Source organism: Prionailurus viverrinus, unplaced genomic scaffold, assembly GCF_022837055.1.
Source record: "Prionailurus viverrinus isolate Anna unplaced genomic scaffold, UM_Priviv_1.0 scaffold_35, whole genome shotgun sequence".
Classification (NCBI taxonomy): Eukaryota; Metazoa; Chordata; class Mammalia; order Carnivora; family Felidae; genus Prionailurus; species Prionailurus viverrinus.
In genome coordinates this window covers 884,147-945,094 of record NW_025927605.1, presented here as the reverse complement: position 1 = coordinate 945,094, position 60,948 = coordinate 884,147, and the positions used below count along the sequence as shown (strand labels likewise).

The window sequence follows — 60,948 nt, the reverse complement described above, 5'->3', positions numbered from 1 at the left end:
GTTCATGCTCTGTCTCCCCCTGTCTCAAAAATAAATAAAAACGTTAAAAAAAATTATAAAACTTGTGCTTGAAAGTGATGTCATTTTTTTTCTTTTTTCATCAGCCAAAGCGAGTCACATGGCCAAGCTTTAGTTCATCAGAGCTGTTATGTATAGTCTAGTGTAGGGAGGTGCCCCACTGGAAGGGATAAAAGTGTGTGTGTGTATATATATATATATATATATATATATATATATACACACACACACACACACGTATATATAAATAATATAGTGCTTAGAGAATGGATTATTTGGGGTGGATGTAGGAAGCTACTTGAGTAAAAGTAGTGTTGGGGTGCCTGGCTGGCTTAGTCAGTAGAGCATGCAACTCTTGATCCAGAATCATGAGTTTGAGCCCCACATTGGGGATAGAGTTTACTTTAAAAAAAAAAAGAAAAAGTAGAAGTTGTGTTAAAAATTGACACAATGCTTTGGGCAAGAAGGTATGGTGGCTTGAACTAAAATGATAGAGGTGGTCTGATGCAAGATGTACTTCGGAGTTGGTAGAATTTGTTTCTAGAGTGGGAGTGGGGATAAGCTGAAGTAGGATAACCTCTAGGTTTTTGTCTTGAACAACTGAGTGGATTATGTGACATTTACTGAGATGGAGAAGAATACCTGGGGGTTTTTTGAAGGGTGGGACAGTGAAAGAAATGTTCTGTTTTGAATGTGTTGAGCTGGAGGTGTCCATTAGACATACAAGCAGAAATGTCCAGTATCCACTTGAATATAGAAGTCTGGAGATCAAGGGAGAGATCCGAACCAGATGTAGAAGTTCTGCAGGCATTAGCACAGAACTGATTGTAAAGCCATGGAGTTGAATGAGATCTCCTGGGAAGAAAGTGCTAATATGGAAGAGAATAGGACTAAGGGCTAAAGCCTTGGCATGCTGCAACATTATAGGTGGAACAATGGCTTCAGATTCAGCAAAGGAGATTGTGGAGCCATTGAGGGAAGGTGCAGGCTCGTAGAAATAGGAGCAAAATGAAGAAACTGGCCCAGGAAGGAGGGAATAGTCTCCTTTAATGTTCTAGAAGTTGGATCAGTTGAGTACAGCAAAGTGACCATAGGATTTGGGAACGTGGAAGTTACAGTTGACCTAGACAAGTACAGTTTTAGTGGAGAGGTGAGGGTCACACTAATTACATGAGTTGAACAAATGAGGAGACACCTCTTTTGAGAATTTTTTTTGTTGGGTGGGTAAGTGGAGAAAAGGGAGGGAAACAAAGATGTGAAGATGAAATGATGTGTACGTGAAATTTTTTTGTAAATGCTCCGTGATAGGCCTATTTTGTTATTATCGAACTCCTAGGAATTTCAAACCAGCTCAGTGTGAAGAATCACGAAAACTAGGCTACCACTAGTCCTCAACTTCCTGTCTGTTAAGGCGCAGAGTATCTCCACCCAATGAAAAGCCAAGAAATGAAGGGAAGGGACGGATGGAGAACGCCGGCCGGAATAGGAAGGGAGAAGGGAGGTTTTGCTGAGGTTAACATTGACCTCGCAGGGCCACCGTAGGGCAGACCCTCGCAGCTATTACGCTGTATTAGGGGCGGGGCCGACAGGAAATTTAAACCCGAGCCGCGGCCCAAGGCGCCTGGAGACTGGTCGTGTACTTGCGGAGAGGCAACGGCCACTCGGTCGTTTGAAAAAGCTCATGGAGCCCGCGAATACACTACGGAGACCTTGAGGAGGGAGCCAGGAAAGGGTACGGATGCCGGGAAGGGGAAGATGGGGTAAGAAGGAAGGTGGAAGGAAGGGGTTAAACGAGTATAGAGAGGATAAGAGATCGGGAAGGTGCACAGGAATTGGGGAGCTGATAGGGGCAGAAGCTGAGGAGCGTAGAGGAGCCGAGAAGAAGGGCTTACTGGCGTGGAGGAGGTAGAGGTCTAAAGGTGGCAAGTTGGGACTGAGGGGACAAGAGCCTGGAGGGAAGCACAGGGATTGAAATACAAAAGGGGTGGCCAAGAGGCCATGGGAGTGAAGGCGCAGAGTTCTAGAGGGGGTGGCGGGATTGAAGGACAAGAGACACGGAAGGTGAGATGGGATACGGATTGTGATGGAGTTCAGTCTTCCTTTCCGCCCCCCCCCCCTCCCCGAGAGCCGCGCTGGGGGGTTTGCAGGAATTGGGCGGCCGGGGGTGGGGGTTGGGGGAGAGGGTAGTAGAAGGTCGAAGGCTAATGAAGGTGGTTCTGATGCTGTTTTGTCCTTTCTCAGGTGACGGCAAATTCTCAGAGCTGCAGAGTTCTATGGCTGAGAGTAGGCTCCGGGCTCCTATCGTAGGTAGGTAACAGGTCAGAACTAGGGATGCGAGGTCGAAGATGGTACTCCTGCACCAAGTCTTTTGGAATGAAAATCATGGTGGAGAATTGTTAGCGCTATTGAGGTTTCCTAATTACTTAGTGGCTCTGAGTGTGTGTATATGGAGGGATGGCATGAATCACTTAGGAATTCGTGATAAAGGTCAAATAAGAGCTTTCAGTCTGATATTACTAACAAGATGAGCAGATGGAGAGTCAGGATAGAGTACCTTATTAAGCTCATATTCATGGTTATTTTTACCATAAACCCATCGAAATAGACAAGTATTGCAGCCATACTCACTTCCGTCACTTCCTTCCCCTCCCCTAGTCTCTTCTAGTTTTAGTTCTGGATTGTTAGAGATACAAGCTTTGGTTGCCTTTGAAACAGCAATACACTTTACTAAGTTATTTACTCTTTGTTTGCTGGAGGACTTTCTCCAAGAGTGTTTTCAAAAGGGGGCTTTATGTGATAAACTTTCTGAAGCTTGTATGCCTGAGAATATCTTGATTTCTTCTTCGTGTTACATTATTGAGTCAAAGTTTTTTTCCTTCAGTATTTTCTTCCTGCAAAAAGTAGATGTTGTTGGGGTGCCCAGGTGGCTCAGCAGGTTAAGCACCCGACTTCAGCTCATGTCATGATCTCACCGTTTGTGAGTTCCAGCCCCACATGGGGCTCTCTGCTGTCAGCGCACAGCCTCTTTCAGATCTTTTCTCCCTCCCTCCCTCTCTCTCTCTCTCTCTGTCTCTCTCTGTCTCTCTCTGCCCCACTTGCACGCATTCTCTCTCTCTCTCTCTCAAAAAAAAAAGGTGTTGTTGATAATTGGTGTAGGTCTGATTCTTGTTTCTTTGTAAGTGATCTGCTTTTTTCTTTTTCTTTTTAATGTTTATTTTTTATTTTTGAGAGAGAGAATCCCAAGCAGGCTCTGCATTGTCAGCACAGAGCCCAACGTGGGACTTGAACTCATGAACCCGAGATCATGACCTAAGCCAAAATCAAGAGTCAGATGCTTAACCAACTGAGCCACCCAGGTGCCCCCTTGGCCTACTTTTTTTCATTAGAAGATTTTAGATGATTATCTTCATATTTGTTCTTAAAATTCACTGTAATATGACTATGAAATTTGAAGGGTTTTAAAAAATTTTTCTTATAGTTTTATGGTTTCATAATTTTAAGAGGCTAGGTCTATGTCTATGTCTCTGCCTCTCACACACTCGCCCCCGCCTCCTGTTTCCTACTCTCTAGAGTGCCATTGTTTACAGCTCTTACAGCTATTTCTTCTAATATTTACCTACTTATTTCTAAATAGCATGCCCATACTGCCTTTGTTTTCTTTTTTAATATTTAAAAAAATTTTTTCTTAATCTTTATTTTTGAGAGAGAGACAGAGCGTGAGCAGGGGAGAAACAGAGAGAGAGGGAGACACGGAATCCGAGGCAGGCGCCAGGCTCCAAGCTGTCAGCACAGAGCCTGATGCGGGGCTCGAACTCACGAACTGTAAGAGCATGACCTGAGCCGAAGTCAGACGCTTAACCGACTGAGCCATCCAGGCGCCCTTTAAGATTTTATTTTTAAGTAATCTCTACACACAACATGGGGCTTGAACTCACAACCCCAAAATCAAGAGTTGAATGCTCTTCCAACCCAACCAGCCAGGTGCCCCTGCTTTTGTTGTTTTTAACTTAAATTATATCTGTTGACTTCCTAGTATGGAAAATAAAGATTTTTTTTCTGTCTCCCCACTTAGCACACACAAACACACACATTTTCCTCCTCTCCTCCTCCTAGTGCATATGTAGTCATCTTTGATTGGTCATTTATTTATTTGCAGTATCGTGATTATGTTTATTCACAGATGACCCATGTAGTAAACTAGGAAATATGCTTCATTTTCTTTTCTTTTTTTTTTTTTAATGTGTGTTTATTTTTGAGAGAGAGAGACAGAGCAGGGGAGGGACAGAGAGAGAGAGAGGACAGAGACACAGAATCCAAAGCAGGCTGGTTCCAGGCTCTGAGCAATCAGCACAGAGCCTGACGTGGGGCCTCGAACCCACGAGCCGTGAGATTATGACCTGAGCCGAAGTTGGACGCTTAACTGACTGAGCCCCAATATGCTTCATTTTCTATGTATGATCCCTAATTCATGTTCAGACTCTTACCAGAAGTATAAGCCTTCCCTTAGTATTTTCAAGCTCATCTGAGAATCCATCAGTTTCTTCTTTGTCTGGAGAACGTACCTTCTGAAACCACTTATCTTAGTACTCTAGTCTGGTCCAGCTGAGGGCTAGGCTTGTTGCACTGATTTCATCCTAGAAACTCCCTTCATCGTTCTGGGGATTTCCCTTGGTTTTTCCTGTGTAGGATCCCCTCTATCATAAATTCCTATGTTTTTCTCTCTACATTTACTTCCTCATCTTGATAGAGTACCCCTTCTAGTATAGCTTCCTGAGAAAGGGTACTAGACAAATTTTTCAAGACCTGCAGGTCTTACAATTCTTTATGCTAACTTATATTTGAATGATAGTTCAGCTGGTTAAATAGTTCTAGGCTGCAAATAATTTTTCCCCAGAATTTTGAAGACATACTCCACTTTTTTCTTTTAAGTGTACAATCTTTTTGTTTTCTTTAATTTTTTATTTTGGAGGGGGAGGGGCAGAGGAAGAGGGAGAGAGAGAATCTTTTTTTTTTTTTTTTAACGTTTTTTTATTCATTTTTGGGAGAGAGAGACAGAGTGTGAGCAGGGGATGGGCAGAGAGAAGGAGACACAGAATCGGGAGCAGCTCCAGGCTCTGAGCTGTCAGCACAGAGCCCAAGTGGGGTTTGAACTCACAAACTGTGAGATCATGACCTGAGCCGAAGTCGGACGTGGACGTTTAACTGACTGAGCCACTTAGGCGCCCTGTGGAGGGAATCTTAAGCAGGCTCCACACCCAGCTTGGAGCCCAACTCGAGGCTCAATCTCATGACCATGAGATCGTGACCTCATCCAAAATCGGAGTCAGACGCTTAACTGACTGAGCCACCCAGGTGCCCTGTTGTAATTTTTAATTCCAGTATAATTTACATGCAGTATTCTGTTGTTTCATATGTACAATATAGTGATTCAGCCACTTTCCACTTGTAGTTTGTAGTGTAGGGCGAAGTCTGATTCTGTGAATATTTCTACCTTCCTCCTGACACAACAAAGGCCTAGACTGGTCTGTCTCTGAACCATCCCTGTCCCCATCTATAGCATTATTGCCATCTAGCAGCAATATGATTATTGTGTGTCTTTTTTACTTCCAAATTAGTCATTATTATCATTATTGTTTTATACAGTGATTGTTTAGATTTATACATAATTTTGGCAAATTTTTGGCATTTCAGTCCTTCCTTGTGGGTCTAGCTTCCTTCATCCCAAAGTATACCTCTGCGAAGTCCTTCAGTAAAAAGTGGTTGGGGAATAAATGGATTTTCTTTGTTTGAAAAATGTCTTTATTTTGCCCTCATTCTTGAATAATTGCCCAGATATAAATTCTAAGTTGACATTTATTTTCTCCCAGCATTTTAAATACTTATTTTAGTGAAATAAAACATTTAATAATTTAATTATTTTATGGTCTACAGTGACCCTGAAAGCTTCTATTCAAAGCTGTTGGGGATCTAATTTTGCTCTTTATTTCTGCTGATTCTTACCCACAGTGGTTTGTTTCCTTCATGTGTTTTATAATGTTGGAGGGTGAGTTTAATGTTTGATGATGCTTTATATGAGGAAATTTTGGGAACCCTGAGCTAAGCTGTGCCTCTAGAATTGATTTGCATTTAGTTACTTGAAAGTATGCCAAAGGTGTTAAGAGCTGGGATTACTTTTTATGTTAATTTCTCTGTTTGATGGTGATGGTAGTGGATTCTTAGACCACATAAGTAATGTGAATTTGAATTCTCAGAGAAGACATTTTTCTTGCAGAGCCAGGCTAAGAAAGTATTCCTTTTTTTTTTTCAACGTTTATTTATTTTTGGGACAGAGAGAGACAGAGCATGAACGGGGGAGGGCCAGAGAGAGACGGAGACACAGAATCGGAAACAGGCTCCAGGCTCTGAGCCATCAGCCCAGAGCCTGACGCGGGGCTCGAACTCACGGACCGCGAGATCGTGACCTGGCTAAAGTCGGACGCCCAACCGACTGCGCCACCCAGGCGCCCCAAGAAAGTATTCCTTTTAAAAGGTCTCTTGGTGGATGGATTATTTTCTGATTTACCTTTTCTCCTAGATCCGTGTGGGATTTCTCAATTCTAACTCCTCACTCTAGGCAGGTGCAAGACCTTATCTCCTGATCTCCTGGGCGTGTCAGGCTCATCAGTCCCAAACTCTTTGCTTTTAAGCCCACAAACTCCCTCAGGGCAGTCAGCATTGGCTTTCCCCACTGTGGTTTTCAGTTTTCTCATTATTTGGGGTCATTTGTGGAATCTTACTTATTGATTTTGTGAACTTAGCAGTTAGGTGGGATTTGTATTTATATTTTAACTGGTATTTTTAGATATTTTGTATTAGAAAGGCTTTTTTTGTTTTGTTTTTAATGTTTATTTATTTTAACAGAGAGAAAGAGAGCATGTGGCGAGGAGGGGCAGAAAGAAAATCCCAAGCAGGCTGCACACTCACTGTCAATGCAGAGCCAAACTCGGGCCTCGATCTCAGGAACTGTGAGATCATAACCTAAGTGGAAATCAAGTCACGCTTAACCCACTGAACCCCTGTATTAGGAAGGCTTTTAGGGGCGCCTGGGTGGCGCAGTCGGTTAAGCGTCCAACTTCAGCCAGGTCACGATCTCGCGGTCCGTGAGTTCGAGCCCCGCGTCAGGCTCTGGGCTGATGGCTCAGAGCCTGGAGCCTGTTTCCGATTCTGTGTCTCCCTCTCTCTCTGCCCCTCCCCCGTTCATGCTCTGTCTCTCTCTGTCCCAAAAATAAATAAACGTTGAAAAAAAAAAATTTAAAAAAAAAAAATGGAAGGCTTTTAAATTACTGGTCTCCAGTATTACCTGAAATAAGCCAAAATGCTGTGTTTTGTGGGGTTTTGTTTTGTTTTTTCCTCTTTCTCCTTAATGTCCTGAAATTTCTTGACAGTGTGTCCTGATGGGGGACTTTTTTCATTAATGGAGCTGGTACTCGGTGGAAACTTTCATTCTGGAAACTCCTTTTCGTTCTGCAACATTTCTTTCTTTTTTTTTTTTTCATATTATACATTTCTAAAAAGTTTTTCTTTTTTTTTTTAAGTGTTTATTTATTTTTGACAGAGAGAGAGAGAGACAGAGCATGAGTGGGGGAGGGGCAGAGAGAGAGGGAGACACAGAATCTGAAGCAGGCTCCAGGCTCTGAGCTGTCATCACAGAGCCCCGATGCGGGACTCGAACTCACAGACCACGAGATCATGACCTGAGCCGAAGTTGGATGCTCAACCAACTGAGCCACCCAGGCGCCCCAGAAGTTTTTCTTGTGTTTCCTTTTTCATACTTGTCTATGTGTTTATGGAACGCAATGTATTCCTTTATCTCTCCGAGGATATATAGGGTATTGTTTTTAGGTTTCTTCTGCTTTCCTGTATTGTCTCTATTTCCTCTAAGTCTTTTTTCTGTTTGGTAGTTAGATTTCTTGTTAGAAGCTTTCTTTAAATATCTGATCTTTGATTACCCGTTCATATTTAAAAGTGAGGCAATGAAATGCCAATTGGAAGGGGGTTATCAGTTGGTAGATTTCATTGTAGGTAATCATGCTGGAACCTGGCAATTTTAGGAGGGGGTGTGTGTCTTTTTTTTTTTTTTAAGTTTATTTTTGAGAGCGTGAGAGAGTACACAAGCAGAGGAGGCGCAGAGAGAAAGAGGGGGGACACAGAATCCGAAGCAGGCTCCAGGCTCTGAGCTGTCAGCACAGAGCCCCATGTGGGGGGAGCTCAAACTCACGAACCATGAGATCATGACCTGAGCGAAGTCAGACGTGTAACTAACTGAGCCAGCCAGGTGCCCCTGTCCTCTTTTTTTTTTTTTTTTTTTTTTTTTTTAATTTTTTTTTTTCAACGTTTATTTATTTTTGGGACAGAGAGAGACAGAGCATGAATGGGGGAGGGGCAGAGAGAGAGGGAGACACAGAATCGGAAACAGGCTCCAGGCTCCAAGCCATCAGCCCAGAGCCCGACGCGGGGCTCGAACTCACGGACGGCGAGATCGTGACCTGGCTGAAGTCGGACGCTTAACCGACTGCGCCACCCAGGCGCCCCTGTCCTCTTTTTTTTTTAATGTTTACTTATTTATTTTGAGAGAGAGAGAGTGTGCCAGCATGGGGAGGGGCAGAGAGAGGATCCCAAGCAAGCTCCGCACTGTCAGCGCAGAACCCAACTTCAGGGCTCAATCTCACAAACCATGAGATCATGACCTGAGCCCAGATGCTTAACCGACTGAGCCACCCAGACACCCCTTGGGGGATATCCTGTATTTCAGGCTGCTATAACAAAACATGGTAGACTGAGTGGCTTAAACACATTTATTTCTCATATTACCAGAGGCTGGTAGTCCCAAGATCAAGATACCAGTAGATTTGTGTTCTTGGTAAGGGCTCGCTTCTAGCCTTGCACATGACTACCATCTCACTATGTGGTTCACATGAGCTCTTCTTTGTGCCCTCATGGATGGAGAGAGAGAGCACGCGCTCTGGTCTCTCTTCTTGTAAGGACACCAGTCCCCTTAGGGGAGCTACACTTCATGATCTCACCTAAACCTAACTACCTTCCGAGGGGTCACTTCCTACTACTATCACATTGCGGGTTATAAGTGTGGTTGTCCGCATTCTGGGAGTTCATTAGGGGATGAGGTCTACAGGTCTCACCGTTCATCATGTGGATATCCTCTTAATCTCATGTGTTTTCATTGGGACTTTATCCCTGCTCTCACCTGTGCTCAGTTTCCTCTAGTCCAGGGATTTTTCATTCTCAGCATTATTGACGCCTAGGATGAGATAATTCTGTTGCAGGGGGTTGTCCTGTGCCTTATACGATGTTAAGCAGCATTCCTGGCTTCTATCGGGTAGGAGCATACCCCCTAACAACCAAAAATATTTCCAGACATTGTCAAATTTCCCCTGGGGGCAAAATCTCCTTCAGTGAAGAACCACTGCTGTAGTTTTATTTATTTATTTATTTATTTATTTATTTATTTATTTATTTATTTATAAGTGGATTCCTTGTTCAACGCGAGGCTTGAACTCACGACTCTGAGATCAAGAGTCACAAGCTCTACTGACAGCCATCTAGGCACCCCACCATTGCTGTAGTCTTCTGCCAGGGTAGGGGAAGGTTCTGGGTATCTAGCTGTTCCTTTGAAAGGCTTCCAGATAACCTCTTTTTCAGCCCCCCATTTCACTCCAGCATTCTCTTCTGGTCCCTCCAGTTTCAGGGCCTTTCAGCTCCAGCTTGCTTCTCGTTGGCCTTAGATGCCACTTTCTCTGGTCTCCTGCCTGTTTTCCACTCATCCATCTGCTTTCCAGCTTCCACAGTTTACTGGCATCTCTTGTCTCTTGTCATCTTGCCAGTGTCTTTGTCCATTTTTATTCCTTTTTTTTTTTTTTTGTCATTTTTAGTAGGATTTAAGGAGAGAACAAAAGTTCTCATATTCCTCCTCCATATTTATTCAGAAGCCTAGACCGTTGCTTCTTCAAATGTTTTCTTCTCTCCATTCTTTTTTTCTTTCCCTTTGCAGCCCCTCTGTGATGTTGCTTACACTTCTATTTCTGTCCTCTCCATTTCTTTATCTCCTCTCGATACCTTCTGGAAGAGTCCCTCCACCTGAGCTAGTAGCTCACACTGTGTTACAAGATTTAACTCCCATCTATTTAGAGTTTGGTTTTTTCCCTGTTCATTCTTCACTTTAAAGAAAGTTCAGACTTAGAAATTTCAAAAACAGGGGGTTCCTGTATACTCCTAGCCCAGCTTCTTCCAAATACTTACATCTTATGTAACCATAGTACAATTTGAAAACTCAGGAAATTATATTGATAAAATATTAATCTATAAATCTTATTCAGATTCTACTAGTTGTTTCCTGGCATCTTTTTTTCTGGTTTATGATCCAATCCAGAATCACGCCCTGCTTTGAGTTGTCATATCTCCTTAGCCTCCCTTCTATTTGGGAGGAGGTCTTCTTTATTTGTTGTTCATGACTTTGGTACTTCAGAAGGACAGAATGCCCCTCAATTTGAGTTTGTTCACTATGTCCCTATGGTTGGATCTAGGTTGTGCATTTTTGACAAAGAAGTGATGTTGTGCCCTTTGTAGGATGTGGTGTCAGAAGGCACATGAGTGGCTAAGGCTCATCACTGGTCACGTTAACTTAATCATTTGATTAAAGTGGTGTCTGGAAGGTTTCTTCAATCATAAGTTACCATTTTACCTTTATAATAGTCTTGAAACTATACAAATACTGAGGTTTATTTATTTATTTATTTTTTTACTCTGATCATAAATGATCTTTACTGAAGCATGCCTATTCTTGTAGCTCAAAACAAATATTTTAAAAGAATAATATACCTAATAAAAATTGACATGAGTGTTTTATTTAAAATTATTATAGGGAAAAAAATAACAAAAAAAAAAATAATAAAATAATAATAGGGGCACCCGGGTGGCTCAGTAGGTTTAGCAGCTGACTTTGGCTCAGGTCATGATCTCGCAGTCCACGAGTTCCAGCCCCGTGTCAGGCTCAGAGCCTGGAGCCTGCTTCATATTCTGTGCTTCTGTCTCTCTCTGCCCCTCCCCTGCTCACATCTGTCTCTCCCTCTCACAAAAATAAATTTAAAAACATTAAAAATTTTTTTTCATAAATAAAATCATATTAAAAACAAATAGACATTTAGAAGATATTTGTCATTTTAGAAAACACAGGCAGTAAGAATTAAACTAACTTTCCAAACTCACTGCCAGAATTAAAATTGCATATCATAGAAATGTTTAGTAAAAAATATTGACCAACAGATTATAGCACAAAAGTTGAATAAATAAAAGCCTTTCTGATTCTTTTACCAAAAAATCATGAACTATTGAATTAACAATAGAAAGTTCACATTAACTTCAGAAAAAAAGGGCATCTACGCAAAGCAGTCAAGGTGATCTGTAAAATGCCGTGTTGTATTTACACTGTGTATGATCAACTGAATGCAATAAATTACTCTGGAGGACTTTTTTTTTTTTTTTTTTTTTTTTTGTATTTATTTTTGAGAGAGAGCGAGACACAGCGAGACAAAGTGTAAGCTGGGAAAGGGCAGAGAGAGAGAGGGAGACACAGAGTCTGAAACAGGCTCCAGGCTCCTCACTGTCAGCACAGAGTCTGACATTGGGCTTGAACCCACGAACTGTAAGATCACAACCTGAGCCCAAGCCGGATGCTTAACAGACTGAGCCACCCAGGCGCCCCTGTATTATTTTTTTTAATGTTTATTTTTGAGAGAGAGAGAGTGTGTGCTAGTTTAGGAGGGGTGCAGAGAGAGAAGGAGACAGAGGATCCGAAGTGGGCTCTGAGATGACAACAGAGAGCTTGAGGTGGGACTCCAAACTCCCGAGCCGTGAGATCATGACCTGAGCCAAAGTTGGACACTTAACCAACAAAGCCACCCAGGTGCCCCACAAGTATCAAATTAAAAAAAAAATTTTTTTTTAACATTTATTTATTTTTGAGAGATAGACAGTGAGCAAGGAAGGGGGAGAGACAGAGGGAGACACAAAATCCAAAGCAGGCTCCAGGCTCTGAGCTGTCAGCATAGAGCCTGACGCAGGGGCTCGAACCCACAGATCGCAAAATCATGACCAGAGCCGAAGTCGGACACTTAACTGACTGAGACATCCAGGCACCCCTAAAAATTGTTTAACGATAGTTTTTTATTGAGGTATGATTCATATTCTATATAATTCATCCATATTATCACAATGCCTGTTAAGTATTTAAATATCCCCTCAATACGATTATGTGACACAATTTACAATATTTGATTTACTGCATATGGACTGTCCAAAGGGGGTGGGTACTAATTATTATCACTCTTTCAGAAGTGAAGAAATAGAGATTCAAAGACACGAAGTGAGATTGTGACTTGTCTAGAGTTACACAGCTAGTAAGAAGCAGAGCAGGGACTCACAACAAGGTCTCTTCTGTGAAATGTCAAGGTGACTTTCCAGTATTTTCTGTCTCTGAACTAGGGCTTTCAGGAAGAGAGAGATTTAGGGGGCCAGAAGGTAAGTGCCTGAAGGTCAGGTGCCAGCTGAGGATGGGAGAGCAGGCTCTGGTTTTGGGGGAATAATGCTGATATGTAAGTCAACATCTCTTCCCTAAATAGTTCCCAGTCTGATGGGGAGTCCAGGGGTTCATCCTGAAGGAGTAAACAAGAATATGAAGCTGAAAAATACTAAGAGGAAAGATAATAAGTAATGTGGAACTCAGAAGAAGAAAGATACTGAGGAGGTGCAAATGAGTCTGATTGGGCAGTAGCAAGGAGCGATGCAGGAATTTATGGAGTCAAGGAGTTTTAGGAGATTTATAAAAATATCTGTTCCAGGGGCGCCTGGGTGGCGCAGTCGGTTAAGCGTCCGACTTCAGCCAGGTCACGATCTCGCGGTCCGTGAGTTCGAGCCCCGCGTCGGGCTCTGTGCTGATGGCTCAGAGCCTGGAGCCTGTTTCCGATTCTGTGTCTCCCTCTCTCTCTGCCCCTCCCCCGTTCATGCTCTGTCTCTCTCTGTCCCAAAAATAAATAAACGTTGAAAAAAAAAAATTTTTTTTTAAAAAATATCTGTTCCAAACCCCTCATTTATTTATTTTTTACTTTCTAATTTTTTTTTTTTTACATTTATTCATTTTTGAGAGACAGAGCATAAGCGGGGGAGGGGCAGAGAGAGAGGGAGACACAGAATCAGAAGTAGGCTCCAGGCTCCAAGCTGTCAGCACAGACCCCGATGCGAGGTTCGAACTCACAAACCGTGAGATCGTGACCTGAGCTGAAGTCAGAAGCTTACCCGACTGAGCCACCCAGGCGCCCCTATTTTTTACTTTCTAAACGGCCAAGTCAATGACCTAGTTTTTTCAAAGTTTATTTATATACCTTGAGAGAGAGGGAGAGAGAGAATCCCAAGCAGGCTCCGCACTATCAGCACAGAGCCCAATGGGGGGCTCAAACTCACGAACTATGAAATTTTGACCTGAGCAGAGATCAAGAGTCAGATGCTTAACTGACTGAGCCACCCAGGCGCCTCAAACCCCTCATGTAAAATCCAGCAGTTTTATTAACTATATCATAGTGTTTGCTGTTCTGGGTCCATTTTTTCAACTATGTGATAAACTCTTCGAATTTGTTAGTTCAAAACATTTTTTTATTTCAGGGAACTATGATTTTTAGTATTCTGGGATTTTTGTTTTATTTTTTGTCTTCAGGGACTCTCATCTGTATATTAGAAGTTCTTTGCTTCAGTGGTTGTCACATTCTCTTGAATCCTTTTTATCTCTTCAAGTTTTGGGGTTTTTCTTTTTAAGTTTTATTTGAGAGAGACAGAGATAGTGTGAGTGGGGGAAGGGCAGAGAGAGGGAGAGAGAGAATCTCGAGTGAGCTGTGCACCATCAGCGCAGAGCCTGATGCGGGGCTGGAACTCACGAAATTGTGAGATCGTGACCTGAGCCAAAACCAAGAGTTGGACACTTAACCAACTGAGCCACCCAGGCACCCCTATCTCTTCAAGCGTTAAGGTTTTTTTTATGAAAGTTTTCAATCCTGCAACAAAGTCTAAAGACTTTTACATTGAGCATTCATATACACACCATTTAGATTTTATCATTGACATTTTAATATATTTATTTTATCATGATGGATTTCTTTTAATGTTTATTTTTGAGAGAGAGGGGAACAGATGATCCAAAGCAGGCTCTGCACTGACAGCATCGAACCTGTTGTGGGTCTCAAGATCATGAGATCATGAGATCATGACCTGAGCTGAACCTGATACTCAACCAATTGAGCCACCCAGCCGCCCCTATCATGATGGATTTCTATCCATTATATTTTTGATACATTTCAAGTGATTTGTAGACAGTACCTTTGTCTCTAAATAATATAGCATGCATTTCATTGATCAGAATCCCATATGTATTTATAGGTTTTTCTCTTTTATATACAAAGAAATGCACAAATCTCAAGATTATATTCACTGAAGGGTTGGGTTTTTTGTTTTTTGGATTTTTTTTTTTTTTTTTAGCTTTATTGAGGTGTAACTTACCCACTATAAAATTCATTTGTTGTATGCTTTCAGTGATTTTTAGTTACTTTACAGAGTTGTACATCTAATACAATTTAATTTTAGAATACTTTCATTACCCCAAAAAGAACCTCATGCCCATTTTCAGTCACTTGTTATTCCCACCCTTGGTCTTAAGCAACCACTAATCCAATTTCTATTTCTGTATCTTTTCCTTTTCTGAACATTTCATATAAATGCAATCATATAATATGTGGTCTTTGTATCTGGCTTTTCTGACTTAGCATGTGTATGAGATTCATCCTGGTTGTAGCATTTGTCAGTGGCTCGGGTTTTTTTGTTTGTTTGTTTGTTTTTGTTTTTTTATTGGCCCAATAATATTCCATAGAATGGATACACCACATTTTGCTTATTATTTTATTTACACTTGAATTATTTCCTATTGGCTGAATGAATAATGCTACTATGAACATTCTTATACATGTTTTTATCTGGACATACAGTTTCGTTTCTCCTGGGTTTATGCCTAAGAGTGGGATTGCAGGGTCGCATGTTAACTTTATGGTTAGCATTTTGAGAAGCTGCCAAACTATTTCCTCAAGTGGCTGCACCATTTTAGGTTCCTGCCATCCACGTACCAGGGTTCTGATCCCTTCACATCTGGGCTTCATGAAGGTAGGAATGAACGCCAGTCCCAGGTTCATCTTTATGTGCCCAGGGTCTAGCGGGGGCACACCACAGAGGCTGTCGTTGAGCGTTGTTCGGCTTGCGTGACTCTCAGCCCATGCTTCTCACTTTGTTCCCTTTTGTTCTTTCCTAGGGGCTCAACTGGAAGTTTCCAGTTGTCTGGAAAAATGCCGGATGAGCTCTGCAGATGCTGGGAGGCAGCCCTTCTCTGGAAAGTCCTTTTATCTGGATCTGCCTGCTGGCAAGAGTCTCCAGTTTTTGACGGGGGCCATCCAGCAGCTGGGTGGGGTATGTAACCTGCTTGTGACTTGTGATATCATGTGCCTTTGTGGGTTATCGGGCAGGAGCTGGAGAGGGATTGTATCTGTGACTTCTAGGTATTTGATATCTTCGCTTCTGGACTCTTAGTTTTCACAGCTTCATTTTATTATTATTTTTCTTTTTTAATATCTATTTATTTATTTTGAGAGAGAGAGGTAGAGAGCGAGCAGTGGAAGGGTGGAGAGAGAGGGAGACAGAGAATCCCAAGTAGGCTCCCCACTGTCAGCATGGAGCCCAATGCAGGGCTCGAACTCACGAACTGTGAGGTCATGTCTTGAGCTGAAATCAAGAGTTGAAGGCTTAGCACCCAGGTGCCCCTTTTTTCACCGCTTTCTTGAGATGTAATCCATATACCATACAGTTCACCCATTTAAAATGTACAACTCAATGGTTTTTGGTGTATTCACAGAGATATGCAAGCTGTGTGAATACACAATTTTAGAACCTTTTCATCACCCCAAAAAAGAAAGCCAGCCCGTTGTCGGTCACTCCCCATTTCTCCTGAATACACCCAACCTGGGTAACCACTCCTCTACTTCTGTCTCTATTCTTTTTTTTTTTAATGTTTATTTTCTGTGTAGCTATGTGATCATGAGTACATTTTTGATTACCAACGTTTTGCCCATAACCTTAAAGCATTAGCACTTTGCTATTGTTATTGTCCCTCATGTTATTTGTAATGAGAATATATTTCTTTGAGTGGATTATTAATTTACCTAATGGTTACTCTGTGGACATTGAGATTATTTCTAAATTTTAACTCTTTTACATAACACTGGTGAAAAACTTCCCATAAGAAGCATTTGCCGTATTTGAGTCCTTTAAAATATTTTTAAGCCATGTGTGTGCCGCGTGGCACTTTTAGTAAGGGGTTGACATGGGGAACTCTCGAGTTTCGAAAATGGGATGATAGTGCTCGGCTCCAAAGAGGCGGGCAACTAGGGAAATGACTTGAATAAGCTTGGAATGGAGAGGCTCTTTTCTGTCAAATGAACAGAAGCTCAGGAATGTAGAAGCTTGGCAATGGGGAATGTACCAAGTGTTGATTATACACCCAAACTGGCCCCAAATTACCTTTTGAACTTTTAGTCCCTTCTATCATTTAGCCTGTGCTGTGTGAAAAAACCACCCCAGAACTGGAGCTTAAAACAAGTTGTTTCTTACTACTCTGTGGAGCAGCTGGGTGGTTTCTCTGTTGGTTTCATCAAGGCTCCCGCCTACAGCTGCATTTGGGTGGAGGGTCAGCTTGGCTGGAAGGATGGAGTTGACCTCACACATCTGGGAGTTGGTGCTGGCTGCCTCTCTATGGCTTCTCAGGTGTCGTTTGAGAGGCTTCTTACATATGTTGTATATACGCGTAACATCATATGTGTATACAGTAAGCTAGACCAGCCTGTTGACACGGCGGTCTCATGGTAGCTTTCTAAGAAGGTGAAGGGAGAAGCTACACGACCTCTTGAGACACAGGCTCTGGAACATGTTTCACTACATTGTATTGTTCCAGAGGAGTCTGATTGAAGGCGATGGAAGAGGGGGCTCTGCCTCCTGATAGGAATAGCCGTCACATTGCAGAAGAGTAGGCAGACTGGAGTGGGAGCCACATGCAGCCATCGAACCATCGGCCGCGTTTATATAGGACAGTCATTGTCCTCCTCCCCCTGCCCACCATTTGTTTTTGCCATATTACAGAACATAGGTACTCTCATTCAAGCCATAACTTTAAAGATTCTGTTTGTGATAAAACGTACACAACATAAGATGTGCCATTTTAATCCTTTGTAAATGTACAGTTTTCAGCATTAATTACATTCACGCAGCTGGGCCGCCGTGACCACTGTTTCCACAACTTTTATCACCCCAGACAGACACTCTGTAACCAGTAAGCAAGAACTTCCCACTTCCCTTTTCTGCAACCCCTGTCCAATCCACCGTCTGTCTCTGTGAATTTGCCTATTCTAGAGACCTGTCAGTGGACTCACAGATAGTCGTTCTTTTGTGTCTGCCACCTTTCACTTAGCGTAATCTTATCCAGGCTCATCCATGTTGTAGCGTGTATCTTCACTTCCTGTCATGACTGAGCAATATTTTGTTGTATGTACACATCACATTTTGTCTATCATCTGTTAGTCACTTGAGTTATTTGCATTTTTTGGCTATTATAAATAATGCTGCGGTGAGCAAGGATGTACAAGTATCTGTTCAAGTCCTTGTTTCCAGTTCTTTGGGGGGACGTTCCTAGAAGCACGATTGCTGTGGTAGACGTTGGTAGACCATGTTTAGCTTTTTGAGGGACTTAAACAGTTGTTGGTTTTTTTGTTTTGTTTTTGTTTTGTTTTAAGCTCAGTGCTAAGTTTCTCATCCAGTCCACCCTTCAGAGAGGGCCATCATTCATCCTGACTTTTAGTGGTGTGCTGGAGGTGGAGCCAGTTGTTAGCATCTCTTTCCAGTTCCACGTTCAGTAACATCATGTCAGTAGCTTGCAATCAGCCATAGTGGGAGTTCTTACCCCCCAGAAATCAGCACATGCTTCGTGGCAGGGATTTTTCCCTGGCGAGTGGGTCACTAAGCATTAGCCACCTCGCCACTGCTTATTTCCATCTTTTCTTCTCCCCACAAATATGAGTTGAGTGTCCTTGTGCTTCAGGCACTGTGTTGGGCCCTTGGGATACAAAGATGAGTCAGACCCGCTCAGTGCCAATGAGGAGCTTACAGGTAGGATGAGCAGATACCTGTGCAGCTCAGTAGCAGCCAAACTCTTGTCTTGTTTCATGTTTTTGTTCCTATTTTTGGTAGTGTGGTCAGGATCACAGGCGCGGTGTCTGGATGCCCCCGAGTATCTTCACAGGAATGCCATGGCTTAACCAGCTACTTTTAATCCTGTTGGGCCCCGCCAGTGTGCTCTTTCTCTGTGCAGACTCAATCTGGTCAAACCACAGAGCCTGTGGCCTTCTGCTGCTGGGTCAGGAGCAGCAGTTCTGGAGACAAAACCTGTATTATATATATAAACCCTATTATGTTTCAGGATGATGTCTTCTTGAGGGCTCGGTACAAAACTGCACTTGGTCTATTTAAGGACATTGATTCTGAAACTTCTGGCAGCCAAGATTTCCTTCCCCAACCTCTCAGAATCGATAATTCTACATCTGCCTTCTGGTTTTCAGCCACCTCTGTGATCTGGTTTCAGGTAATTGAGGGTTTTCTGAGCAAAGAAGTAAGTTACATCGTGTCCAGCCGCAGGGAAGTGAAGGCAGAGAGCAGTGCGACAGACCACAGAGGCTGCCCCAGTCCCAGCGAGGTCAGGGTGCAGACGCCGTCCACGGCCCATCCGAAGTGCGGCCACCCCCGGCCTCCACAGAAACCCACAGACTCGGTAAGAACCTCGTCAGGTAGGAAAGGTGTGTTTTCTGAGCAACGGAAATAGGCCTCGGTGAGCCGTTGTGGGCGGTCTCTGGCTTTAGTTCCATCTGGATTAATTTAACCTCTCATTTGAATTCAGAGACTGAAAATATTTTATCATAGCTCTAGATCTAAAAACCTTCGCAACTGGTTATCCCCACGCTGTCCCTTCTGTGATACATTTCACTTTTTAAGGGACTTCAGAGTCAGAGGGTCAAAAACAATAGGAAGGTCCTCTGTAAACCAGAGAGGGGGTGTTGAAATTGGCCCAGACCTGTCTGCTGGGGGTGTGGAGACTCGTAAAGAGAGGTCTGAGAGTACTGGTGACACTTTGGCCTTGGGTAAATTCAGAATGCGCTTCTCCACCTGGGTCCAAGCTGCAGCTACCTGTGGGTGACCCGGGACTGTGTGCGGCTTTACCTTTACCTCCAAAAGGTTCTCTAGGCTTCTGTTTCTGCTGCTCCTCAGCTGTCAATGCTCCCAGCTTTCCAAGACACATGACTCCCAAGCCCTCACCAGCACCTGTGTGAACATCTGTTTGTGCACAGGTGGGCTGCACAGCGTACCTCATTGCCCTTCTCTTCCTGTCAGGTGCCTTTGAGCAGAGGGAAGGAGCTACTGCAGAAAGCCATCAGAAACCAGGTGAGCGGAGGGGGGCGGGCTGCAGGTGGACGTCTCTGGCACAGGGGAGGATCTAACCTTTCTTGGGAGGGGCTTCTGAAGTACTGACACAGAACGCACAACCTGTGAGACGTACCGTCCTTCTTTTCTTCTTACAAATGAGGAAGTAGAGCTCAGAGAAGTTCAGTGATTTGTCCAGGGTCGCCCAGGGTGGCGGTGGTAGAGCCCAGATTTGACTCCCTAATCCTTCCAACACCAGAGCCTAGCACGAGCACCTTGGAGGGGATGCCGCGCTGCACATAAGCCGGACTTTGTGCATCTTTTAGCAGTTTGTCCCTTTTGTGGGACCCAGAGCCATGAAAGTGAAGCAGCGGGAGGAGGAGTTCAGGTGATCTCGGGAGCACAGTGGGTAAAGTGGCATCGAGAAGGGGGTGCAGGCTGTGGCGGGGGAAGGCCGTGTGCCGTCCTGGGGCAGCAGGGCAGGAACGGCCTGAGGCCAGCACAGCTTCCTGCTTGATGATGGTGACGGTCGGTCGGTCGCCAGTATTTATTGTGAGAGCTTTCCTCCAAGAGGCCCTCCTGACAGCTCTCTGGGAAGCCTGTGCTGCTTCCTGGTCACAAGTGCCTGGAGCAGCAGCCCCCGCCTCCCGCTGTGGCCAGCGCTTGTGGAGGAGAGGGTCTTTCAGGGGACTGGGGTAGACTCTCCCATAATGTCTCTTCACGGGGTGCCTCAGAGCCGCTCAGGCCTTGGGGAGTCTCTTGTTCCTGCCTGACTGCTTTGTCTTCCCAGGGGAGCAGCAGCGGAGGAGGTGGCGGGAGCAGCAACAGTCTCCTGACCAGTGCCCGCTCCTGGGGAGTGAGGATCCTGCATGTGGACGGTACCGTTTCTGCCCAGGGCTTCTGCAGAGGGGTGTTGGTGACTGACTGGGAACATCCGCTTTTAGAGGGATGTCAGCCAGTATGAGCTAGCTGAAAGCCGAATGTACCCACTCATCATGTGGCCCCCCCAGCGGTGGGGGGTGTGGAGACCAGCAGTAGTCCTAGCAGGTGTTCGGTCCTAGCACCTAGGACGGTGCTGCTTTGTGGAATGCCCTACAGCTGTCCTCAAGCTGGTGTGATGACCCTTTTCACAAACCGGAAACCCTCCTGGTAGCCACAACCACTTACCAGCTGTGACTCTGTGCTAGGAATGAGCTCAAGTCAGTCCCCACTGCAGTCATTTGTCCATTGTACAGATGAGGTAATTGAGCCTTAGATGTTAAATAAATTACCCATAGTTTCATCAGAAGTGAGGGGTGTGTGGGGCGCCTGGGTGGCTCAGTCGGTTGAGTGTCCGACTTTGGCTCAGGTCATGATCTCACAGTCTGCGAGTTCGAGCCCCGCGTCAGGCTCTGTGCCAACAGCTCGGAGCCTGGAGCCTGTTTCGGATTCTGTGTCTCCCTCTCTCTCTGCCCCTCCCCCGTTCATGCTCTGTCTCTGTCTCAAAAAAATAAATAAACGTTAAAAAAAAAAAAATAGTCATATAAAAAAGAAGTGAGGGGTGTGGCCCACATTCCAACCTAGTTTGACCTGACTAAATTTCATGTGCTTTCGGGGAGCCTCTCTGGCTCGGTGGGTAGGGCGTGCAACTCTTTGATCTTGGGGGTGTGAGTTCGAGGCCCACATTTGGTATAACCTCTAATTTCTTAAAATTATTTTTATACAAAATTTTAACTAAAAACATTTTTTTTTTAATAAAATCTTAAACTTTTTTCATGGGGCGCCTGGGTGGCTCAGTCGGTTAAGCGGCCGACTTCGGCTCAGGTCATGATTTCGCGGTCCGTGAGTTCGAGTCCCGCGTCAGGCTCTGTGCTGACAGCTCAGAGCCTGGAGCCTGTTTCAGATTCTGTGTCTCCCTCTCTCTGACCCTCCCCCGTTCATGCTCTGTCTCTCTCTGTCTCAAAAATAAACGTTAAAAAAAATTTAAAAAAAAAAAAAAAGAAACTTTTTTCGTATTTATGTAGGGTTTCCTCACTGTAACCACCTGTTTGCAGGCTGTAATAAATTTACATTAGAATAGCTATCCTAGGGGCAACTTGAGTGGCTCAGTTGGTTAAGCAACTCATCCCAGGTCATCATCTCATGGTTCCTGAGATCGAGCACCGCACGTTGGGCTCTGCGCTGACAGCACAGAGCCTGCTTGGGATCATATCACTCTCTCTCTCTCTCTTTCTCTCTCTCTCTCCCTCCCTCTCTCTCACCCTCTCTCTCTCTCTCTCTCACCCTCTCTACCCCTCTCCCTCTCCCCCACCTCCCCTGCTCATGCTTGCTGGCACACACAACATGTGCAGACTCTCTCTGTGTCAATAAATAAACTTTATTTTTTATTTTTTAAGTTTTTATTTATTTTGAGATAGCATGAGCGGGGGAGGGGCAAGGAGAGATTGGGAGAGAGAGAATCCCAAGCAGGCTCTATGTTGTCAGCACAGAGCCCTATGCGGGGCTCAAACCCATGAACCATGAGATCATGACCTGAGCTGAAAACAAGAGTCGGATGCTTAACCAACTGAGCCACCCAGGTGCCCCCAAATAAATAAACTTAACAAAAAAAAAAAGAATCGGCTGGCAGTGACTGACTCACACCCAGCTCCACCTTGAGTCTAGGGTTTTCTCTAATCCATTGTAGGGGGCTGACCCCCATCCAGCCCAAGATCTGCCAGGGCAATAGAAAACTGCTCAGGAAGGTCCTGGTCTGGGATGTGGGGGGCTCCATTGTCACTAGAAAATCAGCCATTTCTGACGTGGTCTATTTCCTGCCTTCCAGTGTGTTAGGGAAGCTCCTGCTGGGTCTGCCATATACAGCTACATCTGAGTAAGTCACATGACTGGTCTCCCCCCAATGGAAGCAGCTCTTCAGTGGTACATTAAAGCCCTTGTGAGCCATAAGGCACCTCCTGTTCAAGAGTTGTGTTCAGTACTACAAAACAGAGTGGGGCCAGCTTAGGTACTTTTCCCAGGATAGAGGACCCAGCCCTTTCTTTTATTATCAGCAGGTGCAGAGGTGACACATAGCCAGAAGGTGGCAGGCAAGGCTGGTGTGATCCAGTGTGCCAAGCCAGTGAAAAGTATAGCCCCTGGCCCCAGGAAGGGGCCACGCTGGGGAGATGAGGAGTGGCAGTCTGGCCACAGCCCTCTGTTTCTTCCACAGAAATGATGATGCACGTGCAACAGCTGTCTCTTGACGCCTTGCGTGTGAAGAAACAGGGGCCAAAGAAGAAGCCAGAGGTAAGTCATCCTGCTGAACTGAAAGGAAATAGATGGTTTGTAAACAGTGAAGTCTGTGACAACTTTGGTAAATCAGGGCCCCGTGCAGCCGTGTGTTCTTGGCCATCCTGGATCATGTACAAGAAGTGCAGCCTCTCAGCACACCCCTGATGTCCACAGCCTCCCATTGCCCTGTTCCCTCTTCCCTGTGTTACCTACAGATCTCCCGTGGTATACTGAGGCATTCATCGTGGCCTAGGCCGGGGACTGCCTGTGGGTAGTCCTGGCCTAGATAAAACATAAATGATCATGGCCTGCTGGCCAGGCTGCTGTTCCGGGGACAGCTCTTGGCCAGGGATGAGCCTGCAGATTGCATGGGTGGGGGCAGGGGATGTTGTGGTTTGAAATAGCTGTCACCTTCCAAATTCTTATTTGGCTTTTCCTTCCTTTGCTGGAGTTGGAACTGTGTGTACCACACACCAAAACCCAGGCTGATTTTTAAAGTCACGGTGTCTTCATCCAGCCTAAATCTGAGAAAGGATTAAGCCTTGCAGGGCCTGGCACCCAGGAATAGGACCAACAGTGGTAGTAGACCACAGCCATACCAGATGGAACCTCTGCCTCAGCTCCCCTCGCTCCACGCCCTCTGGTCTGGGAGTCTTCGGGGTTTTGCTGCTGCTATTAAATAGATTTTCATTGTTCACAATTCAAAAGGTTATGCAATGAGTCTCTCTCCCCTGCGACTTCTCTTCCCCAGCCACCAGGCTCCCTCCCTGAGATAAACAGTGCAAACAGTTTTTCAGGTTTCCTTCCAGGATCCGTGCGTGTACAAACAGATATGTCAAAGTTCCCCCCCCCCCCCCCCCCACTTTGTGCAAATGCCCAGTATTTTTACTTTGCTTTGTTCACTTAATAATCTGTTTTGTAGATACTTAGGGATCTTCCAGAGTGAGTTCTGGGTGCAGTCTGCTGATGTTTGAGGAAATAGGGAAGCTGCTTTGGGTCATGTTTGCCCTGGAGGTGTGGCCTAGAAGAGAATCCTAATCTCACTGGGCCCAGAGGCACAGACAGTCATGGACCCACTAGATCTCTCCTGCCCGCCCCCACCCCAATTCTACCTGATTTCTTACATTTTTCCATTTAGTTTGTAATATTAGTTTGACCTTGGCCTAAACGTTGGTCTTGACCAAGAGAGTCCTAATACACAAGACAGGGCACAGGAAGGCAAGAGGCAGTCTCTTTACACTTGTCTTGTAAGCTCATCTGGGATGCCAGCAGTGCCTAGGAAATGCAAGCTGCCATTTAGTGAGCACCTGCTCTGTATCAGTCTATTACCTACTTTCTTTGCATTTGTGCCACATCGGCCAGGTAGGGAGGTGCTTGTCACACCCCGGGTGGCACAGCTCCACTTGGTGCCCAGGCCTGGGGCTTCTGTGGCTCTTGCTCTTCACTGTCCTGCATTTCCTCCACAAACTCAGCTGCCACTGAGATGCACACACTGCACTCACCGCCTCTCATATCCCTGGGGAGGCAGAGGGAGCCGTCCTGTCAAGTTGGCTTCGCTCAGGGCCCAGCCCATAGCAGGAAGCAAAGTGGGGCAGACTCACAGCGACTCGATTCACCGGGCCCTCTTCCTCGACCCTCTAGCTCCCTCGCATCCTTAACCTATTTTCCCTTTCCATTTAGGGAACGCGTCCAGCAGAGTCAAGAACGCGGAAAGGTCAGTGTGGTAGCTTTCCTCATCTAATTGCAGTCCCTCCCTCCTAAACGCTTCCCCACGGCTCCCTCTGTGGCAGCATCTGCTCACTTTTCTGCGGCAGGAAGCAAGTCCAGGTTGTGTTGCCCTGTTGTGTTTCCAGGGCCTGAGCTTTGCAGACAGGAGGGCAAGAGAGGGGTACCCATGAGCAAGTCCAGGGCTGCCCAGCCGGGGCTTTTCCTTGGTGCCAAGACCCCACTCGGCCGCTCTGGCTCCTACATCCCCTGCCCGTTCTGGGCATTAACTGAAGTTCGGCTTCCTTTTCCTTCTGATTCAAGAGCAGTTTGGGGTGGGCAGTTTGACAGCTGCCTACCACTTTCCCAAATGCCAAACTCCCTGAAATTGACAAACAGGCAGATTGACAGCCCGGCTCCCAGCCCCTCTTGGACCGCAAGAGAGTTTCTCCCCCTGGATGTTTCTCCCAAAGATGCTCTTTAAGTGGCATTTATTCGTGCACAAGCAGGAGCTAAGAAAAGTCACTTGGCACCTCTCATGTTCAAAATTCAAGGAAATCTGTGGGGGAATTGATTTTAATCACTGTCTGAGTTAATTAGAAAGACAAGAAATCGCCCCCAAAAAGTAATTAATGGGAGCTGCTGCCATGTGAGGAGTGAGGCTGCTTTTTGCTTGGGCGCTGGTGGAGCCTGGAGTGGGTCTGCGAGCTGGGAGGCGCCAGCCTCTGGATGGGGTCTGGGGCTGTTATCTCTGACAGGGCTTTGGTCACTGTGGGAAGTAGAGGTGGTTCTTAATACCTAAGAGGTTTTAGAAACTGTGTGAATAATTAGCTAGTAGAGGATGAATCTCCTGATTGAGAAAATTTGTCTTCCCAGCACCCCTTTGCCCTGTTCATTCAGGAACGAGATTTCACCCTTGATACGTTTTTTTTACTGCCCTCTGCTGTGATCCCTAAACACTCTTTAGCTCTCTTCCTCCCTGCTTTCCCCCAGAAAACCCAGGATCCTCCGGGAGTGTTCTGCCTGGGAGTGTTCTCGGGCCCCTCAGGATTCTGAGACTCCCAAGAGGAAAGGTCAGGGAAGGACCCAGGGCTTTAAGCAGAAACCAGCTGGGGCTGGGTTCTGCCCCCCAGCCAGGTTTCTGACCTGCGGCTCACAGCCTCCAGAATCCACACACGGGAGGGTCCTGTACCCTGCTTTGGGGCTCGGGGCACCCTGCGGCCTCTCCCCAGTGGGGGAATTCTCTCTCCCAGGGTAGAGGCCGGAGGAGATGGGAATGGGTGTCCTGCCTCAGCCAAATGGAAAGGTGTGCCTCGGGGTGGCGTAGGCTCCCGCTCTGAGCAACTCTTAAACCTTGGCAGAGCCTTAGCTCTCTAGCGTTTCCTGTGTGTGTGTGGTGTGGGCCCTGCATCGGAGCCCACAGATGGCTGACGTGTGCGCTTTTTCTTTCCAGTGGCCAGACTGAAGGCACCATTCCTCAAAATTGAAGATGATAGCAGGCAAGTGGTGGTGGTTGGCGGGGGGGTGGGGGGGCCTCTCCCCTTTCCCTCCCCTCAGACCCACCAGGCCCGCACAGAGGAGAGGTGCTCAGGGGCCCCAAGCTGATGTGGGGGTCATGGAGCCCCTCAGCCCTGCACCTTCGTCTTCCCCAGAAACCGCTTTCTCCCCCTGTCATGGAGAAGTCTCCCACAGACCAGGAGGAGCCTCTGAAGGTGGCATTGCACAGGTGGCACTCCTCTTGGTCATGAGTCAGAGGTTAGTGACCCTGTGTGTGAATTACCTCTTTCTAATGCTCTGCTTTTATGAGCACATGACATCCCATCCAGGCTCATTACTGCTCCTCGTTTCCCTGTGGGCATACACTGATGCTTAATACCGAATTGTTGCTGGCCCAGGACAGTGCCAGTATGGTCCTCGTGGCCAAAGCCAGGGCTCTTGGGGTGGTGTTGGAGACTCCCTTTTCAAACCACCCTGTACTGGAAGCCTTTCTGGTTGGCTGTGCAAAACCCTTTTCTGACACCTGCTCTCTCATGAGAAGAAAGACTGGCATGAGGAGACTCTACCCTTTTCCTAGTGGGGAAATCAAGGTCAGAGAAATTAAGGGACTTGTATACGGCCATTTTGCCAACGAATCTTAGCCCAAGGCCAGAATCCAGATGTCCTGCCTGGTGTCATTTTCACTCAGCCCTAAATGTCCACCAGTATGGCCCCTTCTTACCTAGAGCAGGAGGGTCACATTGGTTATGATCTATGAGCTGTTAGTCACCTTGGTTATTACTGACTCTTCGATAAGCACTAGATCAAAAACCTGCGAATCTATAATTATCTCAGAGGTTTTTCTTAGGGAGAGGGAGACACAGAATCCAAAGCAGGCTCCAAGCTCTGAGCTGTCAGCACAAAGCCCAATTTGAGCCTCAAACCCACGAACCATAGGATCCTGACCTGAGTCGAAGTCGGACACTTACCCAACTGAGCCACCCAGGTGCCCCTAAAGATTTTTTTGTTTTTTTGATTTTTAAAGAAAAAGCTCATGTGAACCTAGCAGAGACTCCCAGGACCAGAGCTTTCTGGGTCCCTAAGCCTCAGGCAGGGCAGCTAAAAGACCCGGTGCTGGGAGCCTGGCATTCCTGCCTACCCTCCAGCTGGACCTAGATTTCCTTCTCAGTACCTGACCACAGTACAGAATTGGCTTTGGTGACCCAAAAATTAGCGGAGGGAACACAGAAAGGTAATGAGGTGCTCTCTCCTTCAGTTCCAGTGGCGGGGGGGATACTTCCCAAACTCAGCCCCTTCACTACCAGTTAAATACAAGTAGCGATGACTCATACACAGCGGCATAAGAGACGCCACCAGTGCCTCAGCGTCTCACTGCACGTGGCACAGGCGACGTCACTTACTGGAGTGGTGTCCACGTGTTTGTGTGCCCCTGGCATCACAGGAGTGGAGGTGAGGTTTCTTGTGGTTCTGTTTATGTGCTCTTCTGAAGGCTGTAGCTTCACCCACCTCAACTTTGCAACCTTCTAAGCAGAAACAAAACATTGAGGAGGAAGAAAGAGGGGTACTAGGGTGGTGAAGTACACCTCCTTCTTCTTAAGGATCCAAGAAGACCCTGTGGGCCACAGGGCTCCCACCATGCCCCGCCCGGGGAACCTATGGCCTGCACTCTCTCCTGGAGTGCCCACTGTTTCAACCAAACATGGTTTCCAAGCCTGCAAGTTCTATGAGCAGGCTTTGCTGAGTATCCACAGATCCCCAGATCTGGTTCTGAAAGTTTCTGGAACATGAGCAACTTTAGGCAAACCATCAAAACAACTCAGTATAGATCTGACTACCCAGAACCTTCACTGTGCTTCTCTTTCCCATTCAGAATACCTTCACTCGGGTGGTACAAAGGAGCAGCCCAGAGCAAAAATGTTCCTCTTCTTGGAATAGGAAAATCACTGTTCTGGTTTAAACCTTCCTCCATTTAGGTCTGTCAGGCTAGAGTCCTCAAACATGGTTTGTTTTATTTATTTTTTAAATACTTTATTTTTTAAATAATCTTCACACCCAATGTGGGGCTCAAACTCCCAACCCCAAGATCAAGAGTCGCATGCGCCACTGACTGAGCCAGCCAGGCGCCCCCTTAAAGGTGGTTCAGGGTCAGGAAGCAAAGTAGAGAGATAGATCACTAGTTGGGAGACATGCCCTGTTGCCTGGTCTTGACCACTCACCAGTCGTGAGCCCTTGGGCAAGTCACAGAACCTTTTGGGCTCCGTTTCCTCTTCTGTAAAAATGGACGGGAAAAATGTAACCACTTGTTCCCGTTAGCTCAGATGAGGCAGCAAGGTAAACCGGGCTTTGATGAGTAGACCGGGAGAGCATAAATATTCATCTAACCAGGAAGGCTGGTGAGGGTTTGGTTCTAGAACCGAAAACCCTGTGCAGGGGAGTGGCCGTTTTATCAGGATTGGAATTCTAGGGGGTTGGGACTGGCCGCTTTCCTCATCCTGTCCTTGCCCCACTGTAGTCAAAATGGAAGTTTTCTGTGTTTCAGGAAGTTTCGTCCTTTCCACCATCAGTTTAAATCCTTTCCTGAAATTTCTTTTCTGGGACCCAAAGATGCAAGCCCTTTTGAAGCCCCGATGACCCTGGGCAGCTCGCATCATACCAGGTGGGTCTTTCTGGTCTGAGTACCAAGGGCTGGTTGCAGGCAAGGTCCTTCCCCTCCAGAGCCTGCTGGTCTGATTTGGGAATGGCCATGTGTTCGCTCCTTAGGCAAAGTCTATTCTGGGAACTTAGCCCAGACCCTAGGAGTCTTCATCCGTTTTACTTGGTGCTTTCCGTCCCTACTGAAGAATTTGACTTGTGTCCAGAGGGCAGTAGACTGGTTTCTAAAAGGTCTACAGACCATCTTTATCAGAGTTCCCTGGGGTCCCATTAAAAAGGCAGGTTCTCATACTCCACACCTACAGAATCACAGTCTCTGATGATGAATCCCCCAAAACTGCATTCCTGTGAGCTCCCAGGTGATTTTTATGCACATCAGAGCTGGAGGCCTTTGGGGCTAAACATCAGGAATAACTAAGGGGCAAGGAATCTGGGGACCTACCGCATTGTGTGGCCCAGAGTGGTTCATAGGCTGTGGGTGTTCTTCCTCCGCAGATGTGTGAGAATGTGAACCTTCACTGAGCAGAGTGCAGCAGGGAGGACTACAGGGAGAGAGTGGCCCAGGGGCGGGGGCAGAAGGGCGAGCTGGAGAAAATCTGTGGGAGGAAATGTTTAATATTTTTCATTTTTAAATTATTGTATTTTAGTTCCAAATTCAGAAGTTACAGAGGGTTTAAAATGAAAAGTCTGTATTCCACACCTGCCCTCTAATCTCCAGTGTGTGGGTCTGTGTCCAGATGTAGTTTATGTATCCTTTCTCTTATATAAAGAGTAGCATAACATTGGGCTGTTTCTAGCTTTTTCCACTTGATGTATTCTTTTTTTTTTTTTTTTTTAATGTTTATTTATTTTTGAGACAGAGACAGATCGTGAGTGGGGAAAGGGCAGAGAGAGAGGGAGACACAGAATCTGAAACAGGCTCCATGCTCTGAGTTGTCAGCACAGAGCCCGACATGGAGCTCGAACTCACAAACCATGAGATGATCATGACCTGAGCCAAAGTTGGATGCTTAACCAACTGAGCCACCCAGGCGCCCCCCACTGATGTACTCTAGATTAATTTCCTGTTGGCTCCTAGAAAGCATCCTCATTTTTTAATGATTTATTTTTTTAATTTATTTTTTTTAATATATATTTTGTAACATTTATTCATTTTCAAGACACAGAGAGAGACAGAGCATAAGTGGGGGAGGGACCGAGAGAGAGGGAGACAATCTGTAGCAGACCTCAGGCCCTGAGCTGTCAGCACAGAGCCCGATGCAGGGCTCGAACTCACGCACAAGATCATGACCTAACCTGAAGTCTAATGCTTAACCGACTGAGCCACCCAGGCACCCCAATGATTTATTTATTTTTGAGAGAGTCGGGGGGGACAGAGGATCTGAAACCAACTCTGCTGCGCTGATAGCAGTGAGCCCAATGTGGGACTTGAACTTCAAGAACCGTGAGATCACGACCTGAGCTGAAGTCGGAGGCTCAACCAACTGAGCCACCCAGACGCCCCCGCACTGATGTACTCTAGATTAATTTCCTATTGGTCCCTAGAAAGCATCCTCATTCTCTTCTGTGGCTTCAGTGTCTTCCATTGTGTGGTCTTACAGTATTTTATTTAACCAATCTCTTACTGATGGATGCTTAGATTATTTGCAGGCTTTTGCTATTATAAATAATGCTATAGTGAATAGTCTTACGCAGAGTGAATTTGTAGAATAAATTCCTAAAAGCGGAGGTGCTGGGTCAAAGGGTACCTGCATTTATAATGTTGATAAATGCAGCCAAATTGCTCTTCATGGGGGTGATGCCAGTGTGTGCTCTCACGCCCTGGCCCTGAGCCCATCTCCCCTCTTGCCTTGGCTGGTACAGTGAGCTGTCCGATGTCCTGACCTCTGCCAGTCTGATAGTTTAAAAACTGTATCTTAGTGTAATTTTCATTTTCATTTTTCTCATTATGAATGAGGTTAAGTAGGTTCATATGTTTGATCGTTTGACTCTTTTCATATGAACCTTCTTTATATCTTTTGCCCATTTTTCTTTTCGGTTATTGATCACTTTTCTTATTGATTTGTAAAGAGCCCTTCATGTATTAGGGAAATGAGCCCTATTAGTTATAAATACACCTCCCTCTCCCCCAGTTTGTGATTTATCTTTTATTTACATTTTCTGCCATGCATACATTTTTTTAGATTGCATGTAGTTGAATTTATCAGCTTTTTCCCATGTTTTCTACATTTTGCATCATGCTTAGAAAGTCCTCAGAGGGCTGTTTTGGACTTGGTTGAGCTTGCTCATACAGCCAAGCAGCCATTAGAAAGATGGGCCTGAAATTCAGATGAGAAGACACGTTTGAGAAAGAGATTGGAAAGTCCTCAACGAAGGTGGCATCCATGCAAGGAACAAGCCAGCGTGAGGGAGGAAGCCACCTGAAGCAGGGGAAGGGGACATTCGGGGTAGAGGAGGTTGGGGGCAGTATGGTGCCCTCACTACCACTGAGGCCCTTTGATTCTACAGGTCAGATGAGCGTGGGTTTGAGTGTCAGGCTGGAACTGCCCTAGGAGGCCTTTTTGCTGCCCCTGGCACACGCCCTCACCTATGGTTTGAGATGCGTGGGCAGGGACCGGACAGAGTCCCCTCAGAGGTCTCGCCTTCCTCGTTGCCTGGATGGGAGGTGCAAAGTGTAGGCAGGTCTGCCTGACTGTTCTGGTCCTTCCCTCCAAGGGCCCCAACAGTGACTGCTTTCCCCCACCCCCACCCAATGCTTTCCCCCAGAGAACCCAAGGACCGAGAGCCAAGCCGGCGATTGGCCATCCGCACCCCACCCAGGAGAAGGAAGGGCTTCTGTGAGTGCTGTCAAGAGGCCTTTGAAGAGCTCCACGCGGTGAGCCTTCCCTGCCAAGCAGCTGCTCCCAGGCTGCTCTGACCGCACTTTTCCTACCCGCCTCCACCCCACTCGCATCTCACCCTGGCCTTGACTAATGCCCTGTGCCCCTCTCACCCCGGGCAGCATCTCCAGAGCGCCCAGCACCGGGGCTTTGCCCTAGAAGCCCACCCGTATGCAGAAGTCGATCGGGTCATTGCCCAGCTCGGCCACAGCTTTGCTGACACCCCCTCGCAGGCCAGCCTCCCCAGGTGAGCACCCTGAGCGGCCCTGCTGGCATGGTGGGCACTGCCGTGTCCTCACCGTCCTGCTGCTGCCCACTCCAGAGGGGAAGGAGCCAAACAGGACCAGGGATTGGTGGCGGTTGGAAGCCCTCCATTTGTGGCTTCAGCTGATGGGGACTGGGCCAGATCAGCACATGGCTCCCATCCTGATGCATAGCCATCGCCTTGGTTGTGTGGGTAGGGAGGGCAGCTCAGCAGTGGCTGCTCCTGGCATGTGCCTACTGATGTCCCTGTGTGGCCTTCTAAAAGTAGCAAGGGGGATTCCTGGGTTCCTCCCAGACAGGTAAGATGCAGTATCTTTCAGCCTCTCTGTAAGTTACCCCCAGAAAGGATTGCAGGGGGATCTCCAGCCCAGCTTTCTCTGCTGCCACCAGCTTGCTGTGGCTTCTTTCCTCTTGACCCAAGTCTTCACCTCCCCAGGCTCAGCTTGGAGAGCCAGGCTCTGTGCTGCATTCTCCAGCCGCCAAAGGGCACAGCCTCTGCTGTGGAATTATTAAATGGAACAGCCTCTAACCTGTTCCTCTGGCCAGCCCTGACCACAGGCCACAGAGCCAAAAGAGACGCAGACAGCAGTGGCCACTACTGCAGGGGTAGCCCGAGAGCAAGCCTCTCACAGAGCCCCAGAGCAGGCTGCTCTCTTCATGCCAAAACTGAGAAGGGTAGTGCCATGCATGCCCCACCCACACCCTGCCCTCAGCCCTGACCCAGAAAGATCCCAACTTGCCACCTGCTCTGGAGTTGAGCCCTGAGGCCCAATGTTTCTGTCCTGCAGGCAGCCAGGCTCCCCGTGTTCAGATCGTGACCTGCTGTGTCCTGAGACTCCGCCTCCTAGCCAGCCCTGCCATCCCAGGGCAGCATCTCCCAGGATGAAAGAGGAAGACGAGCATCAGGCCCCAGGCACTCCAGAGCAGGATGGGACGGTGGGCAGCATGAAGGCAACCGATGAACCTGTGGGGGCTGGTGAGATGCTGGGACCAGTAGCAAGCTGCCAGGAGCTGGGAGGGTCAGTTGATGTCATTGCAGACCCCCCAGAGACACCAGTGTCCAGGAGCCCTGCACACCAGAGCCTGTTGACAAGCTCTGGTTCTACAGAACTCTCTGGCTCGGATGTCGCACTTTTTGGCCACAAGCGGAAGATTCGGCTCCCCAGTGGCAATCCTGAAAAGAGGTCAGGGGTCTCCCGGCCACAGGCCTCATTCTTTGTTCCAAGAGCCACCAGCCCTTGTGGCGCCAGGACAGCCAGTGGCGGGCACCCCTTCTTCCTTCCCCCTCCTGATTGTGAGCACAGGCCTCTGGCCCCTCTCCTCCCCTGGTGCCACCCACAGACCTGCCTCCCCCTCCCCACAGATGGGCCAGCAGAGTGCTGGGCCACACAGCCCCCTTGGCCAGGGGAGGACAGCCCCCTGGGATCTGAGGATTCTGAGTGTGCCGCCCCTGGCCCTGGCTGACCAGCTCCCTAGCTGCCCTGTGGCTCCAGGCCAGCTGTCAGCCCACCTGCACTCAGCAGCTGACGTGCAGCCTTCAGGAAGACCCGCAGAGAGCCCGTCTACCTCTGTCCCCTGCTCTCAGCCAGCGGGGGAGCCAGCTGCTCCCAATGGTTCTGGGCCTCCCAGCCTCCCTGTCTCAGCCCTAGCCCAGTGCCAGCAGAGAACTGATACCATGAGTCTCCTGGGGCATGCAGTAGCTCTCTACTTGAGGGCCAGATACACAGAAGTTATACTCTGCTGAGTGCTGCACAGCCAGCAGGGGCCAGACCAAGCACAAGAAGGACAGCACCTCAGGGCCTCCCCACCAGAGCCAGAAGAGCCGCTGGCCTGGCCTTTGAAGTCCAAGAGAACAGCAGTTGTCATGGCCAAGCTCTGTAGGCTTGACAGAGCCAGTCCTCCCACTCACTGGGTCTTAGGTTAGGACCAAGAGAGTCTGGGCTGGGGGCTGCCCTCTACCCCTCCCTCCAGCCAGCTCCCTGACCAGGCAGCAATCTGATGGGCTTGCTCATCCCTGCCAGCTGCCCACACCAGGAGGCAGAGGCAAGGTTGGCATAGGGAAGGACCACAAAGGATCTAGAACGGCAGGAGCCCTGGCCTGGCTTCCTGTCCCTCTGAAGGCACTTGCCTCTTGCAGAGCCGAGTTTTGGTGTTCCCCACCCCCACCCCAGCCTCCTTTCCCAGGAGCATGTGGCTCTCCTGCTTTCTGAAATGCCTGTTTGTCCCCTCCCCCAGCCCCCTACGCTCATGCACACAGATCCTCAGGAACATACGAAGCAGAGGAGGGGCTGGGCTGCAGCACCTCCAGAGCTCCCTCGCCCCCTTGCATTTAGTGGGAGCCTGGCGCTGAAATGACCTTTCTCCTGAGCCCAGGATATGGCCAGAGCCCCCTCTGGGGACCCCTCTGCTCTTCCCTGGCTGCCCTCTGCCATTTCTGCTGTTCCAGGGTCGGGATTCACCTGCCAACTTCTGCATCACCCTCTTCTCTCCCTCCTTCCCCAAGGACCTCCCCCCATTTCTTTCAGCCAAGCCATTAATCTGGAGACGAGATGGGTTTGCTATTGATTCTTTGGCCACTTTTTTTTTTTTTTTTTTTTTTTTTTACATTTTGTGCTGTGGTTCTTCTCACCCTTCTCTGCGTCTGTGTGTTTGTTTCTTTAAATGTTGAAGCTACAAGAAGCCTGGTGCTATTCTGTGTCTCATTTTGGAGGAAGAAAGGGGGGCCTCGCTGTGGGTGAGGACCTGAGTTGTTAGTTTGGAAATAGAGCAACTGTGTGTACAACCCTCATAGAGGTCATGTTTGGCCTTTTTATGCCATTCCTGTTAAATTTCACAATTAATCTTGGTTCAGGAACTGTAAATAAATTTGTTAATAACAAATAGCAAAGGGATAGGGCTGGAATGCAGTGTGTCAGGCCTTGATGTGCCCTCCAGTGACCCAAAGCAGGACTCAAGCCCAGCAGATGTGGACAGAGTAAGTGGATGGCCAGATAGGAGCTCCCTGCAAGTGGGAGAGCGTATGTCACAGCCCCTGAGGGCCGAGGGGAGGTCAGGCGGCATCTGTCCAGTCTCTGGTCACTCATTTGGCTCTGCTGCTAAAGGGGGCCCCAGGAGACCTGAGGCTGGACAGATGGGTGCTGCCCTCAGTGGCTCCTTGGCATGGGGACTATTCAAACCCCTTCCACTCCTCCGCAGATGACCTTGACTCAGACTCCACAGGCATTGCTTCTCCTTGCTCCTGATCCCCTTTCCACATCCAACTCCTACAAAAGAAGCAGTGTCCTTCCTTCCTGTCACTGTCCCTGCTCTCCAGTCCACCCAGCCAGCCTCATCAAATTCCTTTTCTTGGGTTTGCCATCTCTTCCCTCTGCCCTAAAACTCCATCCTGGAAAACACTTGCATTGATTCAGCAGGCTCCCCCCACTGTTCTCCAGCTCCTTCCTGCGGTCTACAGCCACTGCCTCCATGTCTGCACCTTCTTGCCCTTCCAAACCCGCGGAGGCTCTGCCTGAAGCGCTCCACTGGGCTTGTCCCTTCCAAGGTCACCGCATAACCTGATAATTCTCAAAGGCAGATTCACTTTCTCCTTTTCCACCTTGAAACCTGGCTCCCCTGCTCGACCCCACTCTAGCCTGGTCCTCCCCTCCCCCAGCCTCTGCCCTCTTGTACCAGCCTCATTCAGCACAGACCTCAAATGTCTGCCCTGAGTCAGCTCCTAGAGCCCTAACCAGCCCTCTAACACCCCTGCTTCCCCAACCTGGGCCTGGGGGACCTTTGTCCTCACCTCTGCACACCTTCACAGATGTGACCTGGGTGGAGAAAGCTCCACCCAGACTCCTTTTCTGAATTCTAGTCTCCACCTGTGCAAGGTGGGAAGGCAGGGAATCTAGCCACACCCTGACTCGGTGTGTCTTTGGGAGGTCCCTTTACTAATCTGGGCCTCCGTTTCCTCATCTTTCAGTGAGGGGCTTAGATGACATGACCTTCAAAAGTCCTTTCCAATAATAAAATGCCCTGATGGCCACCGGCTCCCTTAGATCCCTCTGTCCTTGCCACCACCACAGACCTACTTACCCAAAGACTTGTTCCTCCTTCCGAGACCGGCTCCCCTTCCCCCTTTGTCCTGCGCCTCTCCTGGTCACTCTCCCTGATGCCCATCCTCTCCTTACAGCCACCCTATCTCCCTGGTCTCTGACACCTCCTGTCCCCAGACCAGCCAGGCTGGTCCCTTGTCTGGCCACCGTGGGCACTCCGGCCCTGAGGCTGCTCTCTGACACTGACCTGGAATCCCCCTCGACAACAGCAAGGATGCCCTATGATTCAAGGTCCAGATTCCATACTCTGAGAATCCTATAGTGTAAGTCACACAGGCCTGAGTTCACTTCCCAGTCCTTCCCTTAACTCTGACCTGGGGCAAGGCTTCTGAGATGCTGTTTTCTTAAGCTGAAAAACAGAGATAATGGTAGTTTCTGCCTTACTAGGAAGTCACAAGAATTAAATCTGGTTATGATGTTATAAACATTCAACAAACTAACTTTTTATCCTCCCCTCCCCTCTGCAACATGTACCTGTGAGGCCTCTCTTTTGGACCTTTCAAAAGAGCTCATTTTCACTAATCTCCCACCTCATGACCTATGGCCCTATCTCCTTGTGTACTTGTGGGTGAAGCTGCTAAGGGGTTCTGTGAGACGCCCTGTCCCCAGGCCCGCCCCCACTTTTCCAACAACTGGTTCTCCGCAACCCGAGAAATCCCATGTGAGGGGGAGAAAGGGGAGTGGGGTGTATGCCACACCCCCCAACCCCGGCATATTGGGCCCTCGGGAGCATGACTATATTTGTGCCCTACAAACCTCTCAAAGGATGGATGCCCCTGGGACCCCAGGCTCCTCCAATTCCTCCCTGAGCTTGAGATTGCAGGAAGGGTTCTCAAGGACAACTGAGAGGGAGGAAGGAGCACTAGACTTCCCTCGGGAAAGATCTCATCAGGTGAGGAGAGTGGTTCTTTCCCAGTGGGAAGGACAGGGCACTGGGCTGGGATCTGGGAGGAAGCAGAAGGACTTTCTGGTCCTGATGGTCTGGGCGTTTTCTCTGCTCCCCACCCCTCAGCATCCTGTCAAAGGCAGTCTCTCCATGTGCAGGGTAGAGGGCCCCAAGACCCCAAGCCACAAAGGAGTCCCTTGGGTCTAGGACAAGGGCCAGGAAGCTGTTTTTCTCCATGGCACCTTCAGGGCCACATGGATGGTGTGAGCCCAGATCGAGGGAGCATTTCTGTACACCAGGTGCTGCTCTGAGGATTTGACGCCAGCCACTCATTTACCCCCTGCAACACTGTCGCAAAGGGGCATTCTAACCCCCATTTCACAGATGAGGAAACCGGCTTGGGGAGGCCGGGAGACCTGCTCAAGGTCACATAGCCCTTAACCAGGACTGGGACATCAGCTGGTTGCCTGAAGCCCTAAGTCCTGCTCTTCACGTGGCCCCACCCTGCCCTCGCCTGGCGTGGCCTCTGCAGCAGGCCTCGAAGCCTGGGCATGGGGCCTGGATAGACTCCGTTGGCAGGAATTCCCACCCACCATGTCTTCCAGGATAGAGTTTTTGGGCAGAGGGAAGGAGAGGGGCCAAGGGCAGCAGACACCCCTCCCTTACCTGCAGCTGCTGGGACTACATCTTGGCCCCACATCAGCCCAGCTTGGCCCCTGTGCAGGAAAATTTGAGGGAAGAACTGGCTGGAGGGCAGGACTTCAGGGAAGGAGGCCCCAGGCCTCTCAGTGGTAAGGGCTCCTGAAGGAGGGCTGGGGGTGGGGACCAGAGCCTAACAGCTCCCTCAGCAAGAGTGAACCAGAGGGTGGCCATCGAGACAGAATAGTGACCACCAGTCTCTGATTTCCAGAGTCCCGTCCTCCTCCTGGAGCAAACAAGCAATGGGCAGAAGGGACCAAAGTAGCCCTCCATAGCTGTGTACTGGGGTAAGGATTCTCCCAGGGAGCCCCTGGTGTGAAGAGATGCTACCTCCACAGCTCTTGACCTCAGGAGAGAAGGTGGGTGAGAGAAACAGGCAGGCTCCTGTGTGGGAGAGGTGTGAAGCTTGTAGCAGAAGCAACACAGGAGTCACAGGAGCGGGAAGGCGGGACCTCGGCCTCGAGAGTGAGGTGCGCTCAAGGGAGGGTCAAGATACCAGCTGAGCCTGCTTGAAGCGGCCCACCCAGGGAGAAAAGGGGGCTGTTGGGGGTCATGGGGCCATATAATTGAGCTAACCATGGGAGCTGGCTCAGAATGCCACCAGAGAAGAGCCAGTTTGGGAGCCAGGAAGAACTCTCAACAGGAACCTCAAGGAACCAGAGCCACAGAAAATGGTAGCAATGTGCCTCGACCAGGCCCAGGCCACAGACTGAGCATGCTGTGTGGTCTTGGTCATGCTGGGGGAGGGGGTCCAGACTCCCCCAGGCCCAGTGCCCTCCACTGTGCAATGACAAACCCCACCTATTCTTCTGGGAGGCACACAAGATTGGGGCTCACTGATGTGGCCCTGGAACTGGTGGGACAAGACAAAAACTGGTGTCTGGAGGAGTCAGAGAGTGGAAGGTGGGATAAATGGCCACTCACTGCCAGCTCTTGGACTTTGGGAAGCTCACATGGGTACCTCTTTCTTGGAGTCTCGGGTTCCCCACCTGTGAAACGAAAACACTCTCTCCTTCCTGACTGAGTTCCTAAGGAATATCACATAGTAGGTCCTCATTCCTGGGAGCCCCTACACCCTGAAAGAGGTTTCCAAGATGTCTCCAGAGTGAAGGACCAATCGGCTCAGCCTTGCCGAGTATCTGGGTCTGGAGTGGCAGGTGGTTGTTGGGGGTAGTCACCCCGTTCCCAGCATTGATGTCAGCACCTCCCAGGAAATTGCCTTCTCACCTCTCCTGGGCCTAAAATAGAGCTGGGGGGGGGGGGTGCAGTCAGGAGCCAGAAACAGCTCCCCCATCCCAGGCAGAGGCCCTGGGTCCCTAGGGAAGCAGAGGACCCAGGAAGGGATTCCTTGCCTCCACTCCACTCTGCAGTTACCTGTGGCCTCCCAGAGTAGGTTTGAGGATGCTCTGGTCTTGAGCACAAGGTCATAGTGGGACCTCACCAGCAGTGCCCGAGCCCTACCACACCCCCATCCATCTCAGGTCTCAGGCTCTTGAGATCCCTAGCTGAAATCAGAGATCCCAGCCCCCCAGTATGGGTGGGGGTCCATCTTACCCAGCAGCCCAAGAGCACTAAGGGGCTCAGTGGGAGAAAAGGTTGGAAGGTCAGGTAGGTTTGCAGACAGGGTAACCTTGTCTGGCCAAAGAGTGGAAGACAGAGGGTGGGTGTTTCCAGAGGTGTCTTCTCCTCAAAGATTTGGGCTGGCAAGGGAGGGGCAGGAATGAGGTATGCTAACAGCATGTAAATGACCTGGCTATTTTATATATTTAGGGGATAGAATTGGGGTATCCTGTGTGAGGGATTCAGGAGCCCAGAGTTAGTAGACCAGCCCTTGCTGGTGGCTCTGGTGACTGCAATCCCCAAAGCCCTCCTGGAGGCAGGAGCATCTTTGGCCTGGAAAAGGAGTCAGCAGGATGGAAAGGGGTCTGGACCCAGGGTGTGGGACGACTCTGCAGTGACCTGCTCTCCTGTGGGTGGGTGAGAGATCCCTTCGGTCCCGTCGCTGGTCCTCTAAACTTCCCAGCTCTAACAGCCTTCGACCGGGGACCTCGTGTCTGGGTCCAGGGAAACCCCTTCCTGGGTACCACGCCGGAGGGGCGAACCTGAGCCAGAAAGACACGCCCCCGACCCCCGACCGTGCGGTCCCCCAGACTGGCCGCCTCGGGGTAAGAGCCCGGCGTCCCTCTGTTTCCCGCCTTCCCCCCTACAAACCCAGAGGTCCTCGGAGCGAGGGATGGCCAAGGCAGGGGCCGCGAGACCGGGACGGGCGCGCCCCGCCGTGCACCTGCCGAGGGCCCCGAGGAGCCGCGGGAGGGCCGGTCTCCGGGCGGCGCCTCTTTTGTCCTCCCGTCGCGGCGGCCCCGGCCCTGGCCGGCTGGGGTGAGGCGGGGGCGGGGGAGCCCGGGGGGCGGGGGCGGGCCCTGGGCTCACGTGCTCGCCGCTCGGCTCTTAACCCGGCCCGCCGCCCAGCCGGGATGGCCGCGGCCGGAGCGAGCTGAGCCGGGCGCCCGCCCCGCAGCCGCCGCCGCCGCCGCCGCCGCCAGCCTCGCCCCCCGCCCGGCCGGCGCCCCCGCCCGCGGCTCCCGCAGCCGCGCCTCCCGCCCGCGCCTCCTCCCGCCCTCGCCGCGCCGCTCGCAGCCGCAGCCCCCGGAGCCGGAGGATTATGAGCGAGCCATGAGGCGGCTGCGGCGCTGGGCGTTCGCGGCGCTGCTGCTGCTGCTGCCGCTGCTCCCCCCGCCCGGTGAGTGCCCCCGGCCCCGGCCCCCGCGCCCTCCCTGCCCCCGCCCCGGGTTTTGCGGCGCTTTCTGCTGCAGCCACATTTTCCTGCAGTGCTCGGGGTGACAGCCTGTCCGATCGCGGGGTGGGGGGGGGGGGGGGGCGGGAGGGGCGGGAGGGGGGGACGGAGGGCGCGTGCACCCACCTGTCCCCATCTGGCCCGCCCCACCGCGGCCAGCCCCCTGCCGCCGGCCAACGGACTCTGCAGGTCTCTGCGGGTGAGGGGGGGCAGTCGTGACAGGCGGGCGGGAGGAAAGCTCCTGGCCCCCTCCCCATCAGGCTCTTCCTCTGCAGGGGACCAGATCGGCCCAGCTCCAAGGGGCACACCAGAGTGGGGGATGAAGTGTGCTCACCCCAGTCCCAAGTCTCCTGCCCCTCAGTGGGCATCCGCCTGCAGCTATGGCCTTGTCTCCTCAGGTCTTGGGACCCGGGGTCCTGTCGGAGCTCTGCACTGGCGGGTCTCACCCCAGCTGGGGAGTCCGGAAGCCCCTGAGGTCACAGAGCCCAGTCGTCTGGTGGGGGAGAGCTCCGGAGGAGAGGTCCGAAAGCAGCAGTTGGACACCAGGGTCCGCCAGGAGCCACCAGGGGGCCCGGTGAGTGGCCCTGGGTGTGAGGCCAGGGGTCTGGAGCAGGCCTGGAACCCAAGGAAGGCCACCAGGCAGCCAGGGTTTGGGCACCTCCCCAAGAAGCCGGCTCCCGCAGCTTCTCCTTCTGTATAATGGGTGCTGGAGCCCACTAGTGGGGAGCACCCACCTGCCTCACTCCAGGCCCCCTCCAATCATCATGGGGATCCCCTGTTCTCCGTGGACCCTGGAATGCCCAGGGCACAGTCCAGCCTTGGGTCAGGGTTCCACCAGCCCCCACTCCTCTCCTGCCAAAGCAAGTGGTTCTACACCAAATTGGGCTTGGGCAAGGCAGTAGGGGGCAGGGAGAAGCAGCTAAGAGCTCCATCAAGGATTAGGGCTCCTGTTTCTCATCACAGCCACCCTCAGTGGGCTTTCTTGGAACAGCTCAGTGCTTGATCCTGCCTCAGTTTCCCCTCTGTGCACTGATAGGCTTGTCATTCTCCTTCCTGTCCTCGCCCGAGGGTGGGGCCTTGGGAAAAGGCTTGGAAGTCCCAAGCTCACCCACAAATGCCAGCTCCACCCGCCCTCTGTCCCTTTCAGCTGCCAGGCCCCTCCTGCCTCCCAGAGGAAAGTTAGGAATGAAGGAGATTAATTGCAATTAATAATTAATTAATATCATGTGAATAATAATTACCCAGATGGAATATTCATTCAGCACGGCTTGGCTCTCCAGGAGCTGGAAGCGGAAAGTTAGCCAGGCCAACTGGGGGCGGCGGAGGGCAGGATGGCAAAGGCCTGGCGGAATTAGGAGGTGTAGAGGAGAGATTCGGAGGAGGGGTACAACCGCGGTCTGGGAAGTTTGGCAGCTGGGAGTGGTGGGAGGTAAATTGGGCTGGGCAGAGGGAGGAAGGAGGGAAACGGAGGCTAGCATTACAGACATCTGTCAGACTGGCATCTGGCCCTGCCTAATGTACTTGGTTAAAAGCCCTTAGGGGAGGTGGAGGGGTTTGTGGGGGGGGTGGGGGTGGGGGGATACTCGGGAAATGGAATAGAGCAGGAAGGCAGCATGCATAATAGATGGACCATCACTCAAGGCAGTGAGGAAGAGGGTGGTTAATGGTCCTGAGCAGGCAGGCCTGGGTGGGGGTGGGGTGGAGTGGGGGTGGAGCAGGGGTGAAAGAGAAGGGGTTGGAAGCTGCCTTCAGTGTCTGCCCAGGCTCCCTGGGGGTGGGCCGCAGGGATGGTTCCAAGGCCAGGGATGGGGTATCCTGGCTGGGTTTTGTCCCTGGTCCAGCTTTCATCCTTGATGTCACCCCCATCTGAGAACTGTGCACCCAAGCCTGTGTTGGCTAGGAGTTGACTGCTCAGCCTGACTACTGGGTATGCAGGCGACAGGGGAGTCTCTTTGGGTGTCGTTCTGCTGGCTGAGTGGGTGGCATGTGTGCATTTGTGATATGTGTGTGAGTGACCAAGTCTGAATATGCCCAACAGGGTGTCTGAGGGGGTGAGGTTAGGAGTGGAGGGTTCTGTGGATCTATGGGGCTGTGGTCACCTCCAATGGGGGTCTCTCTAGCATTGAGCCTTCCCAGGGACCTCCCTGCAGCCTCCCCAGGGGACGTAGTCATAGCCCTGCCTTACCTGTACCTCAGTCTCCCCTGGGGTGGAATTCTCACAACTCTATAAGGCAGGTAACTTTTGCCTGCCCATTTTACAGATGAGCAAACTGAGGCTCAGAGAAGTTGAGTAACTTGCTCAAAGTCAATCAGATCTTTCTTTTAAAATTTTTTTAATGTTTGTTTATTTTTGAGAGAGAGACAGAGCACGAGCGGGGGAGGGGCAGAGAGAGAGGGAGACACAGAATCCGAAGCAGGGTCCAGGCTCTGAGCCATCAGCACAGAGCCCGATGAGGGGCTCGAACTCACAAGCTGTGAGATCATGACCTGAGCCGAAGTCGGATGCCCAACAGACTGATCCACCTGGGTACCCCAGATCTTTTTTTTTTTTTTATGTTTATTTATTTATTTTGAAGAGAGAGAGAGCGAGCAAGGTAGTGCAAGCGGAGAATGGGCAGAGAGAGATGGAGAGGGAAAGAATCCCAAGCAGGCTCCATGTTCAGCACAGAGCATGATGCAGGACTTGATCCCACGACCCTGGGGTCATGACCTGAGCTAAAATTAAGAGTTGGACACTTGGGGCACCTGGGTGGCTTAGTCGGTTGGGCGTCCGACTTCAGCTCAGGTCATGATGTCACAGCTCGTGGGTTCGAGCCCCACGTCGGGCTCTGTGCTGACGGCCCAGAGCCTGGAGCCCGCTTCGGATTCTGTGTCTCCCTCTCTCTCTGCCCCTCCCCCGCTCATGCTCTGTCTCTCTCCTTCAAAAATAAATAAACATTTAAAAAGTTAAAAAAAAAAAAAAAAACAGTTGGACACTTAACCGACTGAGCCACCCAGGCACCCCTCAAAGTCAACCAGAGCTTTAAGCAGTGGAGTGATTCTCTCCCATACCCGGCACTTCCCACCAAAAGGACTCTCAAGTTCAGCACAGGGGCAATCCCATGTGTCCAAAATATTTCCCCCTGACTGGAAGGACACTTTGCAGCCCTCTACCTCCCACCTGGCATTTCTCCCTGAAGCACTTCTGGCCTCGGCATGTACGGGGCTGATGATGGAGCCCGTGCAGCACTGAGCCCATGTCCCAGCAGGAAGTGCCACACCCTGGCGCTGCTGGGCTGAGTCCGAAATTATTGCGTTGGTTTGGAAACTCAGGCTGAGCAAGGCGTTGAGCCAGCAGCAAGATCTCTATTTGCTGCAGGTCATGTGGCGAGTCTGGGGGCACACGCTGGCCAGCGGGGTGAGGATGATGGGGCTTTGTGTGCTCACCTGCTCTGGCCTCGGGCCGGTCATATCACCTGTCTGAGGCCTAGCTTCCTGAGCCCTAAAACCAGGATGATTTATGATAACATCAATCATAGCATCACTCACCTCCAGAAGGTGGCAATAGGAAAGGGTTTTGTGTGCTGAGGGCTCCTGGTTTTTGTGGGGGATTGTGGGGGAGAGAGAAGGTAGCCAGGAAGGACTTTAGAAGCTAGAGATATTACAATTGCTGGGCTCTTACTGGGGCAGACACTGTTATGCCTTTAGATATATTGATTTTATGTAATGCTCATCACAGCCCTAGGAGATGGGGCTGTCGCTATTCCCATTTACAGGTGGGGGGAGACAGGCACAGAGAGGTGAATAACAAGCCCAAGTCACACAGCACTTAAGTAGCAGTCAAGATTGATACACTTGGGCCGGCCTGCCTCTCTCTCAGGGGTATAGTGAAGAGGGCCACAGGGGTCCCTTTGCCCTCTTTGCCACTGATCTCAACACCTCACTTCTGTCCAGTTTGGAAGAAAGCTGGGCCTGAGGCCCAGAGAGGTGGGGGAGCTTCTGGAAGTGCAGAAAGCTGTGGTCACAGGGAACCTGAAGCTGAAGAATGAGGCAAAAGAATAAGCAGGGCCACCGTGTACAGTTGGGCTGGTTGTTCACTGTACAAGGGTGCCCCAACAAGTAGACTGAATGAAATCTGTGGGCTCATGAGGCTACATGTGTTCTGAAGGGACTCCTCTTCTAAACCACACAGAGCTGCTGTGTGGGTCATGCCTGCCCCCTGGGGAAACCCAGACTCCTTCAGAACCAAGAAAAGGGCAGGATGTGGGGGAAGCAAACAGGATGGGGGTGGAGAAGTTCCAGCCTCCAGGCCTAGGAGATAGACTTATCAGAGCCAGCTGGAGGAAGGGGGATCCTAGTCACTGGGCTGAGCTCCTGTGAAAGCTGTCCAGACCAGCATTTACTGGAAATGCTACCCCGGAAGCCTTCTGCTGAGGGTGTGTGTTTCAGTGTTTGTGTTTTCTTGCTGGAGGGGGTCAATTCAGCAAGGCTCAGTCCCCTGCCCTTGCTAGATGGCAGTCATTGCAGGGAGCCACCGGGTCTGTGCCTGGAGCCCTAGTGCCCCACTGGGGTTATGGCCATGCAGCCAAGGTCACAGCTCTGTCGTGGGATTGGAGGCAGGAGACGGTTCCTGGGAGGGGGCTGGTAGCCGGAAGCTGCCTCTGGGACTTGAGCTGAGCCCAGCTTGCTCTGGAAGGGTGAGGGCTGCGAAGAGAGATCATTCACGCAGGAGGTTAAGCTTGGGTCTGAAAGGCTTTGGGGAGGACAGCCTTGGTGGCTCCTGGCCCCACTGCTTTTGACTGAGTGACCGGGGTCAGCCACTGCTGCCTTCTGAATCCCACCCCCCTCATCCATAAGATGGGGCTGATAGTCGTCTCTCCTTTGCCAGGCTGCGTGGAGGATTCGAGGAGGTGATGTTTGTCAGATGTCCTGCCTGGGATTTGGCGAGAGCAGGTGTTTAACATCTGTAAGGCCTGCCCTCGCTCCTGCGTGTCAGGGGCAGGGTGCTGGGCAGCTGGCACCAGCTTGAAGGCTGGTGTCTGAGACAGAAGCCAGGGCATTTGGGGGTTACCTGTCAGGCTCCAGGTGGCGCTGGTGGAGGGTGGGGACAATGTGGCAGGAGTCTTGAGTTCTCCCCGGCCAGACTGGCCTGTGGGCTTGGCCTTGCCTGATTACCCCTCCTGGCTGCCTACAGGGACCCAGTTGCCCAGAGTCTGTCCCCAGAGGGACTAATGACCCTCTAAGGAAGTGACTGTCATCAAAAATTTAGGTCAAATCCCATTATCAGAAAATTTTCAACCGTTCTCACGGTCTGGGATTCCCGCTGTCCTGTGGATCAATAGAGCCTCAGCAGCACATCGTGGGGGGGGGGGGGGGGGGGGGGGGTTACTATTGTGGGGAGGGGATTTCTCCCTGCCTCTCTGGCTCCTTGCCATCTGCCACCACCCAGCCCATGTGGTTCATCTAGTCCTCAAAGCCCTGTTTAGCTGGAACATGTACACTCCATTCTTCAATTATTACTAATCCTTGTGATAATAACATATTAAAAAGGGCTTCCATCTGATCTCCATGACAAACTCATTTTACCAATGGAGAAACTGAGGCTCAGGCCTTCTGTTGCTTTTCCATTCAACGTGACTGTTGAGCCCACTGGGCAGGGAAAAAGGTAGGCACAGCCTGTGCTTCTGGGGACTAAAAGTCACCGTGCAAGAAGTTGAATCAGTGATCAGAGAAATAGACGTCCAGAACTGTGTGCTTAAAGGTCCAGGAGTAGTGGGGGCCACAGCCCTCTGTGGGTTGGGCAGTGCTGGCTTTGTAGACATAGTGAGGAGGAGAAAGTCATGGGAGGAGATGGAAGTTTGGGAGGAGATATTTGGGGTGACAGTTTGAGGGGCAGTGCTTGGACACTCGAATTTTCTGGAGCATCCGAGAATCCTCCAGATCCTCAGTCTCCCCCTTCCCGAGCCAGTGATTCTGTAGGTCTAGGGTGGGGGCCTGGCATCTGTATTTGTGATTCTGGGACTTCAGTGGGATTTTTGCCTCCTTCTTTCTGCACCCCACATCTAGGTGAGCCTGACACGGAGCATAAGACAATGCCTAGGGGGGGTGAACGGGCTGGTGACAAGGGAGCTTTAGGGAGGGCACAGTCACTGAAACCAGGTGGCCCCAGCTGCCATGGCAGACATGAACTGCAGCCCCAGGGTGAGATCTGACCCCGCACCTCCCCAGCATGGCCCTGGGCCAGTCACCTCCAAGTGTCTCTCCCTGAGCCTTGGCCTGCCATTTATAAAATGAGCACCAGACGCCCCGGGCGAGTTGAGATCAAATGAGCCAGGGCACGTGAGAGCCGGAGGCAAGAGCAGGGCACGGGGTCGAGGCCCAGCCGTCCGGTCACCAGCAGCGCTGAGCTGGGCACAGAGGAGGGTGCGTAGGTGGGGGTGGGTGGAGGGGGACAGAAGGGGCTCCCGAGGGAGGGACTGAGGGATGATGGGTGAGGTCGGGGGCAGGTCAGGGGCAGGAGGCAGGCCAAGCAAGGAGCAGTTTGGCTTTGATAGAACTTGGGCCTAAAGCTTGGCTGGGGGGGAGGGGGTGTTAGGACTCTGGTGTCAGCAGCAACCCCCCCACCCCAGGTGACTGGAGTACAGAGGTCCTGAGGACCGAGGTGGGTTTACCTGTTCTTTCTCTTCTTGCAGACAGGGAGTATCCCCATGAACCCCCTGCCCAACTATCTGGTTTCCCTCCTCTTCCTCTGCCACCCTTGATGGCTCCCCCAGCCCTTCCTGGGCCCAGCCCCCAGCCCCAAGAGCTGCTCTGGCTCTCATTGGCCCCCGTGCCCTGTGCCCTACTGGGACAGGGGCAGTCCAGCCCAGGTTGGGCCTTACCGGGTGGGGAAAGAAGAGGCTGCAGGAAATGGTGGGGACAAAAGGGACCTAGTGTCTGCTCTTCCAACAGTCTGGGCTTTCCCCAGAGTGGGGGTCAGCTTGGTCTGCACAGGGATGGGGGAGGCCAGATGGTTAGCTTGCTGACTTCCTGCGTGGGGGAGATCCTGCTAGCACCAGGGCCGACCCTGCCAGAATTCTCCAGGCCCAGGACGACCCCCACCATCCAAAGCCAACCTCACAGCTTGCATCTGGGCTCATCTTACCATTTTCGTTGGGGAGATCTGAGGCTCAGAGAGGCTGCTGGATCATCCCTGAAGCCGCACAGCCTGAGAGAGTGGACTCAGGGCAAGGAGCCTGAACAGGCTGCACCTCTGGGTGGCCAACAGAGGCTTTCTGTCAGGGACAGAAAGAACAAGGAGGTACAGACTTAAGGGCAGGGAAGGGCAGAAGTAGTCTAGGCAGGGACAGGTGGGAAAGGCAGAGATAGACCAAGCCCAGGAGGGGAGAAGGAGGGCCGAAGGGGTGGGTGGGAAGGGTAGAGGCCCGGGGGCACGGAGGAAGCAGAGATGGGCTGGGCCAGGCCAAGGCAAGGAGAGGAAAACAGTGACTCCTTGTCCTTGACTTTCTATTTCAATTCTGATCGACGCTCTAAAGGCTTGGGATGGAGCTTGGAGCTCCAGTCGGCCTGGAATGGGGCAAGTCAGTGTCCTTGGCGCTCAGAGGGCTGTCTACCTAGGCTCTGCGCCTTCACCCCCCCTCCCCCCACGACCTCTCATGGATGCTAGGCCATTTCTGTCTTACCTTATCTTATCTTTGGGGTGAGGAGGCCTTGGAAACTGTTTCTGTAGGCTTGAATGGCAGCTCCATGACTTCTTAGCTGCGTGACTTTGGGCATGTTAGTTAGCCTCTCTGTGCTTCGGTTTCCCCATCTGTCAGATGAGGATAACAGTGGCATCCATCCCACTGGCTTATTATGAAGATCAGATATGATAATACTTGCAAAGTATTTAGAACAGTGCCTGGCACATAATAAATGCTCAATAAAAATGAGGAATCTAAGTGATTGATGAGGAAGCCAGCTAGGACCAGGCAATGAGATTCTGTGACCTTGGGCTCCCTTCTATCCTGCAGCCTGCTCCCCACAAAAGAAAGGCAGCAGAGAAAAGCCTCACATCTGCATGGCCCAGTGCTGGGACCCTCACCTGGGGATCTGGATTTCAGTCTTAAATGAATATGGGGGTGAAGAAGGCTCTCCGGTCCTTCTGGGGCCCTTGCTGTGCTTCCAGGTCTTTGTGAGACCTGATGCTTGGTGTGGGGACATGAGAGCCCAGAAGGCCAACTCATCCCCTGAGTCCAGACTCTCGTGCCCCCTCTTCTCTTGAGGTCACTGTTCCTCCAGGCACACTAGCTTCAGGCCTGGAGTCCCCACTCCCCACAGGAGCTGGGCGCCCAGACCTGGAAGGGCAGCCATCTTGCTCAGGCCTGGTATGTTGCCATGACAACCTGGAGCCTCCCACTGCAAAGGCCCCTCTGAAAAATTTATCAGGAAAACTTCCGTGTTTAAAAATTAACCACGGGATTGAAATATTAAAGATGAGCTGCTTTGGGCAAGGCAGAGGGCAATGGACTTGGGGGTAGAGGAGCCAAGTTCTTCCCTCCTGACAGGATGGCATCTTCCCATCACCCCAGCTTCCAATTCTCACCCACGCCACCCTGTCTGCAGAGTCCGAGGCCTCCTCCGTAAATTGAGGCTGGGGCCAGGATACAGGAAGGGAGGGGCCTGCTTTACAGAGCCCAAGGATCACACTGCACCCCATCTCCGGCTTGCCCCTTTCCCATGCTACTTCTGGGGGCTTCCCTTTAGTCCACGTGAGGTGGGGGGGCTGCCAACGGGGGGAGGGTGGTGTGAAGCAGTGGGCGGGCTGAGCTGCCTTCCATCCCGCTGCTTGGGTAGACTGGCCCCAGGAGGCACCTACACCAGATGGATGGGCTGGCCCCTGCCCCCCCCCCCCCCCCCCCCCCCCGTGCTGCTCACAGTGCCCCGGGCCCAGAGGGTGGGTTGGGCTGTACCCAGGGGTGCGTTCTCCTGTCCCTGCTCCCAGGAAAGGCACAGGGTCTTGGAGGAAGATGAGCTTGTACAAAGCATCTCCCACCCAAATCAGTGGTCCCATCAGCTGCTGGGCTGGGCCATCCCTTCCTCCCCAGTGCTACTCCCTATTCTGGGATTCCTCAGGTTGACTCCCCTCTGCCCTCTCCCCACCCCCAGCCTGTCCACCTGGCCCAGGTGAGTTTCGTCATCCCAGCCTTCAACTCAAACTTCACTCTGGACCTGGAGCTGAACCAGTGAGTGTGGCCGGGAGCCGGGGAGAAAGGGCAGCAGGCGGGTGGGCAAAAGCACAGCCTAGACGCGGCTTGGGGGGGGGGGGGGGGGGGGGCGGGATGGGGGCAGGGCCGGGTCCTGCGGCCTGAATCTGAGCTGGGGCAGGACCCAAGCCTGACCCAACCCCAGCGGTGATCCCCCTCCTTCCTCCTGCCCCTTCTGTCTGTTCCAGTCACCTCCTCTCCTCACAGTATGTGGAGCGCCATTTTAGCCGGGAGGGGACAACCCAGCACAGCACCGTGAGTGCCTTGGGAAGGGGACAGGGGAGGTGGGACGAAGAGACGGGTGGTCCCTGGAGATGGGATCCGAGGTACACCTATACTCGGGTGGGCCCAGCCCCTTTGGGGTCCTCCATCTGTCCCCACCACGGAGGCTCCCAGAGTCTGAGTCACCATGGCGAACGGCGTGGAGCCCGAACTCCCTTCACCCAGCTCCCAAGGTCTGACTCCCAGCCAGCCTCTCTACCTGACATCAAGGCTTTCAGGGACCCTCCCTGCTCCATGCCCCCCAGACTCTTCTAGGAGGGGACAGTTGGGGAAATGCCCTTCTTGCTCAGCACCAAGGCCTTGGGAATTCCTGGCTGCCTGGGACACCAGGGTCCCAGCCCCGGAAGCCCAGGGGCCTGAGCAAAGATGAATGAGTGTCTATAAATAGCCTCCTTCCTCCCCACCCCCACCCCCGCACCCCTCAACCAGCCAGTTCAGTAACTGGAGCACAATTCTGCGGGAGCAGGGAGGGGGTGCTGGCCCCTCTGACCCGAGAGCCCCAGCCAAGTGGACACAGGCTGCTCACGGTTCCTCAGCCACAGACCGTGTCCAGAGGGGGTCCACGGAGGCAATGGTGTCCGAGAACGCACTGTGTGTGCAGTTGCGTGTGTGTGCGCTGGGGGGCGGGGTGGGGGGTCCACAGCTTTCATCTGATCAAGCGAGCTCATCTGTGGTAAGTGCTCAGAACAGTGCCTGGCACACGAGCAGTAGCTCTTCTCGGAGGAATCTGTGAACCGTGCACCAGATGGTTGAGAGCCACTGATGTAGTCCAGCTTCCTCATCTTGTAGGTGAGGTGAAGGAGGCTAGGAACTGGGAAAGGAGAGGGCTAGGAACTTGTCCAGGCGAAACAGCCAATTAGGAGCACACCCGGAGGGGAAGCAGGACCCCCAGGAACCACAGCCACCTGCGCACCGAGCAGCTTTGGTGGCCCTGACCTCTCCTGCCAGGGCAGGGGGCATGTCTGCTCACCTCCTGCTCCTCCAGGGGGCCGGAGACCACTGCTACTACCAGGGGAAGCTACGTGGGAACCCCCACTCCTTTGCCGCCCTCTCCACCTGCCAGGGGCTGCAGTGAGTATGGGGAGGGGCTGGGCGGCGGGAAGAGCCTCCAGCGCAGGCCTGGGGATGCATGGTGGGGAGCTGCACCTCTCTCTCTGCAGTGGGGTCTTCTCGGACGGGAACTTCACCTACATCGTGGAGCCCCGCGAGATGGCCAGGCCTCAGGAACCCCCCCAGGTGAGCCCTTCACAGTCCTCTGACAGCCCTCCTACGCACATCCCGATGGCTTGTCCCAATGGCTGTCGCTGCCTCCTCCCTTGGTAACCTCAGCCTTCCTGCCCTCCTCAGTCACCCCAGCTCTGGTTCCATCCCCCTGTGCCCTCAGCTCCAATGTCCCCTCTGTCCCTCAAGTAACCTCCCTTTGGGCTCCAGTGTCCTTTGCCCCTATCTCTCAGGGCGACCCCAGGTCTTGACCCCGGAATCTGAGCATCTGGGAGATCAGATCCGACATGGGAGCTCTGGCCAGTTCTGGGTCACCCTGGGGTGGGGTGGGGGGAAGGGCTGGAGCTGTCCCTCTCCATCTGGACTCAGAGCAGACCTGGTCAGCCCCCCAAGAACTGATTCCCCCTCATTGCAGGGACCCCTTCCCCACCTCATTTACCGGACCCCTCTCCTCCCAGCCCCCCTCGGATGCAGGGAACCAGGTAAGGGAGGGAAAGCGGGGCTGGGGAGGGGGCCGGCTGTGCCCCCCTCACCTGACCCCTCCCCCCAGGCTGCCTATTTGCTGCCCCTGCTCATTCTGCTCCTGTGAACCGGCCGAGGCTGAGAAGGAAAAGGCAGGTACGGGGGCCCGCACAGACCTCGGGCTGCAGAGACCTCAGGCTGCGGTCCAGAGCAGGACACCCCATCCAGGACTGGGGCAAAGGAGGGCTCAGACTGATGCGGCTGGGGGCCAGGGAACCATGCCCGGGAGGAAGCCCCCACCCCATCTCCTAACACCCGTGTCTACACCTGTCCACACTATGGACAAACTGAGACTGCCTGTCCTCATACCAAGGCTGGGGAGAGAGGGGATCCCCACCAGTGGGGGACTGGCATTGTCCCTGACTGGAGTTCAGCACCCTCGAGCCTGTCCATGGCTTGGCCCTGACGCTGGGCATGGAGGGGACTGATTCCAAGTGCCCACCCACCCCCCAGGTCCGCCGGGGCCACCCTACTGTGCACAGTGAGACCAAGTACGTGGAGCTGATCGTGGTCAATGACCACCAGCTGGTAAGATCCCCAGCCTGGGGGCAACTCTGGGAGGGGGGCATGAAGCAGCCTGGGCCTCCGCCCACTCTCTTTCCTCCCAGTTTGAGCAGATGCGCCAGTCGGTGGTCCTCACCAGCAACTTTGCCAAGTCCGTTGTGAACCTGGCGGATGTGGTGAGCCGCCTCTCTTCCCTTCCCACTCCTCCCTCTGTCGCCCCTGCCCCAATGCCCCACCACACACAGGCTTCGGGTGAGCTTGGGGGGTGGGGGCCCTGTCAGCCTCCGATAGGGAGAGACAGACTGAGGCCCTCTCCCAGCCCTCCAGCCCCACCCTCATCTTCTCCCCTCTGAGCCCAGATGTACAAGGAGCAGCTCAATACCCGCATCGTGCTGGTTGCCATGGAAACGTGGGCCGACGGGGACAAGATCCAGGTGCAGGATGACCTCCTGGAGACCTTAGCTCGGCTCATGGTCTATCGGCGGGAGGGCCTGCCTGAGCCCAGTGATGCCACCCATCTCTTCTCGTGAGTCCCGCAGCCCCCACATCCTGTCAGCCTCTCATGGTTGCTGCAGTGCACAGGGTTGCTGAACACCTGCTCTGCGTCAGGTGCCCTTGCAGGGCCCGGGCACTGGGCTCGCCTTGCACCAGCCCCCAGCCACTTGTCACAGGCTGGACAATGTCCCTTACATCTTAGGCTGATGCCCGTTTTCCCTGCCCCCCAGCGATCTTCCTCTGCCTATCATCTCCCTTTTGTCCCCTCTTCTCTTTTCAAACTGTCCCAGCATTCCTTCCTCAAGGACCCAATGCCCGAAAGAAGAAAAAAATCTGATAAAACTCCTTATGATTAGAGATGATCTTATAGGAGCCTCTCATTTGACTTATGGGCAAACAGAGAGAGGAAGGGGCTTGCCTGAGGTCACACAGGCTGACAGGAAAGGCAGTGCTCACCTCCCCAAAGAAGGGCTCTAGTGTAGGAGGCTCCCCAGCCTCCCCTTCACAGCCTAGGGAAGGCACCATAGGCAAGGCAGGGGGTTCTCCTGACAATCCTCTCCCTTCCAGGGGCAGAACTTTCCAGAGCACCAGTAGTGGGGCCGCCTACGTGGGGGGCATCTGCTCGCTATCCAGGGGTGGGGGTGTGAATGAGGTAAGCAGTGTGGGGTATGGCTGGGGGTGGGGGTTGAAGACAGAGGGGCTGTGAAGGGCATGAGCCCTGTGCCTTTGGACGGATGTAGACATCTTTGTGTTCCATCTTCCTCACCTCAAGTATGACAACATGGGGGCCATGGCAGTGACCCTGGCCCAAACGCTGGGACAGAACCTGGGCATGATGTGGAATAAACACCGGAGCTCAGCAGGTATCAATGAAGACCCATGTGGCCCCACAACCAGCCTAGACCCACTCCCAGCAGCTCTAGAAGTGAAGAGAGTGTCCATGGGAGGGGGGCAGTCCTCCACCCTCCCTTATATCCACTTGGCTCACTCCTCAGGGGACTGCAAATGCCCGGACAACTGGCTGGGCTGCATCATGGAGGACACTGGGTGAGTTCTTAGGGACAAACTAGGGGAGGGTCTTGGGCGAGGGAAAATCTGGACCCAGTGGGTGGCAGTCTGGACCCAGTGGCCTTGGGAGGCCCAGCTATTGGGATCCCTTAGGATTTCAATAAGCTCAGTTTTCAGTTTTCTGAGGACCCTGCACCAGGAGACCCACATTCCCTAGCTGGACACAAAAACTGCTAGGCTGTAGTGCGCGCTGTCGCCACTGGGTGCCGCCAAAGCCTCATTTGGAGGCACCTTTCCGCCTTAGCGCTCCAACCTCCCAACTGCTGAGTCCTGAGGTTTGGAGGGGGGTGGGAGACAGGAGCAACGTCCCCTGCCCACTTCTGCTTGGTGGCAGGAGGATTATTATGCAGTCTCCGGACACACAGATCCTCAGGCTCCTCGAGATGGTGACCTACTACCCCTATGCACCCCATCCCCAATCTTGAGAAGGGGCGAGAGAGTGGGCCTGGACTCAGCGGCTCCGTCCCTTACCCCTGTCCAGATTCTACCTGCCCCGCAAGTTCTCGCGCTGCAGCATCGACGAATACAACCAGTTTCTGCAGGAAGGAGGCGGGAGCTGTCTCTTCAACAAGCCTCTCAAGGTACTAGCCCCTGGGGGTGGGGTGGGGGGACGTGGGAACGAGGTTTGGACAGGGTCCCGGCCAGACTCCCGACACCCCTCCCCCGTCCAGCTCCTGGACCCGCCTGAGTGTGGAAACGGCTTCGTGGAGGCGGGAGAGGAGTGCGACTGTGGCTCGGTGCAGGTGAGAGACTAGTGAGGGCTCCAGGTGGGTGACAGGGGCGCGCGCCAGAGAACGTCTGGGTGGGGAGGTTCAGGACTTGTCCACCCCCCTGCCCTTGTCCCCGCGTCCCTCAGGAGTGCAGCCGTGCGGGCGGGAATTGCTGCAAGAAATGCACCCTGACTCACGACGCCATGTGCAGCGACGGGCTCTGCTGTCGCCGCTGCAAGGTAAGGGGCAACTACCGTCAGGGCGGGACGGAAGCACACCTAGGAGGGGAGGGGGCCGCGGACTTCCCGATAAGGGGCGGTGCTTAGGGAGGAGGAGCCGCCGGAGGCGGAGTAAATGTGGGGCGGGACTTGACGCAAAGAAAGCGCCAATGGAGCGGGAGAGGGGCGGGGCGTGCGCCCCCCCAAAGGGCCTGTTAAAGGCAGGGCTACGAGGAACGGGGCGAGGCACCTATCCGGAGGTGGTGGGAGGGGCGGAACCGTGAGCGGGCCTGGGGCGGTGCTGAGTGGGCCGGGAGGGGCCGAGGGGCGGGCGAGGAGTTGCCAGATGAGTGAGGGGCCTCGAGAAAGGCGGGCGGGGAGTCGGCGGTTCTGGAGTGAGCCACGATCCCTTTCCCAGTACGAGCCGCGGGGTGTGTCCTGTCGAGAGGCGGTGAACGAGTGCGACATCGCGGAGACCTGCACCGGGGACTCGAGCCAGGTCCGTCCGGCCCAGCCGCCCTGAGGGACCCTGGGCGAGGCAACCCCTATCCCTATCGCTTTGGCTCCGCGGAGCTACGTGTCTCTGAGGCTCTTCCCTCCGCTGCTGGTGTCGCCACCGCTGGTCAGCCTCAGTTTCCTCGACTGAGAAACCGGTTCTTCATGCCTCCTGGTTTTGTTTCTTCAGTCATTATATCAGTATAGTTTGGCTGGGGTTCCCAGGGCCTGGCACGGTGCCTGGTGTGTACTCGGGATCAAAGTGTGTAATAATATTAGTTAACATCTCTTAAGTCCTTATTACGTGCCACGTACTTAGTTCCATTTAGTTCTCCCAGCTCTGTGAAGTAGGTACAGGATACAGGGAGAGGCTATGGGATTTGCCAGTCTGCGTCGTCGTAGCCTGAGTTCTAAGCCAGACCTCTTGTCCTTGACATGAAAGAGCACTGAACTATGAGCCCCACGAGGGGCGCATTTGGCACCCCTTCATCCCTCGGCTCTCAGTCCAGCACCTCTCTCCACAGTGTCCCCCTAACCTGCACAAGCTGGATGGTTACTACTGCGATCACGAACAGGTATGATGGGGTGGGGGCTCCTCCTCCTCAGGGCCTCTGACTCAGTACAGTCTCTTGTCTTGTATCCATTCTGACCACTCCGTGTCTCAGTCCCTTGTCTCCTGTTTTTCCTTAGGGCCGCTGCTATGGAGGTCGCTGCAAAACCCGGGACCGGCAGTGCCAAGCCCTTTGGGGCCACGGTGAGTCTTTGGGAGTGGGAGAGGGTCTCTGGAGGACCCAGAATCAAGAGGCTGAGGAGGGGCAAGTTCTCGCTAAAAATACCCTCTTACGAGTGCGTGGCTCTCCAGGATCTCAGGAACCCAGCTGGACTGGGGATCAGGCCAGAGTGTTGGAGATGCAGGCCTGAGGTCCCCGGGCGGGTGCTGGGGTGAGTGGGTGACGCTTGGCATCATCTCCTTACAGCGGCTGCTGATCGCTTCTGCTATGAGAAGCTGAACGTGGAGGGGACAGAGCGTGGGAACTGTGGACGCAAGGGGTCAGGCTGGGTCCAGTGCAATAAACAGTGAGTTGCCAAGGCTCCTGGTTGGCCTCCCCAGCTCTGGGGCTGGGGAGGGTTTTTGTCAGAGTTGGGACAGAAGGTTCTAGGATGAGCCTATGAGTCCCAACAGAGAATATGTGAAAAATTAGGCGGTGGGGAGAAGGCAGATTCGAGTTCAGAAGTAATAGTAGTAGTAGTTGGGTTGAAGGTCAGACTTGGGGCTCACTGTCTCCATGCTGCCCCAACAGGGATGTGCTCTGTGGCTTCCTCCTCTGTGTGAACATCTCTGGAGCTCCTCGACTGGGAGATCTAGGGGGGGACATCAACAGTGTCACCTTCTACCACCAGGGCAAGGAGCTGGACTGCAGGTTTGGGCTGGGACCCGGTCTGGGGAGGGGCAGACTGCAGCCGCGATGGGGGTGGGGGACAAGGGCTGAGGCTGGCCATGCCGGCTCCCCCAGGGGTGGCCACGTCCAGCTGGCTGACGGCTCCGACCTGAGTTACGTGGAGGATGGCACAGCCTGTGGGCCCAACATGCTGTGCCTGGATCATCGCTGCCTGCCTGCCTCTGCCTTCAACTTCAGCACTTGCCCCGGCAGCGGGGAACGCCGGATCTGCTCCCACCACGGAGTGCGTGCCTGGAGGCTGGGGATGGTGGGAGGAGCTCACGACGGGGGCGACAGAGCCCCTCTCACGTCTGTTGGCCCCACCCCACCTCCAGGTCTGCAGCAACGAAGGGAAGTGCATCTGTCAGCCCGACTGGACAGGAAAAGACTGCAGCATTCACAACCCCCTGCCCACGTCTCCACCCACGGGGGAGACGGAGAGATATAAGGGTGAGACTGCAGCTGGCCGGGATGGGGCTCTGTCTCTCCCCTTCTCCGCGCCTGTCCCTGCCAACCGAGCCCTGCCCTCCTCCCCAGGTCCCAGCGGTACCAACATCATCATCGGCTCCATCGCGGGGGCTGTCCTGGTTGCAGCCATCGTCCTGGGCGGCACGGGCTGGGGATTTAAGTAAGAGACACACATGCGCCCCCCACACCACTAGGTGTTCTTTGTGTGTGGAGGGTGGTTATTGGAACCCCAGAGTGTTGGAGCTGAGGGGGCCTTTCTGAGAGGTTAGCTAATAAGCCAGAGTCTGAGCCAGCCACAGGGTCTTGTTTTGCTCACATTTAGAAAAACTAAGAGGTTTACATTAACAGTCCTGATTTCTAGCTTCTCTTGCAAAAGAAGACTGGCGCTCAGTATGTCTCAGCACGGCCATGGAGTGGAGCTGAGCAGGGGCTGCCTAAAACAGGGCTGTGTCCTCTGTCCCTAGGCCCCTAGTCCCCACCTAGCCTACAGTGTTCTGTGAGCATCTGAGTCTGGGACCCTGGAGCTGGTCTCACCCCTTCAAGGTGCAGAGGAGGGACCTGAGGCCCAGGGTCATGTGGTACGTTAGTTGCAGAATCAGGACTCAAACCCAGGTATCTCTCTCTAGGCCTATCTTTAGTGACCAGGTCCTAGAGACCCTGGCTAATCTCTGGGGCAAGGGGTCTCATGGGAGCCAGAAAGGCCCTCTCTGAGAGAAGGGCAAGGTCACAGATGGCTCCTTTTCTTTCTCTCTCTGCCTGTCCTCTCCTTGGCTCCTGAAGAAACATCCGCCGGGGAAGGTACGACCCGACCCAGCAGGGGGCAGTGTGACGCCGGCCACGTCATCCCTCCCGCTGTGCCTGTCTCCTCCATCTCATTCGTCACCTCACATTCTGTCGATGGGGGAGCCAGGGGCTGCTGTCACTGCTGTCACTACAGGGGTGGGAGAGCCCTGCTCCGGAAAGAAAGCCCTCAGCCTGCCCTTGCCCCTTCCTCCTGCCCACCTGCCCTCCCAGGCCTTGGTCCATTTACTCCTGCCCTTCCAATGGCCACATCACCCCTGCTCAGGTGGGCCCTGGAGCTGTGTCCCCTGTAGTCCCCATCCCCGGGGAGAGGAGCTACCTCTGCGTCCCATCTGTTTTGTCTTCCATGTCACCGCTGTCTGAACTTCCCACCAGATCCCCTCCCTGGCCAGCCTGTGACTTGCCGCCTCTAGGGCCCAGCACTGACCTCCTAGGGCCTGGCTCAGGGGCTCTCCTTCTGGGCCCTGCCTCACATCCTCCCCTGATGCCCCCTCTCCGTTCCAGGTCCGGAGGGGCCTAAGTGCCACCCCCTCCCTCCGAGCCTGGCGCCCACCGTCTCCGCCCTGAACCACGAGGCTGCCCCCGCCCAGCCACGGAGGGAGGCACCATGCAAATGTCTTCCAGGCCCAAGCCCTTCAACTCCTGGTTCCATGGGGGTTTGGGGGGGGGGGGGGGGGTGTGGCCTCGCCCTTCACATCACCAGGGTGGACCAGGCCTGGGGCCTTTCCCTCATGGTCCCTCACCCCACCTCATGCGGCTTTGGCCTTGTACACCAACTCTCCCTGTGTGAATGTAGCTTCCATCATCACGGACTGCCGCAGCTCAAGGTGGGAGGGGGGGCTAGAGGGATGCCCTCCCCCCAGTGGGCACGGCCTGGGAAGGCCCTTCCTCAAAACCAGGCAGCTGGGACCAGGGTTTTAGCTCTCTGGGACTTAGGGGGAGGGGGCTGACATCTACACTTTTTTTTAACTGAATCTTAACTGATGAATGTAACTTTGGGGGTGCTGGGGCGAGGGAAGTTGGGATATTTTGACATTTCCAGGAGGGACCAGAGGAACCGAGGCCTGGCCCTTCCCTGGGGCCCTTTCCCTGGATGATCACACCTGGAATCCTCTCATTGAACATAGCTGTCCCCAAGCCATGCAGGGGTAGGGCGTCCTTGCTTGCCCCTCGGCCCAGCCCTGCGGAGCTTGGAGAGCAGAATGAGCGCTGATTCAAACCAAAGCTGCCTGTTCTGTGCCCAAGGCCTAAGTCATGGGTGCGGCGACCACATGTCCCAGATTGTCTACAATTTCAAAGTGACCATCCTGCTGTCCCTGCCAGGACGCATGTATTTGGGGGTCTAGAAAATACAGTCCCTGAACTAAAAAGGCACCTTCCCCCTTTCAAGAAGGGTGATTCCGGGGCTGACTCAGGGTTTAGGTGCCCCCACCCCCCACCCCCCCTTGTGGCCTAGAGGTCCCAGGCTGGGCCATCTCCCCAGGGAGGATTCTCCCAAGCAGGAAAAGCCAGGGGTGGCCCTGTGACTGGAGGGTGAGGGCTTTTGCCCGCAATGTACAAGAGGAGGTGAGAAAAGGCAGGTCTCCTATATGATCCTCAGCTTCTAGAAAAGTCCTCAAGGCCCTGTCAAACTCATTCTGCTCCTTACCCCCATTCCAGGGCTGAGTAGTAAGTTTACAGTTGTTCTCCCCATTACGTCCTCCGATTCCCACTGCAGCCGAGCCTGAGAGGCCGAGGCTGGGCGGGATTCCTCAGCCCTCCCATGAACTCAGTCCTGCCCATGCATGGCCTTCCCTCAAGACCCATGGGACAGTGAAGCCTTGGCTCGACTGCTAAAAACCAGCTGGCAAGGGCAAGATGGGGATCAAGCTACCTTATGGGATGAAAGCCACAAATGAGCAGAGCCCCTCTCCCCAGGAATACCCCACCCAGACACAGCAGGGGTTTCTGAACACCCCAGGGCCTTTGAGCTGTTATAGTCCCTCTGTTTCTGGGACATCTGTGAGGAGGAAATGGCTCCCTGTGTATCTGCACCACCCCTCAGGGCAAACTGGGGACTGAGACCCATTGACACCCTTTTGGGTGGCCGGATGTGGCTACGGTGGGGTCCTCAATACTGCGGTCCAGCTGGCACTGCCCAAGACAAGGGGGAGCGGGGCACCCTCTGGCCAGTCCTGCTCCACCAGCCCCACAAGCAGGAGGGGAAGGGCTGGGGTTTGCACCGCTGCTGCCGTACCGGTACCGGAAGACACTCTGGTGGTACGCGTGTGCACACAGCCGGCGATGCATCTGGCACAAGCATTTGGATCCACATCTCTGCACAAGTGTGAATACCTCTACACACGCAGACATGCCTGTGTGTGCACACACACGGGAGTGGGCGTGGGGATGTGGAGGACTCAAGACCTCCTGCGACCAGTCCACCTGGCTCCCAGCCGCCTGCATCCTCCCGCCCCACCCGGGCCGGGCCCACCCCGGCAGCACCCAGGGAGGAGTGGAGGCTGCCCTGGTCTGGGCCTGGAACTGGCTCCATACAGCATCCTGTAAATATGTCATCTGGGGCTCGGGGTGGGGAGGCAGGGACAGGAACATCAATTAAAGATCATGTCCTGGGGCTTCCATGGAGCTCACACCAACCTGTGTCTCTTTTTCTGTAAATGACCTCCCTGTGACTCGGGACCCTTCCCTGGCCCCAGAGGGAACATGATGACTGGGCCACTGAGGGGAGGAAGTGAGCACCCAGGACCAGGCGCTGGGAGACCCGGGCGAGGGGTGTAGTTTTCCATTCCCGGCCAGGAAATAGGCGCAGACTGGGTGGAGGGCCAGCCCTTCCGCTTCCTCGGCTCTCCCAGCAAAGATAACTGCCTTCCTCTGGCTTCGGCAAAGCAGAAGCGGAGGCGAATAGGAAGCCTCTTACCCAAAGGCAGGAGACCCAGCTTCCCTTTTATGGTTAAGGTCAGAGAAGCCTCTCTTGCCTCCGAAGAGATTCCAGAAAGGTGGATAAAACCGCTAATCTGGTCCTGGGGCACCGGCTCTTCAGCCTGCAGAGTTTGCTGTCTCTCACCCCTGCCACTCCCCCACCATGCCAGAGAGGGACTGAGCAAGGCCAAGGCTTCGAGCCCCTCCCACCCCACAGGAACCTATCTTCCCATCTTCCCCTTTAGAG

At 52.2% G+C, this 60,948-nt stretch overlaps 2 protein-coding genes across 9 annotated transcripts; both read left to right on the top strand.

Moving 5' to 3' along the window:
* The first annotated feature begins 1,630 nt into the window (after nucleotides 1-1,630).
* DBF4B (DBF4 zinc finger B) lies at nucleotides 1,631-37,190 on the top strand. Its single transcript, XM_047845581.1, is given in 15 exon segments — nucleotides 1,631-1,750; nucleotides 2,260-2,325; nucleotides 15,413-15,567; nucleotides 18,785-18,970; nucleotides 19,588-19,638; nucleotides 20,408-20,495; nucleotides 22,805-22,881; nucleotides 24,547-24,580; nucleotides 26,024-26,069; nucleotides 28,607-28,723; nucleotides 31,486-31,594; nucleotides 31,721-31,845; nucleotides 32,651-33,319; nucleotides 33,321-33,433; nucleotides 33,436-37,190. Coding segments are annotated over 14 exon segments (1,902 nt in total). The 5' UTR covers nucleotides 1,631-1,750; nucleotides 2,260-2,291; the 3' UTR covers nucleotides 33,534-37,190.
* Nucleotides 37,191-40,207: 3,017 nt separating this feature from the next.
* Nucleotides 40,208-60,418, top strand: ADAM11 (ADAM metallopeptidase domain 11). 8 transcript variants are annotated; one of them, XM_047846000.1, is made up of 26 exons: nucleotides 40,208-40,281; nucleotides 40,734-40,909; nucleotides 49,462-49,538; nucleotides 49,748-49,814; nucleotides 50,827-50,912; nucleotides 51,002-51,077; nucleotides 51,478-51,544; nucleotides 51,613-51,680; nucleotides 52,038-52,112; nucleotides 52,193-52,264; nucleotides 52,448-52,614; nucleotides 53,151-53,235; nucleotides 53,356-53,446; nucleotides 53,579-53,630; nucleotides 54,133-54,232; nucleotides 54,323-54,394; nucleotides 54,508-54,600; nucleotides 54,998-55,078; nucleotides 55,599-55,649; nucleotides 55,765-55,828; nucleotides 56,052-56,151; nucleotides 56,376-56,495; nucleotides 56,849-56,963; nucleotides 57,051-57,141; nucleotides 57,762-57,920; nucleotides 58,287-60,418. In XM_047846000.1, exons 1-26 carry the CDS (start codon nucleotides 40,215-40,217, stop codon nucleotides 58,730-58,732), a joined length of 2,718 nt encoding a protein of 905 aa, XP_047701956.1. In that variant the 5' UTR covers nucleotides 40,208-40,214; the 3' UTR covers nucleotides 58,733-60,418. The 8 variants fall into 8 exon arrangements, with proteins under 8 accessions (XP_047701956.1, XP_047701960.1, XP_047701961.1 ...); XM_047846004.1 differs by lacking the exon at nucleotides 58,287-60,418 and adding an exon at nucleotides 56,589-56,757 and having other exon boundaries at nucleotides 57,762-57,948; XM_047846005.1 differs by lacking the exon at nucleotides 40,208-40,281 and adding an exon at nucleotides 56,589-56,757 and having other exon boundaries at nucleotides 40,626-40,909; nucleotides 57,762-57,779; nucleotides 58,287-58,423.
* The last annotated feature ends 530 nt before the right edge of the window (nucleotides 60,419-60,948 follow it).

Coding starts and splice junctions, on each gene's coding strand:
- ADAM11 (XM_047845999.1), top strand. CDS start 40,655: ATGAAGTGTGCTCACCCCAGTCCCAAGTCTCCTGCCCCTCAGTGGGCA. Junction 51,078..51,477: donor GGCCTCAGGAACCCCCCCAG/GTGAGCCCTTCA, acceptor CCCTCATTGCAG/GGACCCCTTCCCCACCTCAT. Junction 54,395..54,507: donor GCGACTGTGGCTCGGTGCAG/GTGAGAGACTAG, acceptor CGCGTCCCTCAG/GAGTGCAGCCGTGCGGGCGG.